Source organism: Dama dama, chromosome 23, assembly GCF_033118175.1.
Source record: "Dama dama isolate Ldn47 chromosome 23, ASM3311817v1, whole genome shotgun sequence".
Classification (NCBI taxonomy): domain Eukaryota; kingdom Metazoa; phylum Chordata; class Mammalia; order Artiodactyla; family Cervidae; genus Dama; species Dama dama.
The window spans coordinates 60,631,638-60,700,947 of NC_083703.1; the positions used below are offsets into that span (position 1 = coordinate 60,631,638).

General features: G+C 40.0%; 1 protein-coding gene and 1 pseudogene across 5 annotated transcripts; both read left to right on the plus strand.

The window, feature by feature from the left end:
- The first annotated feature begins 1,793 nt into the window (after positions 1 to 1,793).
- Positions 1,794 to 56,876, plus strand: CSNK2A1 (casein kinase 2 alpha 1). Of its 5 annotated transcripts, XM_061126984.1 has the most exons (15): positions 1,815 to 1,948; positions 15,624 to 15,784; positions 19,786 to 19,845; positions 33,800 to 34,010; positions 36,250 to 36,361; positions 40,830 to 40,931; positions 41,446 to 41,496; positions 42,658 to 42,717; positions 44,184 to 44,267; positions 48,882 to 48,992; positions 49,722 to 49,823; positions 51,171 to 51,271; positions 52,009 to 52,157; positions 53,338 to 53,424; positions 55,485 to 56,876. In XM_061126984.1, exons 4-15 carry the CDS (start codon positions 33,910 to 33,912, stop codon positions 55,598 to 55,600), a joined length of 1,176 nt encoding a protein of 391 aa, XP_060982967.1. In that variant the 5' UTR covers positions 1,815 to 1,948; positions 15,624 to 15,784; positions 19,786 to 19,845; positions 33,800 to 33,909; the 3' UTR covers positions 55,601 to 56,876. The 5 variants fall into 5 exon arrangements, with proteins under 5 accessions (XP_060982964.1, XP_060982967.1, XP_060982968.1 ...); XM_061126985.1 differs by lacking the exon at positions 19,786 to 19,845; XM_061126982.1 differs by lacking the exon at positions 15,624 to 15,784 and having other exon boundaries at positions 1,824 to 1,948.
- On the plus strand, positions 19,950 to 21,312 carry LOC133044998 (large ribosomal subunit protein eL19-like; annotated as a pseudogene).
- Positions 56,877 to 69,310: the final 12,434 nt, after the last annotated feature.

Below are 69,310 nucleotides of genomic sequence, written 5' to 3' on the forward strand. Positions count from 1 at the left end.
AAGACCCTGATGCTGGGAAAGACTGAAGGCGGGAGACGGGGATGACAAAGGATGAGATGGTTGGATGGCATCACCGACACAACGGACATGAGTTTGAGTGGGCTCCAGGAGTTGGTGACAGACAGGGAAGCCTGGTGTGCTGCAGTCCATGGGGTCGCAGAGTCGGACATGACTGAGCAACTGAACTGAACCGAACTAGCGTGACGGCACTCAAAAGAGTCATTACTGTGGACTTTTAGTCCACTGAGGTCAAATGCCACAGACCTCTCTGACAGACAGAAGAGGCCCAGAAAAGGTCACAGCCACCTCCCTGAGGCCACCACTGTATGTCTGCAGCTGCCACCACTCCATCCCTCAGGGGAGGAGACTGTCTCTTTGACAGCAGAGGTGCCAGTCAGCTGAAGAGCTGTGAAAGGAGAGCTGGAGAAGGTGGGGAGGCCCACCCCCTGGGTCAAGCAGCTATTCTGAGGCAGCTCAGGGATAAAAACAGGTACCAAAATAACCCAGCCTTCTCGCCCTTGTTCCAGACCTCACACCTCTGCCCCACCAAAGGTGAGGCTAACACCTGAATTCCTCTCAGTAACACACATACCAGCTTTCAGCAGGGCCTGCAGGGAACAGGGTGACCATCAGACTCAGCCCTGTCCACTGGGAGGTCACAGTCTGATGAAAGAAGCAGGCCAGGGATGGTGAAGGACAGGGAGGCCTGGGAGACTGCAGTCCATAGGGTCGCAGAGTAGGACACAACTTAGCAACTGAACAACAACAACAAAGGGAGGGAAGAACCCCAGAGAAAAGGATCCCTGGATTGGTTCAATGGACATACCGAAGTTAGCCAGTCCAGGAGGTGACAGTAACAGAAGTAATTGCCAGTGCCAAGGGAGGGAGGCAACACAGAAAAGATCCAGGAACAGTCTGCAGTTTTAGTGAGTGGGAGCCTCAGGAAATTTTAATGAGCGGCAGAAGAGGCGGCTTGAGACGGCGGGGGCGGGGGTGAGAGAGGATGGCGACAGTGTCCAAATTATGCAGAAACTCCGATGTTAACAGAAGAGCTTGCGCTCTTTTTGGTGCACAAAGGAAAGTCTTGGGAGATGTTCAACCAAGAGGACGTCATAATCAGTTTTGCACAATAGAAAGTCCCCTATACCTGCCTTGGGGCGGTTGCCCGGGAAAGTGGGGTGGAGAGGCAGATCGAAGAGACAAAATATTTTATTCTGGCTAGGACTCCTGATGAGCAGGAACTGGGTTTAAGTCTCCAAAGGGCTAGTACCGTCACTTCTCGACTCCTGCGCCACCCCACTCCTGGGGCCCAACTTTCGTTTACTTGTTCCGGAACTCGAAGTGTGAGCAGAAAAAAATGTGCTGCTGGAACCCCGACCCTAGACGAGGGACCAGTGAACGAGACTTCAACTCCCAAAATGCTTCGCTCTCCAGCTCTGCAGGTCGCGCATGCTTCTTTTCACGAAAGGCGGACCGGCTTGCAGACTGTAGGACTTGCCAACTGGATGAAATGCGGGAAACCTAGGGACCGCCATCTTATCTTAGGTCAAACCAATTGTACACTTAGGGGGAGGTTCGTGTTCTCTCTCTCGTCAGCTCGCACAGGTACTGCAATAAAGTTCGCTTAATTATTTCAAGTCTCCTTATTATGATTTACGATAAGAACGCCTTCCATTTTGCGCCGCAGTTCAGAACTGAACCCCTAGGGATTCAATGAGACATCCCAGCATGGCCGCACTCTGCGAGACTCCGCTGGGGGAGGAGTCGGAAGCGGTCCCTCCCCGCCTCCCGGTCGGAGGGGGGTTTCCGCTTCCGGCAGCGACGGCTGCAGCCTCGCTCTGGTCCCTGCGGCTGGCGGCCGAGCCGTGTGTCTCCTCCTCCGCCGCCGCCATATTGTCTGTGTGAGGAGCGGGGAGAGCGGCCGCCGCCGCTGCCGCTTCCACCCCAGGTACTGTGGGAGCTGCCAGGCGAGGTCGTTGGGGGGTGCGGGTGGGCCCAGGCGGGCAGCAGGGCGCGGCTGCCTCTCACGCCTCCAGCAGACTCCCGAGCGGCCCTTCGTCTTCCCCTGCCCCCCCCCCCCACCCCCCACACTCACCAGCCGAGGCCCCTGCAGCTCATCGGAGAGGCCTGGGGCCACTCCCCAGGGCGGGGAGGGAGGCTTTGGGGGCAGAGGCTGATGTGAGGATGGAAGCTGGCTCTCGAGTCCAGCTTATGACCGGGGAGAGGGTTGGACTGGGGCGGGGACTAGGGGGCAACTTGGAGAAGGGGGTCGCCAGAGGGGGAAGGGAGCTTGAGGGGTGGGGCCGCAGGGGGGGATGCTAGGGGAGGGTGATTAGGGGAGTGATGCCCTCAGTGTAGGCTGGGGTGGACCTTCCTGTGGAGCAGAGCTACTGGAGTGGAGGCCTCCTAAGGTCCCTCTGGGCGAGGCAGGGCTTCCCACCTGCACACTGGGGTGCAAGGTGGAGGCGACCCGGGGCGAGGTCATTGAGGATACAGAGGAAGGGAACCTAGAAGTGGGACAGAACGGGTGGAGTTGGAGTTAAGGGTTAGTTGGGACCTTGGGTGGAAGAGGAGAGGTACACAGAATGAAAGATTGGCTGAGTTTATATGTTAGTTTGTGACCTTTTGAAGAGTAGGACTTTTATTTTTGTTTTTCGGGGGTTGTGTTTTTGCTTTTGCAGCGTTGGAACATTTCTTGCCTTGGCAGGTGATGGGTGGAGCTTATGTAGTTTGTTTTTGGGAAGCAAAGTCGAGGTCAGGAGAAGTTGCTTCTTGGCTATTGCTGTTGTGAGAAGGAAAGAGTTCTGGCAGGGAGGTGGCAAATTAATTGGGGAGGCCTGATTACCTTTTCAACTGCTGGATTCTATGAGAAGTGGGCGTGTGGAGAGGAAATGAAAGGGAAGATTTTTTTCTAAGAGTTGGAAGAGTCCATTCCATCTAAGAAGTGGCAGTACATCTCTGGATTCCCAGTTAGAAGTGCCACTGCTGTTTCCCTGTGTGACCGAACTTCTGTAAATCTGTTTTTCTGTCTGTAAAATGGGATGAAAATATTTCTTAGAGGATAAGTTTGTGGTGAGTGAATAAGATAATTTGTGTCAAGTGCTTAGTACAGTGCCTGGCAGGTTGTAAGTGCTCGATAGACCTTACGTGTCGCTTTTCTTTTTTTTTTTCTTTTGTGTCGCTTTTCTTAAAGGGCCTACTTGGTATATTTGGGGTTCCGCCAATCTAGGTAAAGTGTATGGTCAATAATCTGACAGTAGGCAAGGCTTCAGAATATTATATTTGTAGTCGTTGTAGTGTTTTGTTCTAAATCACTTGACTTAATTGTCTTGGTGGACCTTGAGCTGAAAGACCAGGACTAGTGCTAGTTCTTCGTGTTTTTTTTTAAAGTTCACCTGCAGTTTTACCTAGACAGGTTTGTCCTTCTGTGACTTTGAAATATTTGACTTTCATTTGCTGTTGGAGGAGGGTGTGTGACTTGAAGAAAGAATGAAAATATTTCAAGTTTGCTTAGATCAGTTTATCAACTGATTACAAAATTAGGTCACCCTGAGGTAACTTTTTTTAAAAAGCAAAACCCAAATATGTCTAGTTATATCCTTTTATATGGAATACAGTAGAGAAGAGAAGCACACATTTAAGGGAGAACAAAGGGTGAGTTTCTACCTAGTGTGTTAATTGCAAAACTGTTTAGGGATGAAATAAATGTATTTTTAATCTCTTTTGCTTAGCCAGTCTCTTCAGGATGAGTCCTTAGTTTTATTGTTGTCTCTGTCTCTGAACGTACACCTTTAATTCACACACTCTTGGAGAAAGAAATTTTCTTTGGGGACTGAGTTTAAAGCTTTACTTTAGGGTTTGGAGTTGTAGTAGGCAGAATGACCACCACCACCACCCTCAAGACGTCCAAACTCTTAATTCCCAGATCTGTAAATATGTTACATGGTAAAAGGCCTTTGCAGATGCTACTAGGGTTAAACATCTTACAACAGGGAGATTATCCTGGATTTTGTGGGTAGGCCCAATCTAATCACATGCGCCCTTAAAAGCAGAGAACTTTCTCCAGCTGGGAGTCAAGAGAGATGGGGCAGAAGAGGAAATCAGAGAGAATTGAATCGTGAGAGGGACTCCATTTGCTGTTGCTAGAGGGGGCCACGTGGAAAGCATGAGTAAGGAATGCAGGGAGCCTCTAGTAACAAAGACCAGCCCCGGCTGACAGCCAAGAAGGAAATGGAGACCACAGTCCTACAACCATGAGGAACTGAAGTTGGCCAACAACCTGAATGAGCTTGAGAGTGGATTCTTCCCCAGTTTCCAGCAAGGATAACACCTTGATTTTGACCTTGTGAAACCCTGAGCAGAAGACCTACCCAAGCCCACCTAACTTCTTACCTACAGAAACTACGAGACAATAAATTTCTGTTGCTTTAAGCCACTATGTGTGTGGTTTTGTTACGGCAGCAGTAGAACACTAGTCTAAATTTTTGTGCCAGAAATGGGGTAGTATTACCTAAAAACGTGGAAGTGGCAGTAGAAGAGGCCAACAGTTTTTTGAGGAGGAGCATGAGATAGAAAAGGCCTAGAAACAGATTGTTAGTAGAAGTAGTGAAGACTCAAGTGGAAGTGAGGTGTACATTGGAAACTGGAGAAAAGATCTTTTTACATAGTGGCAAATAAACTTAGAATTGTGTCCTGAGGTCATGTGGAAAAGAAAACTTACAACTGATGAACTTGGATGTTTAGCTGAGGAGATTTCCAAGCGAAGTATTGGTTTATTTGTAGATGTGGGTTTAACGGTGAGCTCCTGTGAAATTCACGTGAAACCCTCTAAGTTCTTGATCATTTTATACTAGCAGAAACAATGTCCACTTGATTGAAAAACATAGAGTATGAAATTAAAGGGGCCTCTCAACCCTTCCTCTCCCCCAGATTTTTTTACTAGTAAGAAGCAGGCTGGTAAAACTAGAGATATGAATGTGTTTCTTTTCTTTTAAAAAAGGGTGACTTAGAGGGTGGAACCAAGAGCCCAAAGAGGTGGAACTGAAGGTTACAGAAGAGATTTCCCTGGCTTTGAAATGTAATGGAGTTTGCCCACATTTTGAAACTGCTTTGGACCGATGGATCCACTTTCCCTTATATTTTGCCTGCTTTCTTTTATAGTTATATTCCCTGTTTGAACTGGAATGTTTTTGACTATTACCTTATGCCTGTCTCACCATTACAGATTGGGAGCAGATAACTAGTTGTCTTTTTTGTTTTTTTTTAAAGAAATTGTGCTCCAGGGGGTTGCACTTAATGTATTATACCCAGAGCTTCATCCACACCTGGTTTAGATGGTGAGATTTGGGCGTTTTAAATCGATGAACTTTAGATGAGATTTTTGGACTTAGAGTTGATGTTTAGTGAAATGAGACCTTATGATGAATTGGATGGTTTTTGCATTTGGGAGAGTTATGAGTCTTTGGAGGCCATTAGGGTGGACTCTTCCAAAGATCCTCTGGAATCTGAGTTTGTTACTGTTTTGTGGCAAAGGGACTTTTCAGATATAACTGTGGTTTAAGAATTCTAACATAGAATGGTTATCCTGGATTTTCTGGGTAGGTAGGTCCAGTCTGTTCACATGAAAGCAGACAGCTTTATCCAGCTAGAGTTAGATTTGAAGCATGAGAGGTACTCAACCTGCCATTCCTGGAGGGGGCCACGTGGTAAGCACAAGAAGGAATGCTATCAGCACCAGCTGACAACCAACAAGGAAATAGGGACCTTAGTCCTGTGCCCACAAGGAACCTCTTTCAGCCAACAGTCTGAATGAGCTTAAAAGCAGATTCCCCACCTCAGAATTTCCACCAAGGAACATAGCCCTACAGACACCATGATTTTTGGCCTTGCATGACCCTAAATAGAGAATCCAGCCAACCCTACATCACTTCTGGCCTATAGAAGCTGTGAGATAATAAATTTGTGTTGTTTTATGTTTGTGGTAGTTTGTTCCAGCGACAATAGGAAACTAATTAGAAAATTTTAAAAAGAAAACTAACTAGAGGGATTTTGCTTACTTTATTTTAGAATCTTTCAGGGATTATTTTCTAGAGAACAAAGACAGCAGAGATTATTCTGTAAAGTGGGTATTTGGTCCTGGAAGACCTCACAGAATAATGGTGTTAAGTGGAACCTAGGCTTCTTCCTAGATGTGTAAGCATGTGTCATTAGATGAAGTTTGAAGGGGCTAGATGAACAGCTTGGTAAAACATAGATTCTAAAGTTCTAGGCCATTTTGGTAGAATTTCTATAAATTGATGATTCTTCCATGCCTATAATAAGCATCCTGGGTAATTCCTTCATCTTTATTAGCGGAATGAAGCATTGAGTTTATTTGACAATCCTTCCTGATAAATCTTTCCTATATTTGACAAGACTTCCTGTTTTTTCAAAAGAGCTGAAAATGGGTGATTATTTTTTAGGAATTGATAGCCACCTATATACAGTAGTGTCTTCTTTCAGACTTCCCACCCCAACCCAAAATTGTTACAAGGTCTTTCTCCCTGTCATTGCCCACCCCCACCCCCCTTTTTTTTGGCTGAGCTGGATTTTTGTTGCTGCATGGACTTTGCTCTAGTTGCGGTACACAGGCTTCTCATTGCGGTGACTTCTCCTGTAGCAGAGGACGGGCTCAGTCGCCCCACAGCATGTGGAATCTTCCTGGACCAGGGATCAAACCCATGTCCCCTACATTGGCAGGCAGGTTCTCAACCATTGGACCACCAGGGAAGTCCAATCATTGTCATTGGTCACTTGAGGTTAAGAATAAGATTTGGGGACTTGCCTGGTAGTACAGTGTATAGGAATATGCCTGCCAGTAAAGGGGACACGGGCTCGATCCCTGGTCTGGAGAGATTCCATATGCCACAGAGCAACTAAGTCTATGACTGCTGAGCCCACAGCATGCTGCAACTACCGAAGTAAGTGCGCCTAGACCCTGTGCTCCCCAGCAAGAAAAGGGACTGCAGTGAATAGCCTACGCTCATGTCTGCTAGAGAAAGCCCATGCACAGCAATGAAGACCCATAGCAGCCATAAATAAGATTTGGGTATATGTGTGTGACTAAATCACTTTGTTGTGCACCTGAAACTATTGTAGCACCATAGAGCAACTATTAATTTCTAGAAGAGCCAATACAGTTTAAAAAAAGAAGACGATTTTGGGATCATAATTGCAGAAAAGACTTCTGACTTTTAAGAAAGGCCTTTTTGTTGTTGTTTATCACTATGTTACTGATTAGATACATGATGTGGACTCTCAACTTTAGTGAAGGGAACTTCAGAGCATGGAGGAAATAAGACAGTTTGTCTTTGAGTTACCTGAATAGAAAGATGATTACAAAATTAGAGCATTTCAGGTTATGAAGGACTTTTGTGATTATCTGTTTGACTTTTAGGTTTAGAGTAAAGGAAATTGGGCCACCTGAAGGTTAAGTGACTAAACCAAGTATCTCAGTCCTACAGCTGGCCTAGAATCCTGGTCCAGGCAGTGGGGATTCGTGGCTTTAAGAATATATTCTCTGTCTACCTCGATCCTGTCCTTTTTCTATATTTTACCTTACATAGGTTATCTCTCTATGCCTCATTTTCCTCATGGGGTCATTGTGAGGATTGATTGAGATAACACATATAACACATTTAGCGTAGCACCTAACACAGTAAGTGCCCAAAAGATGTTAACTGTTACGTTTATGATAATTATTTTGACAGCTGTTTGGTATCTTTTGCATAAATATTACAGCACAATTTGTACAAGTTCAGAAACAGAATTACGTGATTTGGCGTTGGATTAGGTAAGGACTTACTCTTTTAAGGTAATGAGAAACTGGATTTGATCCTTGGTCTGTCACAATTAATTCTTTGGGTGACCTGGACCAAGTTTGTTTCACAAGAATGTTAGTGTCTTCATACATCTACATTTCTTTGAACTCCTAAAATGGATAATTTAAAATGGTACTGTATCATTTAGTTGTTCCTTAATAGAGAGAGATCTAAACCATCTAGCTTTTCAAGGGAAGAAATTCCTCTGGAATTATTAAGAAAAAGGAACGGCTGTCACTGTAACAAATATTTACATTGGGTTATAGGCAGTTGGTAGTTTCTCCAAGGTAGAGTTCAGCTGACCTACTTGTTGACCAAACTTTTTTCTCTTTCAATTATAGAAATCAAGTATTATCTTTTTAAAAGTTTAAGGTGAAAGAATGAATAGTATCATACTAAGAGTGACTTTTCACTGGTTTCTACAAAGTGTGTCTTTCAGCCTTAGACATAAGAAATGTACTTAGCAACAGTTACTATGGTGGGCAAGCTTTTATTACATTAGTGATGATAGTGTTTTCTTGCATAGAAAATATGTGTTATCTGAAGTGAGGATTTTAGGGTTAAATACCAGGGTATACTTAGAATAATGTTTTATAATTTTATATGTGTCATGTCTTAAATGCCTTTATATTGGCCACTTTTTTCTTTTCATACTTTCTGGTCTTGTGGATTTTTTGGACAGATTTTTATTAGCTGAAGCATTTTAATCTGTTTGGAAAAGTGAACACTTGGAAATTTTTCTGAAGTTATGACTAATGCCCTAGTGGGCATTTCTCAATTTAGCTCTCTCATTAATGTTCTATAATTTTTAAGAAAGCAACCTTGTTAAAATGAATGGATAAATTATTTTCCTAAAAATTTAATCATGTCATATCAGAAAGTACAAAATAGCCATTTGACCTTATTGGATTTATAACCAGTCAAATGATGTTAATTCTTTCAACAAGCCGTGAGTGCCTGGTGTATTTCAGGTAGGTGCTGTGCTTACCTGATCTCTAGATGGTCCTTGACCTCAAACTTAAAATTGAGTGTCATTTTGTCATAATGTATGTGTCATTCCGTAACTTGGCAGCTTTCTGCACTTGATCTTAGCCAAAAGGCAGAGAAGCCATAGCAGCAGCTTTCTGGAGTGTTTTCTTATGAAAACTCTTACTGGCTTTGTATCTTAGGTATAGTTTCTGAAACAGCTGCAGAAATTTGGTGGGCAGTGGATTCAGGATTTTTGATTCTTAATGAAATTCTTTAACCAAGATTACTGGGGCTCAGCCATAAAAAGGAACACCATTTGAGTCAGTTCTGATGAGGTGGATGAACCTAGAACCTATTATACAGGGTGAAGTGAGTCAGAGAAGGATAAGTATCGTATTCTAATGCACATATATGGAGTCTAGAAAAATGGTACTGAAGAATTTATTTACAGGGCAGCAGTGGAGAAACGGACATAGAGAATAAACTTATGGACATGGGGAGAGGAGAGGGGAGGGTGAGATGTATGGAAAGAGTAACATGGAAACTTACATTATCATATGTAAAATAGATGGCCAACGGGAATTTGCTGTATGACTCAGGAAACTCAAACGGGATCTGTGTCAACCTGGAGGGGTGGGATGGGGAGAGAGGTTCAGGAGTGAGGGGATATATGTATACCCGTTTCTGATTCATGTTGAGGTTTGACAGAAAACAACAAAATTCTGTAAAACAATTGTCCTTCAATAAAGAAGAAAGAGAAAAAAAAAGATTACTGGGGGAACTAAGGGAGGGAGGCAGCAGGATAGTTGGGAAAAGCGTCAGCTTTGGAATGAGACCAAGTTTGGGTTTAGTAACCAAGTTTACTTAACTCTTAAGCCTGGATTTTGTCATCTCTGCAATTGGGATAACAACTACCTTGGGCAACTTACTTATAGCCTTCTGTTCCTTCATCTATAAAATGGGCATCAGTACCCATATCCTCTGAATATTCTTGTGAGGATTAATAAGTAAAGCACCAGCTAGTTATCATAGCTCAGTTGGTAAAGAATCCGCCTGCAATGCAGGAGACCCTGGTTTGATTCCTGGGTCAGGAAGATCCGCTGAAGAAAGGTTGGGCTATCCACTCCAGTATTCTTGGCTTTCCTGTGGCTCAAGCTGGTAAAGAGTCTGCCTGCAATGTGGGAGACCTGGGTTCGATCCCTGGGTTGGGAAGATCCCCTGGAGAAGGGAATGGCCACCCACTCACTCCAGTATTCTGGCCTGGGGAATTCGGGTCGCAAAGAGTTGGACACAACTGAGCGACTTTCACTTCACAACTGAAAATTAAAGGAGATAATTTATAAAATGCCAGGTACCTTTTCCTTCCCTGTCAATGAAAACTATATGTTCATTGCCATTTTCTGCTGCCAGGAGTTCTTATTTTTCAGTGAGGCCTTTTGACCTGTACTTCCTGTTTCTGATGTGGCCTGTGGGATGGGTGAGGTACTGAATTGCTGCTTAGGGGTGGGTCAGTATGTAGCTCATGCCCAGTGTAGATTGCCTCAGTTACTCATCTACAGTGAACATGGTCAGGTTGTTATCTAGTCTTGGTGAATCTAGGGTTCTGCTGCTTCTAGATAGAAAAGTGACTCCATCTCAGACTTGGGGAAAGTTCAAAGTTTGCTCACCTATGGACTTGTGAACCTGAGATCAGAGATCTTATTCCTGATGGTTCTTTGATCACAGTTTGGGAATTAACTTGTGTATTGTGTGTTAGGGATATGTTTGGAGGAGAACTTTTTCCTGCATTAACATCTTTTCTGTGTCTTGCTCACTCAGGTAATCCACTAACTTGCTTTCTTTGCTCTGTATTCTTAAATCATACACACACACCCTTAGGCATAGCAGAAACCTGTCTTCATCAGTACTTACAGTCCTCTGTATATTTTTGACTCTGTATAGAATGAATACAAATAGCCATCTGCCTTGGGAGTTGTCCCATCTTTCCAAATCTGATTCTGTATACCACTGTGACATTGTGGCCAGCCCGTTCAGGTAAGAGAATAAGGAAGACTCCAGATTGTTGAAAGTCAAATCTCTCACCCCTCCCCTTGCCTCCAAATTTAAAGAAATCCATTTCATTGTAGTATTACAAATGATAGGTTGTTGTTGAATCAGTGTGCAGAATTGGGGAAATAGTGTTAAACTAGTAAAAATAATCCCTATTTAGGCTTTGAAACGTAAGATTTGACTTGGGTTCAAACCTGGCCTCAGTTACTTAGTAGTCCTGTGATATTTGGCAGGTTATTTATCCTCTGAATCCATGTTTATTTCTAAAATGGGAATCTGCATCTAATACCATGTCTGGCTTACAAGAGACATTCAAATGATAGTTATTACTTATAACTATATTACTACATATGGTGTGATATATTACATATGGTGTGATATATTACATATGGTGTGATATATTACATATATGGGCTATACTTTAGATTACTCTAGGTCCCAACGAATCTTTTGGTTCCGGAGGGTGGTAGCAAGTGGAATAGAGTAGCAGATTGTGACTTTATTTCACTGTGTTGCCTGGTAAAAAGACACAGGTGGTAGCTTCTTTGCCCACCATTTATTGTATTTTATATTATTGGAAACAGTATTGTACTTCAAACTTACGTCAAGTGTTTGAGGTAGAACTGTGTTAATTCAGATCAGACTGCTTGGGGATGTTTGATTTTGGTATTATTAAAATGTAGTTGATTTATAATGTTTCAGGTATACAGCAAAATGATTCAGAAATATTTGTATGTACTAGAGTAGCTTAGTGTTAGTCGCTCAGTCATGTCCAATTCTGTGATCTTATGGACTGTAGCCCACCAGATTCCTCTGCCCATGGGATTCTCCAGGCCAGAATACTGGAGTGGGTAGCCTTTCCTTTCCCCAGGAGATCTTCCCAACCCAGGGATCAAAGCCAGGTCTCCCACATTGCAGGCAGATTCTTTACCAGCTGAGCCACAGGAAAGCCCAAGAATACTGGCGTGGGTAGCCTATCTCTTCTCCAGTGGGTCTTCCCGACCCAGGAATCAAACCGGGGTCTCCTGCATTGCAGGCAGATTCTTTACCAACTGAGCTATCAGGGAAGCCCTTGTTAGGATTATATCAGGTGTCATTGTGAAATTTATATTCCAAATTCAGACCCTTAACAGGATTAAAAAAAACTTACACTGTTAGCTTTGAACCAGGTAGTTTTCTTCCTTTTCAGTGTTTACTTGGGATCTTGGAATTTGAGGGTTGGAGGGGGTATTGCGAACTGTCAAGGAGCTAAATTGTTAACTTTTTGACCTCTGTATTTTTCCCCAATTGAAAAAACACCATTGATTATGGCATTAGTTTGATAGATGAGGGAGAATCATTTTAAAATAGAGGAAAGAAGATCGCTTCATCTAATCTTCATTTTATTTCCACCATTAACCTGTTTTCTTTTGGCTTATTCTTTCAAGCTATAGGGTTAGGAGATTTAGGTTGTATTTATTGTTTTGGGTTTGTTGTGCCAGTGATCTCTGAATGGATGACCTCCCAGAAGAAATGGTAGTACTTGTACTTGAAAGCTGTGAAAGATAAATTGTGTGTCTGTTAAAGGAGCACTATGAAAATAGTTTTCTCAGCCTACTGCATGGATTTTGACAATTCAGCTTATGATCTCTTTAGTTAAATCAGAATTTTTCAGCCAATGGACTATGTCAGGGAGGGTTACAGATATGCTGAGATTCTGGTCCCCTCAGCCTTCAGGCCATTTGGGCAGAGTACAGGGCCTCCAAACCAGTAACCTTAAGCCCAAAAGTCTTGATCATTTATCCATTATTAAAAATACTATTATCTCTTTGTGTTTTGAGTTTTTAAAAGGCTGCATGTAAGCGCTAGTTGAGAAAGTTCAGTAATTGAGTATCTTAACAGTTTTAAGGTTCAAGGGGATGCTGATCTGAAAATAGTCTTGATTTAAGTTTAGAAAAGACCATTTTAAAGTGTATCTATCTGATCCTCAAGCACTTCCCTTTCCACAGATAATTCAGGGGGTATACTTTAAAATGTGAGACTAAACGATTAGAGTTTGGGCACTTGTGAAGAAATTTGAGTTCTTATTTTTTTAAGCAATAATGTGAAGCAAAACAAGTTACCTTGTATAAAATTGGTGTCCTCATCTGACTCTGAATGCCACTGTATCTTTTCTGGGAGCTGACACTTTGTTAATCATTCCTGAGCCATGGGTCTCCTGCTTTAACATAAATTGAAACCTAGGATACATTGTCTTCCCCTCTTCCTTTCCGAAAGAATGGGATATACTTAACTTAAAATTTTAATTGTTTAATATTTATGTAAATTATGAAGTTAGCTTCCCCCCTCCCCCTTTTTTGACTATGCTGTGCAGCCTGCAGCCTCTCCCCAACCAGGGATCAGACCTGTGCCCTCTGCAGTGGAAGCATGGAGTCCTTACCACTGGACCACCAGGGAATTCCCATCAAGTTAACTTTTAAAAATTGATATTTTGTAGTGTTAAAATATCTCCTTTTGTCTGACTTAACAATTCTTAATTCTGCTGGGGTTTACAGATTTTTCTGAGCCTGTAGTGAAAGCTACAGAACTTTATTTCAAAAAATGTACTGTACACACTACTTTGTATTACTTTAGGGAATTCATGGACCTCCAGTCTCATTGATGAACTCCAGTTTGAAATTTGTTTAGTCCAAATAACAGTTCCCCCATTTTATTATTATTAATACAGTAACATTTGTATGCTTTATCATTTTTCACAGTATTTTTTAATTGAAGTATAGTTAATTTACAGTGTTGTGCCAATCTCTGCAGCACAGCAGTGACTCAGTTTTACATACATGTGCATTCTTTTTTTTTAATATTCTTTTCCATTATGGTTTATCCCAGGAGATTGGATATGGTTGCTTGTGCTATACAGTGGGATCTTGTTTATCCATTCTCAATGTTGTAGGTTGCATCTACCAACCTGAGATTCCCAACTTCTTCCTTCCCCCCTCCTCCTTGGCAACCAGAAGTCCGATCTCTGTGTCTATGAGTCTTTCTCTGTTTTGTAGATAGGTTCATTTGTGCTATATTTTGGATTCCACATATAACTGATGTCATACGATACTTGTCTTTCTGACTTCACTTAGTTTTAATAATCTTGCATCCATGTGGCTGCATATGTCATTTTTATGGCTGAATAGTATTCTATTGTATATATATATGTGTGTTACATCTTGCTCAACATTTAGGCTGTTTCCATGTTTTGGCTATTGTGAATAGTGCTGCTATGAATATAGGGTTGCATATATCTTTTTGAATTACAGTTTTGTCCAGGTATATGCCGAGGAGTAGGATTGCTAGATCATTCTATTTTTAGTTTTCTGAGAAACCTCCATACTGTTTGCCATAATGGTGGTATCATTTACGTTTCCACCTTTAGGGTAGGAGGGTTCCCTTTTCTTCACACCCTCTCCAGCATTTGTTATTTGTAGACTTTTTAATGATGGCCATTCTAACCAGTGTGAGGTGGTACCTTGTAGTTTTGATTTGCATTTCTCTAGTAATTAGTGATGTTGAGCATCTTTTCGTGTATCTACTGGCCATCTGTAGGGCTTCCCAGATGATGCTAGTGGTAAAGAACCCACCTGCTAATGCAGGAGACATAGAGATGTAACTGCGATCCCTGGGTTGAGAAAATTCCTTGGAGGAGGACATGGCAACCCACTCCAGTATTCTTTTCTGGAGAATCCCATGGACAGAGGAGCCTGGCTGGTTACATTCCATAGGGTCACAAAGAGTCAGACACAACTAAAGCGATTTAGCATGCACACACACACTAGCCATTTGTATGTCTTCTTTGGAGAAATGTCTGATGCATCCTGAGGTTTCATCACAAAACTCATGCTATTGGGGATAATCCTTACAAATGTAATGTAAGGTCTGTTTGTTTTGCTGTTGTTGAGTTGTATGAACTGTTTGTATATTTTGGAGATTAAGCCCATATCGGTTTGCATCATTTGCAAATATTTTCTCCCATTCCCTGAATTGTCTTTTCATGTTTTGTTTTGGTTTTTCAGTTTCTTTTGTTGTTGTTGTTTTCCTTTGCTATGCAAAGTCATACGTTTGATTAAATCCCATTTTTGTTTTTATTTCTTTTGCCATGGGAGACTGACCTAAGAAAATACTGGTACAATTCATGTCAGAGTATATTTTGCCTTTATTTTCTTATAGGAGTTTTATAGTGTTGTGTCTTATGCTTAAGTCTATAAAGCATTTTGAATTTATTTTTGTGCATAGTGTAAGGGTGTGGCCTAACTTCATTGATTTACTTTCCCAGCACCATTTGCTGAAGAGACTGTCTTTTTTCCATTTTATATTCTTGCCAGCTTTGTCAAGGATTAATTGGCTGTAGGTGTGTGGCTTTATCTCTGGGCTCTGTTCTGTTACATTGATCCATATGTCTGGTTTTGTATCAATACCACACTGTTTGGATTATTGTAGTTTTATCTGCTTCCCTCATGGCTCAGACTGCAAAGAATCTGCCTGCAAAGCAGGAGACCTGAGTTCAGTCTCTGGATTGGGAAGATCCCCTAGAGAAGGGAATGGCAAGCCACTCCAGTATTCTTGCCTGGAGAATCCAATGGACAGAGGCAGGGTACAGTCCATGAGGTCACAAAGAGTCGGACATGACTGAGCAACTAACACATACATACATATATACATACATAGTATTGTCTGTGATCTGGAAGAATTATACCTCTTGCTTTGTTTTTTATTCCTTAGGTGTCACAGTATCCAACAAATATTTCTGCATGGTATTCTGTATGTCAGCTTCTGTGATAGACTCCTGAGACTGCAAAGGCAATATTCTCTGCCTTTGAAGCTTTATTTAGCTAGGGCGACAGATATGTGAAACAGTACAGTGACAGTGCTAAATGGAAGAGGTAAGCAAAGTATGCTGTTGGAGTACAGAGGAAGGAGGGTCTTGATCATTGAAAATTTTCTATGAATCTAGTCAGTTCTGTATTTCTTAATTGGCCGAAAGCATACTGCGAACTACCCCATGATTTTTGTTTTTTAAGCTCTAATTGAACTAATAACGGAAACTAAATCAAGAAGCAAATGGTCTTAAATTGAGAGCTTAAATGGGCTTATTACTGTTGCATCTGATTATGCTGAATATTTTCTTTGCCCGTATTTTTCCCTAGTTATCTTTTTAAAATAGTTTTAAATTTATTTATTATACTTATAAAATTATATGTTTAATGTAGGTCAGGGATTGCTAACTGAAATACCTGCAGGAGTCAGGCCAGTAAGATAAATGTGTAGAATTGTTCAGGTTTACCTATGGCATCTTTGACTGGATAATCATAGTCAGCAGATCCAAAGTGATGTGGTCAATGCAGGAATGCAGAATCATTGTTACCAAAAAGACAGACCTACCTACCTTTTCTCATTTCTTCTTATAAGAAACTGAACATTAATTTGGTTTTTAGTGTTGGCAACCAAGTTACACTTAAAAATACTAATTATTTATCACAAAAATCTTTAACACATAATTCAACTTAATAGCTGATTCACTTTAAAAACACTGGAAAATTTGCATAGGAATTTGCATAGGAATTGCCTAGGAATGTTCATAGCAGCATTAGTCATAGTGGCCATAAAGTGATAACAAATGTCCATCAACTGATGTATGGATGAACAAAATGTGGTATATCCTTACAGTGGATTCAGCCGTAAAAAGGGATGAACTATTGTAAAGCTACATCATGAATGAGCCTTGAAAACATGCTAAGAGAGAAGCCAGACACATAGGGTTATGTATTGTGTGATTCTGCTTTTATGAAATGTCCAGAATAGGCAAATCTCTAGAGGCAGAAAGCAGATGAATAGTTGTTAAGACGTGGGGGAGGGCGGGGGAGGAGTTATTAGGAGTGACTACTATGGGATGTTTGTTTTCTTTGGAGGTGAAGGTAATCATATGGTAGTGACGGTTGCATGTTAAACACATTAGAAAAACCACTGAATTGTACACTTTAAAATGATGGATGTGATGTTGTGTGTCTCTCAGCTTTAAAAACTGGAAGAAAAGAGACTGCATGAGCTAAATAGGGTATATATGTTTGCTGTAAAGCAGAATGAATAGGTTTTGAATCTAGACAGAATATCTTAAAATCACTTGCCCTCAGTGACATTGTAAAAGTTGTTCGGATTCACCTACTGTAACATGGGAAAGGTATTACGTAGGTCTTGGGCTTCCCTGGTGGCCCAGCTGGTAAAGAATTCGCCTGCAGTGCAGCAGACCTGGTTTCCATCCCTGGGTTGGGAAGATCCCCTGGAGAAGGGAATGGCTACCCACTCCAGTATCCTTGCCTGGAAAATTCCATGGACAGGAGCTTGGCAGGCTACAGCCCATGGGGTCGCAAAGAGTTGGACACGACTGAGTGACTTTCACTTTCACTGGGCTTGTTATGTTCAAAACATTTTAAATCCCAAGAAACAGTATAGGTATAGGCATTCACATTTCTTTAGATTTGGAAGCTGGATAGATAATGTTTGCTGTCCTGTTTCCAACCTGTTATGTGTTGTTGGTAAGTCTAGGACAACCCACCCTATTTTTTATTGCTTATTGATCATCTGCAGGAAGTATGGTTGTCTCTTAGGTAACCTACCTCCATGATAGTAAAGGAGGGAGAGGGAGAGACTATTACTCTTTATATCCTGCAGTTTTCTCAGTGAAATCAGATAGGTTAAATGACAGTCCCAGAGCCATATTTGGTCTTAATGGCTCAAGTGTTCCTGTTCTTTCTACCACCTTCTGAGACCAAGGTTCATGTTTTTCAGTAACAGAGTACTATATTGTTTCTGTAGTTCTATCAAGGATGCTCATCACATGGGTAAATTACATGGCCTCATAAAAGCTCATGGCTCTAAAGAAACATCTCCCACACATTTTGACTAAATTCACATCTCATTGGGAAGTGATAGTATGACTGTTTTACCTCTGTTAGTGATGTGTGTGATAAAATTTACATGTAAAACCAAAGAGCAACTGTAAAATCAGCTACAGATCAAATATCCACTATACAGCCAAACTACTTGTCTCAGTGTTGAAGAGGAGCAGATCCATATGCAAACAGGTTTGATCTTTGCCAATATATTGTCTGTCACTGTCTTAATATCAGTTCATCAAATATTCATGAAACATTCAGCATGGCTTAGGCACAGTGATAAATAAAAAGTGTTATAGAAATATTAAGCTATGCAGTAGGAAAACATTAGGATGGAAAGGAGGTTGAAAACTGATAGCCAGTTATACTGATTGAAATGGAAATGGCTAGATATTCAGGATTTTCATTTCTTCTTGTATCAGCTTTTCTAAGTCTTCTTCCTCTCAATATTTCAAATTTGTTCCTCATGTTGTCCTATGTTTTAGGATACGGCATGTGATAGGATTTCCCCCCTTTTTTAAAATTTTATTCTTTTAATTAATATACAGTAAAACTGATTCCTTTCCGTGTGTCAGTCACTCAGTTGTGTCTGACTCTTTGCAACTCCATGGACTGTAGCTTGCCAGGCTCCTCTGTCCGTGGAATTCTCCAGGCAAGAATACTGTAGTGGGTGGCTATTCCCTTCTGCAGGGAATCTTCCCAATCCAGGGAGCAAACCCAGGTCTCCTGCCTTGCAGGCAGATTCTTGACTGTCTGAGCCACCAGGGAAGTAACCACCATCACAGCCAAGACACAGAACATATCACCTCCCCATGTTACCCAGCCTCCCACTCCTGTTCTCTGGCAACCACTATTCTGCTCTCAGTTATTATAGTTTTATCTTTTTGAGAATGTTATATAAATTGATTCAGGCAATATATAATATTTTGAAAATTGGCTTCTTTAACTCAGCATATTGTTTTTGAAACTCATTGAAATTAGGTATATCAGTGGTCAGTTCCTTTTTATCGTTAAGTAGAATTCCACTGTATGGATGGACAACAGTTTGCTTATCCATTTAAGATTTTTTTGGTGATTATGAGTTGAGATGCTGTAGATGCACTTGTAGAGGCTTTATAACATGGGAGGGTCGCCAGGTTACATGAAACTTTGTAACTTTCCAAGAAACTTCCGCACTGTTTCCAGAAGGGCTTTGCTGTACTCTTTGCATTCCCACTGGCAGTGTAGGAGAGCGTCCAGTTGTTCATGTCTCTCTAGCACCTAGTGTTGTCTGCATTTAACTTTTAATTGGAAATAATTTTAGACTTAGAAGAGTTGCAAAGATAGAATCCTCACATACCCTTCACCCAGCTTCCCCTGATGTTAACATATCACATAACCATGACACTTTATTAAACTAAGAAATTAGCATTGATACAGTACTGTAAATTAAATTGTGGACTGTATTTCGACTTTTTACCAGTTATGTCCTTTTTCTTGTATTTTCCCTGACTCAATCCTAGACTAAGCCATTTCTCTAAAGAGCCCTCATTCCTTTTATTGGAGAAAGGTATTGAGAAACCAAGGTTTGGATGCTCCTTTCTCTTGATGCTACTCATTAGCACAGCTTCTGGGTGCTGTCAGTGGACAGAGCTCGGAATTTGCAGCCAGTAATGTCCACTCTTTGTCATGGACAGTTCTGTGGGTTTTGAGAATACTTAGAGTAGCAAATTAATAGTAAACAGAACAGTTGCATTTCCATGTGTTGGTCATTCCTGTTCTGTCTTTTTCAGTATGTCTTATTGGAAACATACAATATCTAGCTTTTTGGATCTGGCTCCTTTACTTAACAAAATATATTTAATATTCATTCATGTTGTACAAATCAATAACTTGTTTTCCATTGTGTGATTATACACGTACCATTTATCCATTTACCTCCTAGACATCTTGGTGGTTCCCTTTTTTTTTGGCAAGTAATGAATAAAGCTGCTGTCTGCATTTGTATACAGGTTTTTGTGTGAACATACATTCACTTGAGTAAATACCTGGAGGGGAATGCTGAGTTTATGGTAAGTGTTTATGTAACTTTGTAATCAGTGACCAGATTTTCCCAAGGTTCCTATACCATGTTGTATTCTCATCAGAAGTCAGTTCGTTTCTTTTGCTGTAATTAATTTCTGTTATATCCTCACCAACTTTTGGTGCTGTCATTTTTTTTTTTTAATTGGACTATTTTAGTATATAGTGTATCTCACTTTTTTGTGTGGTTGCACTGGGTTTTCATTGCTACATGTGGGCTTTCTCTAGTTGTGTCGAGTGGGGGCTGCTCCTCATTGCCACGTACAGGCTTCTCATTGCATAGGCTGCTCTTGTTGCAGCTCTAGGTGCTCTTGGTGCATGGGCTTCAATAGTTGCAGCACAAGAGCTCAGTAGTTGTGGCATTTGGGTGTTCCACAGCATGTGGGATTTTCCCAGAGGACAGATCGAACCCGTGTCCCCTGCATTGGCAGGTGGATTCTTAACCACTTCACCATCAGGGAAGCCCTGAAATTGGCTATTTTTAAAATATTCTGTTCCCTGCAGAACATCCCTTATTTCACTTCTGTAAGGGTAGTCAACGTAGTTGTTTCCTTGAGTCTAAGATCAAAAGTCTGTAGAGTTCTTTTGTTATCAGTTCTTTTTCTTTTAGTTCTTACTCTGTTACAACCTGGATGTCGTATTTGAAAAATTATTTGTAAGATTCATTTGAAGCCCATAGCAGGCTTCTTTTCTCTACAGAGAACCTGCTCGTGTCAGGTATCTGTGGACACAGGTGATCTAGAGGTCACCTTAAAACAGGCTTCAGCTTTCCTTTCGCCGCTGCAGCCGCGGCCATGAGTATGCTCAGGCTTCAGAAGAGGCTTGCCTCCAGCGTCCTTCGCTGTGGCAAAAAGAAGGTCTGGTTGGACCCCAATGAGACTAATGAAATCGCCAATGCCAATTCCCATCAGCAGATCCGGAAGCTGATCAAAGATGGGCTGATCATCTGGAAGCCTGTGACTGTCCATTCCCGGGCTCGATGCCAGAAAAACACCTTGGCTCACCGGAAGGGCAGGCATATGGGTATAGGTAAGTGAAAGGTTACTGCCAATGCTCAAATGCCCGAGAAGGTAACCTGGATGAGGAGGATGAGAATTCTGCGCTGGCTGCTCAGACAATACCATGAATCTAAGAAGATTGACCGCCACATGTGTCACAGCCTGTACCTGAAGGTGAAGGGTAACGTGTTCAGAAACAAGCAGATTCTCATGGAACATATCCACAAGCTGAAGGCAGACAAGGCTCGCAAGAAGCTTCTGGCGGACCAGGCTGAGGCCCGCAGGTCTAAGACCAAGGAAGCCCGCACGCACCGTGCGGCTCCAGGCCAAGAAAGAGGAAATCATCAAGACTCTGTCCGAGGAGGAAGAGACCAAGAAATAAAGTTCTCCCCCTCTTCTCTGTACATAGTGGCCTCGGCAATTGCATAGATCACTCATTCAATAAAAGACAAGCCTTTATCTGCCTACCTCTCTGCTTCCAAAGTCTTCAGTGGGGTCTTCACTGTTTACAGGACCAGAACTGAGGACTGAGATACAGACTCTTCCCTGGGTTCCTGCTTTGTTGCTTTGTTGACTCCTAGCCTCTGGTCAGGCTCATGCCCCCTCCATCCATGGTGTGTGGGGCCTACTTTGAAGGGTGGGGAGGAATGACTTCTACCCAAGCTTCGGATATTGTGCCTCAAAACTGCCCTTTACAGCAGAGAAAGAGTGGCACCTCAGACATGGTCTCAGATGTTGGTTTTTGCTTGGTATTCAGTTGTGAGTTGTCACATTAATTAAAAACGACAGAAAATAATATCCTTGGGCTCCTCAACTGCACTGAGGTTCAAAGTTGCAGTCTGCTTCCTTGGAACCCCAGGACAGTGGGGGTTGAACCACCACCGGTCCAGAAGGTATGATCTGAACCTGAACTGCTGGCTGCTGTCTGAGCTCTTTAGACAGCCTTATTGAGATAGAACTGAAGCCATCATTTTGAGCATCCCTATTTTTAATTTTTAAACCTTTTTTTTCTTTTCTGCCCTTATCAGTACTGTTTCCTGTTTTGTTTTTTGCTTTATAACCATTAAAAGGGGCCCAAAGGAAAAAAAAGACTTTCTTGGCAAGAGTTGGAATAAAGGCACATAACACACACTTGTCAAAGCCATTCTGGGTTAACTTTATACTCTTTGCAAATGAGAAGTAGGTTTTATCTTCCCTGTTACATGGTAGTAATAATCAATAAAGTATCTGCTGTATGAGCCAAGTACTAAGGCATTAAAAAAAAAACAGGCTTCATCTCAGATATTCCCTCTACAGATGGGACTGTAACTCTTCCCTGGATCTTTTACTTCCTGTTCACTTCCTCCCTAAGATTGTGACTCTCAGGTCTCAGCTTATTGTGACAAGGGTCTTTATCCTCCCTCGTTCCCTCCTCCCTTCCATTTATTTATTTACCTGTTTACTAATTATGAATAAATTTTTAATAATAAATACCTATTCATTATTTATTATGACTCCTCACCTTGTCAGAACCCTGGGCTTTGCCTTCTGTCAGAACAACGCTCTAATTTTAGGGGATCAAACAAAGACCCTTTGGGCTCCCCTGTTTGCTTTCTTCTCTGAGTTCTCATTTTCTCTTCACTTTTGGCTTTATGCTTGTTTGTCAGATGTGAAGAACAGACTTGTGGACACAGTGGGGGAAAGAAGGGGTGGAATGAATTGTGAGCATAGCATGGAAACATGCACATTACCCTGTGTAAAATAGGTAGCAAGTGGGAATTTGCTGTTTGGCACAGGGAGCTCTACCCACTGCTCTGTGACATCACAACCTTGAAGGTGGAATGGGGAGGGAGATGAGGGCGTTGTTCAGGAGGGAGGGGACATACGTATACCTATGGCTGATTCATGTTGATGTATGGCAGAAACCAACACATTATTATAAAGCAGTTATTCTCTAATTTAAAAAAAAATTTTTTTTAAGTGAGACAGATGAGCAGAGGAAGAGGAAAATGGCAGGGGGTTGGGGGGTTGTTAAAGCCATTCTCTTTGGTTCTCTGTAGGAAACTTGACCTAGTCTGCCATCACTGAAAGCAGGAGTTACCTGCAAAAACCTTGATTTCTTATTTTTAAAACTGAGAAGCAGTCACACTTTTAAGGATCATCTGCATACTCTAGCTACTTGGCCTTTCTAGGCGTTTTCCTTTGTGACCTCGGCACCTCTACAGTAGAACTGATTTGTTTGAGGAGTAGAAAAGGAAAGAGAATGAGATCTCAGGTGGAATGGTTGTGAATTAATCATTGTTTCAGGGCAGAGGAGAGAGGCGCACACAGTAACAGTGGAGTAGAGTGCCCTGGTGTTTTCTAGATCAGATATTAAAAGATTGTTGATTTGATATGCTTCTTATAGAGGACTACAGGGTGTGCCAGCTTTTGGTCATTTGGGGATACAAATTATAGTCTTTAAAATTCCTTACTTGCTTAAAGAAGGACTTTGTGATTTCTTGTTTTGGTGTTTTTCATCTGAATAATTCCTGTGCATGCCTCAAAACTGAGTATAGGTGTTATTTCTTCCCTGACTGCCTTTCCCAAACATTGAGGTACTCCACAGATATTTATTGAATGCATGGTAATGGATTGGTGGGTGACTGGAGTTCCCTTCAATTCCTGCAAGTGCACCCTGACTTTATTCTTTCAAGTACTTATTGCTTGTGATTGTAATGGTCTGTTTTCTTTGTTGGAGGGCAGAGTTACTTTCTCTTTATTCTCTAGGGCCTAGAGAAAAGATCCCTTCCTGGCAATCAAGCATGTTTCCTGGTACATAGTAAGTATTAGATAAATGCTTAATGAGTGAACATTCTGCTCTTGATGTGAAAGGAGTAGATAATTGGAAATTAAGAGCAACTGTGGACATTTGAAACAATTGATTTCAGATAGTATTAACTACTTAGGCTTTTTTGGTGTTCATTTGGCCTTCTAAACAGTGCTACTTTGAAAGAGGAAAGGACAAGTTTGTATGACTAAACAAATGTTTGCTTTTGCTTCTACAACAAGGCAAAAACATATACATAGTTTGTTCCACAAATCCTCTCACTAGTTTATGCTGCCTGGTTGCTGAGAAGAGGTCATTCTCTGCCACTGCTTCAAAGCTGTTTTTTCCTCATACAACTGCTTTTCCTCTAAACGAGTAGTCCTAAATCATGTAGTCAATGCAGTATAAGCACATTCCTCATTCTTTATGGTAGAACTCATCTTTGTTCTGTCTGGATGAGTATGAGCTCTTGTCTGTTCATTGTGGTTGATCTAGGGATGGAAGGGGCAATTTTTATTTTTTTTAAGATGGAGACCCTCAGTAAATAGTAGGGTTAAAAGACCTAGAACTGTTTCACGGCTTGAAAATTGTTGAAAGTTTCAGAATAATCTTTTCCAGTTCTCATACTAGAAAATTGATCCATAAAGATATATTTAGCACAAATAACTGGTTAGACTTATGCAGTTTTCTGTTATTGGACCATTTACTAAGCCTCTAATTTTCTTTTTTTCTGAAAAACAGAAATCACATGGAGTAGAAGAGATTAGAGGGAGAGACTGGCTGAAGAGGGCAAAAGGAGTTTTTATTGAAATTAATTAGTTCTGTTACATTTATGTCAATAAACTTATGATTTTGACAGTATATATTTTAGCCTGATGATTTAATGAAGTTTTCATTTCCTTGCATTTTATTAAAGAATAGGTCAATCAGAGCCATGTAATTGGCTTTGATTGTAGGTGTAGTCTGGCTTTAGTAGGGAAACTTGTTGACAAGATAACTTTCCATAGTTGATTAATTGGCTTTTATTAGGCTAAACTTTGAACAGACAAAACTTAGCCATGTCTTCATTTAGTTTGAGGGCTTTTAAAATAGAAGTGATCTGAAATTGTTAACCACAAAAGTTGCATCTATTATACATACATGGGGACAGTAAGGACTAAGTAAGGTCATTTAAAATAGAAATTAAAAAAAAGGTGATGCTTCTTCTGTAAGTTATATTTTTTTAAAGGTACACTTGATTGTGAATGGCAGGTAGGAGAATTAACCTTCAGAACTCAAGCAGTTTCCCTGACTTTTCAGATAAGCCATTGTAAAAATTGCTAAACTAAATTTCTTAGTATTCTCTTAATTCTAATTGTTGTGTGAGAGACAAATTTTAACTGTGGCCCTGTCATTTGATAGAAAAAGCTGTATTGTGAAGGGGGAGAGAGCGGAAGGAAGAATTACTCAAGAGCCCTTGAGTTAGTCTTTTAGTTTTTCTAGCTATGTACCAGATGACCTGAAGTGTTTCGGGGTACCCTGCTTTTTGGAGGCAACTTCATTTATGTTTCAATTTTTGGAAAAAAAACCAACATTGATTTGATTGATGAATAATATTTACTGAACATCCTACAAAATGCAATGCCTTGGGCTTGTACTGTAATGTAAAAAGATGGATTAGGTAATGAATCTTGACTTCAAGGAGCCAAAGGTCTAATAAGGAAAGTAAAGTTTGAAGACTACCATATGATGTAGGAAGTGTTAAGTTCGATAGGAATGTAAAGACACCTTGGAGGTCAGTCATCTTGGCTTTGAATCCCAGCTCCATCTCTACTGGATGTTCTTGGTAAAGCTGCTGAATTTACTTAGGCTGTTTTCTTAACTGTAGATTAGGAAAAGAAATGCCTGCCACATAGGATTCTAGGGGAGAGGTGGGGGGTAGATATTTTAAAGCTGGAAAACTTTTAGCTCCAGACTTGTAATACCTAATTGCCTGTTCAGTTCTCTTTTTAACATGTCAAAGAACCATTTTAACCTTATGTTCAAAACCTGACTTGGTGAGCTCTCTTCCAGAATGTTTTCTATCTCCCTGAATGGCATCAACAGTCTCCCTAGCCAGACATCTGAAAGTCACTTCCACTCCTTACACCATTAATCCAGTCTACCCAGAGCTGTTGATTTTACACCATAAATTTTGTTCATTATAATTAATTCTTTTATCTCCATTGCTACCACCATAGGTCGGGCTTTCATCATCTCTCTCACATAGGCTGCTGTTGATAACTTTTCTGTTTCCCTGAATGTATTCTCTCTGCCTGTCTCACACCAGCCAGAATAAACTTACTCGAAATGTACATACAGGTCACTTGTCTGCGTAAAACTCTTCAATGAATTTCCATTGTCCTTAATCTGCAGATAAAATCTTAAAGGCATATTCATCTCACCCTGTTCTGCCTTGCTTATTATTATATTCCCACAGCCTAGCACACTACTTTTTCATAGTAGATGCTCATATGGTTAAAGGGATGAACAAAGGAATGTCTGAAAGAACCAAATCTGTAGTTGAGAGATTTAGCCCATCCCTGTATTTCTTCTTTCTTGTTAGGCTGCATGTAAATGTTGTTCAGTTGCTAAGTCATGTCCGACTCTTTGCAGCCTCATTACTGGAGCATGCCAGGCATCCCTGTCCTTCACTATCTCCTAGAGTTTGCTCATACTCATGTCCGTAGAGTTAGTGATGCCATCCAACCATCTCATCCTTTGTCGCCTCTTCTCCTTTTGCCCTCAGTTTTTCCCAGTATCAGGGTCTTTTTCAGTGAGTCCCAGCATCAGGTGGCCAAGATACTGGAGCTTCAGCATCAGTCCTCCCAGTGAATAATCAGAGTTGATGTCCTTCAGGATTGACTGGTGGTTTTGTTTGTTTGTTTTAACCCTAAATTAGTTATTTTTATTTATTTTATTTTTGGCTCTGCTGGGTCTGTGGTATGGCACACAGGCTTAGTTGACCCGCAGAATGTGGATCTTCCCTGACCAGAGATGGAACCTACATCCACTACATTGGAAGGCAGATTCTTTTTTTTTTCTAACAAATTCATATTATTTATTTTAATCCGATTTGTTGTTGGTGGTAAGCCATGTCCGACTTTTTGAGACCCCATGGACTGTAGCTTACCAGGCTTCTCTGTCCATGGGATTTCCCAGGCAAGAATACTGGAGTGGATTGCCATTTCCTTCTCCAGGAAGGCGGATTCTTAACTGCTTTATCACCAGGGAAGTCTTAGGATTGACTGGTTTGATCTCCTTGCTGTATAGGGAACTCTCAAGAGTCTTCTCCACCACCACAATTCAGTAGCATCAGTTCTTCAGTGCTCATGCTTCTCTGTGGCCCAACTCTCTAGTCATGTAGAGACGTCTCTACATGACTACCGGAAAAACCATAGCTTTGACTAGACAGACCTTTGTCAGCAAAGCGATAATCTCTGCTTTATGCTATCTAGGTTTGTCAGAGCTTTTCTTCCAAGGAGCAAGCCTCTTTTAATTTCTTGACTGCAGTCACCATCCCCAGTGATTTTTGGAGCCCAAGAAAATAAAATCTGTAAACAGTTTCCAGTTTTTCCCCATCTGTTTGCCGTGACGTGTTAGGACTGGATGCCATAATCCTAGTTTTTTGTATGTTGAGTTTTAAGCCAGCTTTTTCACTCTGTTCTTTCATGTGCATCGAGAGGCTGTTTAGTTCCTCTTCACTTACTGCCATTAGAGTGATATTTTCTGCATATCTGAGGTTGCTATTTCTCCCGGCAATCTTGATTCCAGCTTGGGATTCATTGAGCCCAGCATTTTGCATGATGTACTCTGCATATAAGTTAAATAAGCAGTGTGACAGTATACAGCCTTGACACACTCCTTTCCCAGTTTTGAACCAGTCCATGGTTTCCTGTCTGGTTCTCACTATTGCTTCTTGACTTACATACAGGTTTCTCAGGAGACAAGTAAGTCTGGTATTCCCATCTCTTGAAGAATTTTTCACACAAAGGCCTTAGCATAGTCAGTGAAGCAGAAGTAGATGTTTCTCTGGAATTCCCTTACTTTTTCTATGATCCAACAGATATTGGCAGTTTGATCTCTTGTTCCTTTCTAAATCTAGGTTCTACATCTGGAAATTCTTGGTTCGTGTTCTGCTGAAGCCTAGCATGAAGGATTCTGAGCATTACCTTACTAGCATGTGAAATGACCACAGTTGTACAGTAGTTTGAACATTCTTTGGCATTGCCTTTCTTTGGGATTGGAATAAACGCCAACCGTTTGCAGTCCTGTGGCCACTGCTGAGTTTTCCAAGTTTGCTGACATATTGAGTGCAGTACTTTAACAGCATCATCTTTTAGGGTTTGAAATAGCTCAGCTGGAATTCCATCACTTCCACTAGCTGTATTCATAATAATGCTTTATAAGGCTCACTTGACTTCACTGTCCAAGATGCCCGGCTCTGATGAGTGACCACACCATTGTGGTTATCCGGGTCATTAGGACCTTTTTTGTGTAGTTCTTCTGTGTATTTTTGCATGAAATGTTCCCTTGGTATTTCTAATTTTCCTGGAGAGATCTCTAATCTTTCCCATTCTGGGTTTTCCTCTAATTCTTTGCACTGTTCACTTAAGAAGTCTCTCTTATCTCTCCTTGCTTTTCTCTGAAACTCTGCTTTCAGTTGGATATGTCTTTCCATTTCTCCTTTGCCTTTCACTTCTTTTCTCAGCTATTTGTAAGGCCACCTCAGACAACCATTTTGCCCTTTTGCATTTCTTTTTCTTTGGGATGGTTTTGGTCACCGCCCCCTGTACAGTGTTATGGACCTCTGTCCATAGTTGTTCGGGCACTCTGTCTACCAGTTCTAATCTCTTGAATCTATTCATCCTCTCCACTAAATGGCAACCCACTCCAGTATTCTTGCCTGGAGAATCCCATGGATGGAGGAGCCTGGTGGGTGGGCTACAGTCCATGGGGTCGCAGAGAGTCGGACACGACTGAGTGACTTCACTTCTTTAGTTCTACTGTATACTCATAAGAGACTTGACTTAGGTCATAGCTTAATGGCCTAGTGATTTTCCCTGCTTTCTTCAGTTTACGCCTGAATTTTGCAATAAGGAGTTCATGATGTGAGCCACAGTCAGCTCCCGGTCTTGTTTTGCTGACTGTATAGAGCATGTGAATATCCATACACATTTACAGAGGTGCAAGTGAAGTAGTATTTCTGAGCAGAATAATGTTTATCTTCTTTTTTCCATCTTCACATCCCCTCTCCATTCCATCATCCTCCCTCACCTCTCCTTGTACCATTTTACTTACCTGAAGTTGCTGGGCTATGTAGTTCACGATTATACACATGCACGCACACCCATTTTCTTCTCCCCGCATAATTAACGAAGGCCAGCTATTTGAAATTCATGTGAATGACTCTTACTCTAAGCAAATTACTTGGTATGCAAGACAATAAAGTGAAGTACCGCTTTGGGTTGCTGCAAAACAGCCAGTTGTCCTCCCAGTGGAGGATGAAATTCCCCTGTTCATAATAAATCAGGTCCCTGTTGATGAGGCACAAAGCTGCAAATGTCAGTTAAACAGGTATTTAAATGAGGATTTCAGGGGTTTCATTAGTGAGTAGTCTTGCTCTGCTCTTCTCAGAATACCAAGGCCATATGAGAGCTGAAGACTTGCTGGTAAGCGTGTGATTGATACTTGGTCTGTTAAAGGAGTTGGGGAATATTTTCCATGTGAGTCAGATGATTTCATGGAGAAATGAGGTCTCATTTTGTAATGGCGTGTCCACCCATAAGTTGGCCCTCAGAGACTGGGAGTTAACCTCAGCTCCTATAATTTTTGTAAATGAAGTGAAGAAAACTAAAATTGAAGACCACAGCCTTTTAAGGCTAGGCTTCTGCTTATTAGTTTTCACAAAGGAGCAATGGTATAGTAATCATTCAATGTTAATTTACATTGTGTTTGGTGTTTCTGAGCCCTTTTTGGAAGAACATCTCACTTGAGCAAGTGCAATTAGGCAAGTTTTTGTAAGTGATGAATCAAAGCTGGAAGAAGCCCAGTAGAGGTCCTGCAACCAATTAGGGATTTGAACTCAGGACTTGACTGCTTGTTTCATCACCCTGTTGCATCTAATCCCAGTTATTAAATTTATGCTGATTTTGTAAACTTGTTAAGTTCATAGGGGAAGAGCTTTGAGACCCACAGTTAAAGGTCGTCTTATAGGTATAGAATATCAACAGAAAGAGTAAATTTTAAAGGAATATAGAGACTGAAGAGGAAAATACTGTTGCAGAGAAGGTAAGAATTTAAAAGTATCTAGTATCATTATAATTTATAAATTCCCTGGACAGTATTTCTTCTGGCTTAATGCTGCTGTCTCTACTGTTTTGGCTGTTTGTGCACATACACACACCTTTACTCATCTCCCTAGTGTCTTTTGCTGTTTTTAGTGCAGGGATAATAGTCACCAAAGAAGCCAACAGCCCTAAAGCACAAATGACCTTGTTTCTTTGGGAAAAAGGAAACTTAAAAGTGTCTGCTTTCTGGTTTTTTGCTTGTTTTGGGTATGTGTGTCTGTTTATAATTAACTGATATTAGATTAAGATAAATTAGGTTATTACCACTCAAGTTGTTTTATAAAACCAAAGAAATAATTTGTAAATATTTTAAAGGCAGTTTTGATCCACTTTTTAATAACTATCTGAACTATTTTGTTATTTTCTGGCCATATAAATTGTATAATTACAGGACACCAGAGGTCAACAGTGGTGGTTATATTGGGTTTTATGAATGGGAGAATCCATAAGTAGACACATGGATCTTTTGGTCTCGTGTATTGTGGGAGGAGTGGGAGTATCACTGTCTGTCACTTCTGGAATATATGGTTAACCCCTGCTCTCTCATGCTCTTCCTCTAAAGCTTTAAGCCACTGAAACTAGGTATAAGGAGACAAATTGGAGAGAACATGCAGATTGCTGTAAATGAGTTTCATTGAGCTCTCAAATAGGCAGAGTTCTAGATATTTTATTAGCTTATTGGATCCTCACCACAAACCTAAGAGGTGAATACAATTATCTCTTGATTTGTAGTCTGGTTGAACATTGCCAGCTCCTTCTAACTGTGTGTCCTTTGGCAAGTTACTTAATCTTTCTTCACTTCATTTTCCTCATCCTGTAAATTGGAAAGAATAGTAACCTTTCCTTACCATTTCCTCATGTGGTAAGGATTATGAAATATTCACGTAAAGCACATCATGAATGCCTGTAGATGTTAGCTTTTGTTATCTAATTAATTTATGATTACATGGCAAAAATAAGTTGCTGCCACAAGAAACAGAAGTTTGGTTTCTGGTCCTTATTCTGCTATTAAGTAGCTATGTGATTGTAGGTAAATTTTCCTCTGAGGTAAATAAGGCTCAGTTTTCTAATGCTCGTTTTTTAAAAACTTTTTATTTGGACGTAACTTCAAATTTACATGAGACCAAAATAAAAATAGTACAGATAGGACATCAAAAGCACAGACAAGACAAAAAAGACAAACTAGACTTCATCAAAATTTGAAAGTTTTGTGCATCAAAGGATACAATCAACAGTTTAAAAAGACAAACCACAGGGCTACTCTGATGGCTCAGTGGTAAAGAACCCACCTGCAACCCAGGAGTTGCAGGTTTCGATCCCTGGTCTGGAAAGATCCCACTTGCCACGGAGCGAATAAGCCCATGCACCACAACTACTGAGCCTGCGCTCCACAGCTGATGCTCAGCAACAAGAGAAGCCACTGCACTGAGAAGCCCGTGAACTGCAACTAGAGAATAGCCCCTGCTCTCCCCAACTAGAGAAAAGCCCGCACAGCAACCGAGACCCATCACGGCCAAAAATAAGTAAATAAAGTTTTGTTTTGTTTTTTTTAAAAAAGACAAACCACATAATGTGAGAAAATATTTGCAAATAATATATCTGATATTTGATATATCCAAAATATATAAGGAACTTCTGTAGCTCAAACCCCCCCCCTGTTTATTTAAATAAACAGTTAAATAAAATACTTGCATAGTCATCTCTGAAGAAGCTAAATGGCCGATAAACACCTGAGAAAGTGCTCAGTATCACTAATCATTAGGAAAGTACCAGTCAAAATCATAATGAGATACCACTTTATACCTGTTAAGATGGCCGCTATTTTTTTTAAAAGCCATTACATGGAGAGGATATGGAGAAATTGGAATCTTTGTGCATTGCTGATGGGAATATAAAATGATGCAGCCACTGTGGAAAAGAGTGTGCTGGTTCCTCAAAAAATTAAACATAGCATTGCCATATGATCTACAATTCCACCCAGAAGAGTTGAAAGCAGAAACTCCAGAAGATGTTTGTGCATCACTTTTTCTAGCAGCATTATTCACAATAGCCTAAAGGTAGAAACAACTCCTGTCTATTAATGAATGAATGGATAGACAATATACATACATACAATGGAGATATTCAGCCTTAAAGAGGAAGGAAATTCTGGCATATGCTACAACATGGATGAAGCTTGAAGACATGCTAAATGAAAAAATGAGCCAAATGTAAAAGGACAAGTATTCTACCATTCCAGTTGTATAAGTTAGCTAGAGTCAGACTGAGAGAACAGAATGGTGGCTGTTAGGCGCTCGGGGATGAGGGAGTTGGTGTTTAATGGGTACGGAGCTCCAGTTTGGCACGGTGAAAATTTCTGAGGATGGATGATGTGATGATTGGACAAGAATGTGAAAGTACTTAATGCCTTTTAACTGTATGCTTAAAAACGTTTAAGTTGATAAATTTTATATATATTTTACAATAGTTTTTAAAAGTGTTTCTGCAAAATAAAAATGGTACAAAGAACATGTTACACCATTTGCTTTATCATGTGTAAGTACTCGTGTACATACCTGTCTAAATTCCAGTTTTGTCATTTGGCCTGATAGTATTGTTTTTTATAGCATTTCTCCTGCTCTAGTACAGGATACAGTCTAGTCTAGGGTAGGACATTGTATATAGTTGCCATGTCTCTTTAGCCTTTCTTTATCTTTTATAATATTTACATTTTTGGAGAGCACAGTATATTATTCCCCATTGCTGACTTTTTTAAATAGAAGCTTCTTCATTTTCTATGTGTGTTTTCCTTGTAATTAGATTGAGGTTACACAATCTAGGCTGAAATATGCACGGCCTGGAGACTCATTACATTTTTTAAAAATATGATTGTGTTTATTCAGATTTATGCATTGGACAGTGTCCCATCAAACAAACAGAGGGGGGGGGGGGTTCCCGCAATACATTTGTAATTAAATGCAGAGTAAAGGGAATCAAGAAATGCTATAGGACTCTTCGAGAATGGAGATAACTAGATTGGAGTGGTTGGTGATGGAGGAGACTTCATTTTTTACTGGTTTGGTAGAAAGCACACTTCTAAAATTTCACCACCTTTTCCTGGGTATAAAATTTTGTGTTAGTTCAACCAATATATATTACTGTCTTCTACCAATTTGTATTAAGCTTGCTGGTATATTAAATAAGTCAGGAGGAAATTACTGTTTGTATTTTTTTCTTTAATGAAGTGTATTTCTCAATTGGTGATCATGTGCCTATCAATTATTACATAAGGCTCCCCAAATAATAAAATAATATTGAACTTTGATGTATGAGAACAAGTGTTTATTCCCTTCCTGGTTTCATCAAATATTAGAGTAAGACTAAGGTTTGTACTCAACTTTGCCACCACTCTAGAGCCGTTTAGCACCCCTCCTTGAGCTGTAGAAAACTGTTGAAAAGAAAGCTTTTTGTAGAATGTGTAAATAGTAGTAATGCTGATGGGTGTATTCTCAATGCCATTGTTCGCTTTCAGACTGCAAGAGCATCCAAGCTTTTGATGAAGAGGTAACAGGCTACTTTGTAGGATAGGATCAGGGCCAGTATAGGCTTAGATATGTTTCTTGGAGTTCTGTTGTTTTACTTTTTTCCCCATGTTTTAGGAAATAATGATTGGCACAGTTGGGATACATTCATTGGTTAACCAGTAGAGAGCCTGAGGTATACTTGAGACCATTACTGTAAGATGACTTTTTTTCTTCCCATATGCTTTTTAAAAATGGTTCCTTGGCCTTTATGTGTTTTGTTTCTGCAGTTTGAAGAAAACAGGTCTGAAACAAGGTCTTGCTCCCCAGCTGCCTCTCAACACAGTGACTGCCAGTTCTCCAGACACCAAGCCCAGCTTTGTCCGCCAACCTGTCTGACATGTCGGGACCCGTGCCAAGCAGAGCCAGAGTTTACACAGATGTGAACACACACAGACCCCGAGAGTACTGGGATTACGAGTCACATGTGGTGGAATGGGGGTAATCATTTCCATTCACTTCATTGTTCTCATCCAAAGGGCCGACTGTGGTGGATTGTTGAGTAATTTACATCAGAAATTCCCTGACTGCATTTATAAATTTCAAGATTGAACCCAGTTTTTGTTTTCTTCTACAGAAAAGAAACAGGTTATTGGCTTTGGCAAATTCACAGTTTTGTTGGGTTATCATTTAAAAATCATTTCAATCTTATTTTTTTCTCTGATACATATAAAGCTGGTAACAAAGAGTTACCTATTAGCTTGCTCACCTAAAGGCTTTGCAGTTAGGTGAGAATTAATACTTGAGAGAGTTTGAAAACACTAGACTCTTATATAAAAGAATTTTTGAGGTCAGAGAATGTTGTCCCATGATGATACTGATGGATAAAACAGTTCTCCAGAAAGGTGTCCTCTTTCTAATGAGAAGCAAAACTAAAACCTTAAAACATTTGCCCTTATCATGAGACTAGCCATGTGTAACATGGAATTCGGCCCCAATTCCATTCTGAGCAGTTGCAGTCTGCCTGGACGGCTATATTTGCCCTTCTAATCCTCTGTGCAGTCTCCTCTGGATTTTTGCATATCTTGTCCCAGCATAGTATGTACTTATATAATTGATCGGGTTGTACATTTTGTGATAAAATTATTTTGATACTCAGATACAAAAGGTAGCAATTTGAAAACTCAGTAAAGCTGCAGCTCCTATATGTTACATTTTATATTTGTCCACATGTGATTTACATAGCATGTAAGTGTTTACAGGCAGTCTTCAAAAATTATCATAGGGTGTGTTTTAATCCTGATAATTAATATGTTGATGGCCATAATTCTTAACAGTAAGTATATTGCCTCTGCACAAGGAAGCTCAGTGTGCTTCAAAGATGCCATCAAGAACTGTGGTACAGTGCCAATAAGTGTTACTGATAATCTTAACAGTTTTCCTCTACATCACATGCTTTGGACTCTAGGAATATCTGAGTTTTACTGCAGAAATTTCAACCACTGTCTTCAAATTAAGTCCATTGTGCTTAGTTCTGCTTAAATGACACTAAACAACCCTTTTGAGTTTTTGGCTTAGTGCTGTTTGCTTGCTTGCATTTGTCTTCTAGGCCCTCCCACAGGAAAAGAACTCAACCAGAACTAAGAGCTTCCTTCCCTAGGCCTGCACTGATTATTACATTGTCCATTCTCCATAGTACCTTTTGCCTTCTCTGTTCGTTTACTTTCTTTATAGCTGCTTGAGGAAAATGAATGGTGGATTTTTTACATGTTGGATTTTCAAGGGTCCCCAGCAGGAGTAAATAGCATTTAGGCCTTATTGAAAAGGCTGCCATTCTTAAGAGCAAACTCCTCTAAGTTGTAAGCAGAGGTAAAGAAAAAATGTTGGCATTTTCCCTTATTCCTTTTCACCTCAGATGTTGCTTAGTGGTCTTGGAATGTGGGTGAAAGTAGCGGGAAGAACACCAAACTGATTCATGTTCTATAGTGTGGTTTGCAAACTCCAGTACATGGACTGTCCTCAGAGCCTTGGAGAACAAGTTGGAAGTCAAACCTATATGTTTGAAAGTCACTTATCTGCAAAGAGACCCATTAGAAATCAGCAACTCCCGAAGTGTGGCTGAGTTGAAATATTCTTACAGCACGTATTGACTTCTTACTAGATGCCAGCAGTGGGCAGGGCTATGGGGGACAGAAATATAATAAAAATTATTTTCCAAGGGAAAGCTGTCTGTTGTTGGAGATAAACATACATAACAAACCCCAATACAAGCTATCTATGTGTGGTATGTCAGTAGAAATATAAACAGCTTGGGATTTGAAAGAATAACTGAAAGACTTGAATTTTTTAATTCTGGGATTTGGAAGATACATTTTTAATTGGCCAACTTAAGGAAAAAAATACAAAGAAACCAATTAAAGAATTATTTGAACTACCTCTTACTTCTTTTACTCTACTGGGTATAGTTTTGTATGGACTTCCCTGGTGGCTCAGATGATAAAGAATCTGCCCACAATGCAGGAGGCTGGGGTTTGATCCCTGGGTGGAGAAGGGAAGGGCTATCCACTTCAGTATTCTTCTTGGTGGGAAACCCCATGGAAAGAGGAGTCTGGCGGGCTGTAATCCATGGGGTTGCAAAGAGTTGTACCATCTTAGCAACTGACACTTGACAGTTCTGTAAATTGAATTAGTCCTTGATAATTTGAACTTTGTAAATCACTTTGATTCTTTTTGTTCCCAGAAATCAAGATGACTACCAGCTGGTTAGAAAATTAGGTCGGGGTAAATACAGTGAAGTATTTGAAGCCATCAACATCACAAATAATGAAAAAGTTGTTGTTAAAATCCTCAAGGTAAGTACAAAAAGATTGTAATTCAGAGGTCTTAAGTAGCATTTGAAGGTGTTTTTCTAGTGCTTTTAATGCCTTCATTTTATTGCTCCTTTGAAGTTGATAGAAGAGATTATCTTCATTTGACAAATCAGGAAACTGAAGCAAGAGCAGTTTTTTGACTCAAGTTGTATAGAACACTGTACAGGCCACATTGGCCCATGGGCTACTGTTGTACAGATTGTTTTAGTTATAACTGTACTGTGTACTGTCACATACCAGGAACTTAGCATATAGTTCCTTACCACAGAAACTTTTCTATATTTGACACGAGAAGCAGAGGGCCCCAGACTTTCTCAATTTATAGCACCCATATTGCCTCATTAACTTTGATGGTGCCCCTAAGCCAAATGAAATAGTTTTGTTTATTAAGTGAAGTAGAAATAACTAAAAATAGTATTTATGTTTCAACTTGGTAGCCTTTTAAAATATTACACACATGAAGTTAAAGAGAAAAGTAATATTGTTTTATTATTCTGTCACCATAATTAATTACTATTGGGATATGTATACCTATTAGTCACTACACAGCTTCTCATATGTCAGAATCACACTGGACATTGGTAGCCTCATTTCCTGTTCCACACTGATTTTTGCATGATACTTGCTTTTTGTCATAGCAACTGCTGAAAACCCAGCTTCACAAAAATATGCCATCAAAGGTAATGTAGTGCAGTGTAATATTGAAACTGTGAACTACTTCAAGCTGGTCGTGACTAGCAGACCACAAGTATTAACTGGTGCTTCCCTCAAAAATTAAAAAGCCCACAGAGCACCTGTGAATTTTCTGGGTGTTTTGGCATACCTTTCAAGAACCAGAGAGTTTAAGTATTTATATCTTATTGTGTGTATGAAGAGAACTAGGCTGAAATCTGGACTTTTAGATTCTAATCCCACTTTAAAAGTAATTAGCCATGGTAGTTGTTTTTTAAAGACTTGATTATCTTTGAAAATGAGATAGTCTTGCTTTACCTGTCTTTTTCAGAGTTATTAGGATCAAACACAAAATTGTATATAGATATACACTTTGGAGACCGAAGTTCTATGTAATTATAAAATGATATTCCTACAGAAAAGTATATGATAGACTGAGGTGATAGATCATTTAGAGTCATATGAAAGGCACAAGTAGTGAGTCTTACAGTGTAGAAGACAGTGGTGGTGCTTGGGGAAAGGTTCCTGAAACTGTTTTCAGGGCCTGAGTGAGGAGGATTTGGATTGGTGTGCATGGGAGGGTGGGAGGGAAGCATAATCTAGAATGCACAAGATAAGAAAAGAGGAAGAAATAAGTGAGAGAAATGTTTCATATGGAAGCTATCATGTGACCATACATAGAAAGTAAACTTGGAAAGGGAGAATAAATTAGTGATGACCTGTAAAAGATAACCTCTGCATTTCCTTCCAGCCAAAAAATTACAATTTTTGTTTCTTCTAGGTTGTTGGGAGCCATTGATGGTCTTTAGTGATGGGTGGTTTGGAAAGATTTTTTTTTTTTAATCTCCTCCCATTTATTAAGACAAAATTTGCATTGATCACATTAAATTAGGGTTTAAGTGACCCGCCTGGTCTATCACAAACTAGCTTTTGTAAGTTTATAGATTTTAAAGGATTCTATAGGAAAAACATCTTGTAAACCAGGAGCTATTTGCCATCAACCAGCAATAGAGATACAGCAATTAGTAGAAAACAGAAGAGAGATTACTGGATTAGTTTCTGGAGAGAAGGGATTCCCAGGTGACTCAGATGGTGTACATTCTGCCTGCAATGCAGGAGCTGCTGCTAAGTCGCTTCAGTAGTGTCTGACTCTATGCGACCCCAGAGACAGCAGCCCACCAGGCTCCCCCATCCCTGGGATTCTCCAGGCAAGAACACTGGAGGGGGTTGCCATTTACTGCTCCAATGCATGAAAGTGAAAAGTGAAAGTGATGTCGCTCAGTCATGTCTGACTCTTAGCGACCCCATGGGCTGCAGCCCACCAGGCTCCTCTGTCCATGGGGTTTTCCAGGCAAGAGTATGGGAGTGGGGTGCCATTGCCTTCTCCTGCAATGCAGGAGACCCAGATTCAATCCCTGAATCAGGAAGATCCCCTGGAGAAGGGAATGGCAACCCACTCTAGTTTTCTTGCCTGGAAAATTCCATGGACAGAGGAGCCTAGCAGGCTACATTCTATGGGGTTGCAAAGAGTCAGATACAACTGAGCAACTAACACTTTGACTTTCCTAGAGAGGAGAAACATCTCCTAGATACTCTAGCAGATGAGAAAGATATAGTTGAAGCAAAAAGAAAACTTATGATTAGCTAAGTTTCCCACCCAGTGTACTGAATTCTAATAGAAGCAAGGCTGAGGCCATGGATTGAATTAAAAATGGAATTCACTGTTAGTATAATCAAATAGCTTTCATTTATTGAATGCCTACTTTGCATTGGACTTTTTTTTTATTTTTTGTCCACCCGAGGTCCTCATTGGTGTGTATGGACTTTGTCTAATTATGGCAACCGGGGGTTACTCTCTAGTTGTGTGTGCAGTGGCTTATCTTGTTGCAGAGCACGGGCTCTAGGGCACACGGACTTCAGGAGTTGCAGCATGCATGCTCAGCAGCTCTGCAGCATGTGGAATCTCCCTAGGCAAGGGGTTGAACCTGTGTCCCCTGCATTGACAGGCGACTTCTCTGCCACTGAACTACCAGAGAGGTCCCCACGTTGGGCCCTTTTCTAGCTGTGGTTTTATATCACAATTCTGCAAGGCAGGTGTAAAGTTCAGAAACACTTAAGTGTTTTTCCCAAAGTTGCACAGCTACAAAGCCAGGTTTTCAGGACAGTCTGTTTCCAAAACTTTCTCCTTTCTGCTGTACCATGTGCTTAGGATTCAAGGTTTAAAAAGTCTGCAGTATTGTTTAGTAGTTCCTAGACCTAAATCATCAACCAGCGAAATGTCTAAAAATAGATCTCCATCTTTCTTCTCAAGATTCTGATTCAGTGGGTCTGTACAGTTTGTATATTAAAAAATTCAGGTTGATAATCAAAGTTTAGTGACCAGTAGTCTTGTTAAAGAAGAGATGTTATATGCTTACAATAATTTCTAAGAAGTGTATACTGTGTGTCAGTAGTCTGAGGTGACCAAAACTGATAGGAAGGACTCACATGGTCCATTGTGGCAGACACAGGTCACACTGAACATTTGAAATATGGCTGATCCAAATTGAGATATGCTGTAAGGATAAAATACAGCAGTTTTAAAGGCTTAGTACCAAAAAAAGAATATAAAATTGTTCATTAGTAATTTTTTATATTGATTTACATATTGAAATTATAAGATTTTGGATTTTTTTTTGTTGTTAGCCCTAAAATATTAAATGTGGGTGCTAACTGACAGCAATACCACCTCTGAACAATCTTCCTTTTCAGCATTTCTATTCCAATATAATGGCTGCTTGACCCAGTTGAATAAAACTATGTGTAACATAACAAAAAAAATGTGGGTGCTAGAATATTTTAAATAGATACGTGAGGAAATCCCTGGCAGTCCAGTGGTTCAGACTTTGTCCATTCACTGCCATGGCCTCAGAGTTCATTCCCTGGTCAGGAAACTAAGATCCTGCAAGTCTCGTGGCATGGCCAAAATAGATTGAAAAATAAAATACACATGTGGCTTGCATTGTATTTCTTTGGACCAGCACTGTTTTGGACTGTTTAGAAAGAAGACTTTGCAGAGGAGGTGCATTTGGACCACAGCCCTTCTCAGAAAAATGAAAGCGATTTCTGTACTAAAACATATGTGGAAATGATGGGTGAAGACAAAGGAATATGAAAGATACATTGGTTATAAGGCTTAACAGATATTATGTCTCAGCCATATTCTGAAATCTTTTTAGATGTCTCATTTGAGTCTTGCAATAATTTTATAAGTATTCTTATTGATCGTTTTACCTGTAATGAAAGGTTTAGAGAGGTTATATAACTTGCTCATAAGCACACAGCTAGCAGGTAATGAAAGTAGGATTCACATTAGACAGTCTGACTCCCAGGCCCACTTTTAACCCAAAAGGTTATACTGCACAAAGATAGTTTGGCCATCTTTGCTACTGGTCCTGATTTCCTTCATTTCTGTAGGGTGTTAATAAGACTTAGAGGAAGGAATGGAAACAGCCCCATGTTTCATTCTAATGTTAACACATTAAGACTGATCATCAGAATTAAATACCAATTCTGCAGGGTTCTGCTATTTGGAGTAGAAATCTGTATTTTCTCTCAGTTCAGTATTGCTAAGTAGCTGCCAAGTACCTGGCACAGGACGAGGAGAGGGGACTTCAGAGAGATGTCTGACACATGTCCTTCCTTCAAGGAGTTCATAAGCAAACCATTTGTGTATTATACTACCTGTTGAAATATCCTGAAATAATTTTTTTTTAATTTTGTACTTTTACCCTTTCAGCCAGTAAAGAAGAAGAAAATCAAGCGTGAAATAAAGATTTTGGAGAATTTGCGAGGCGGTCCCAACATCATCACACTGGCAGACATTGTAAAAGACCCTGTGGTGAGTATAGTAGGCACTAGTAAGGCCCACAAGGGCTGAGGTGGTGTTTGACCTTGAGCACAACTGGCCTCTTTCTGTTCTTCCCTCTGCCATTAAGTCCTGCTTTAAAAGTGCTTAATCAGTTATACCATTTGACTAGTTCGGGTCTTTCTTTCAAAGAGACCTCCACCCACAGACTATTTCTTATTCTTCTAGGCTAAGAGACTGATAGCACTGGAAACTGAAATGTGTTAATCCATTTTGCAAACTCAGGTCCGATGCCGATGGGCGATGGGCGCATTGTCGGGCTGCCTAGAGCCTGGTGAGACTTCAGCTCCATGTCTTCTGTTTGAAATCCATCCCCAAAGTGACCTAAGTGTGGTGATAATCAGAGTGGGGAGGGCTTGTAGCAATAGAGGGTTTCCTACTACTGAGGCGAGGACTGCCAAATGCACCACGTAGTGTCCACAAACATTGTGCCCACTAAAGCTGCCAGGTCTATTGCTAATGTGTGTTTTCTTTTTCTTTCCCCTAGTCACGAACTCCCGCCTTGGTTTTTGAACACGTAAACAACACAGACTTCAAGGTATAATGTATAACCAACCATTTCAAGCTGGGTTTTAGGCCATATAAAAAACCTTTTAGGGATGTTACTGTTAGAAGAGCTTTTCATCCTGATAGTGTTAATTTAAAGGTAGACATACTGTTGGATAGTGCCTACTTTCCACATCTTGTATTTTGCTCTTTTATTTGTTTAATGCTCTTTAATGACCAGTGCGTAGGTTTGTCACCATTTGACAGTTTACCATTCATTTGACAGTTAGCACTGATGTCAAACTTAATGAAAGCAACAGCTCATGTTTAATCAGGATCTGGCCTTAGAGCATTTTGCTTTAAAAACGACAAAGTTCAAGAAGGAATATATTATATATATAAAAGCAAGGACTGCTTGCTATACCTTAGGATTCCTCAGAAACTTTGGGCTCTTGATCTTAAAAAGAGATGGATGGGAAAGAAAGGGTGGTAGTAAATTCTGCTAAAACACAAACTCCTGAAATAGGTATCTCTGACCTCCAGCCAAATTCAAACAGTTCTCAATTCCAGTACAGTAGAAGAATGTGGGCACTCCCTTGGATTTTAACTTGCAGAAATAGTTGATTTGCGTTTGCACAAGTCCAGTATTAAGAATGTTGGATGTCAATAAATGATTGAATTCTTATGCTGAGAGGAGGAAAACAAGGAAGAAAAGTTTACTTTCAAATTGGGGCAGAAATATTCTGTTCAATTGTCCTGATGTGTTTGGCAACAAGCCATCTGCATACCCACTGGTGATCTGCAGTGGCTATGACTGTGTAGGCCAAAGGTGGGTTAATTCCCTACTAAGGAGGTGATATGTTTGCCCACATTCCTTTTATGAGAGGATCTGGAGGTAAATGAAAAACAAACTAAGCCGAAAATGTGTATCAGCGCATGTTGCAAATATCAATTGGTATGCTTCCAAAAGTAGATTATAGTTTGAACAATATGAGCTTAAGTAGTTCTTCACTTTTACATATAGAGTTGAAAACCCACAGTATCTCTTTAAAGTTAATGTATTGTTGGAGAAGTAGAGACTGGTAAACAGACAGGTCTTAGAACAGTGGTACATGAGCCAAGTCTTGATTTGAATTACTACAAATGAGGAAGAGAAGTTGCCTTCTTTTCAGTACTATTTCATGGCTCAAATGTTAACATTTGTCTTCAACAGCAATTGTACCAGACGTTAACAGACTATGATATTCGATTTTACATGTATGAGATTCTGAAGGTAAGGGATTCTTGAATACTAAATATCTTTGGATTGATCTCCCCTTTGTTAAATAATGCAAATGACTGTAGAAAAGCCAGTGGGTTGACTTTGTAAAATTTGTTGGGGTGGGGGAGTCTGTTTCTATAAATATTTAATAAACTAATAGCATCAGAACTCTTATGCTGATTGAAAGATAGAGTCTAGTAGGAATATAATTTATAATGCTTTGGAAAGGGTATTTAGAAGAGAGGTTAAAAGACTCCTTAACAAACATTTGTAATCTCTATCAAAAATAATTCCTGTTGTACTGGCTTCTGATGTACTTTATTTCACTTAAAATTGGGCAAATAAAACAGTAAACTTTGACTTAACCCTCAAAGAGCCGTTGTCCTAAGGATTATGTGAATCTCTGCTTAGAAGTTGCTGATTTAGAATGAGCTTTGATTTCTAAAGTAGGATCACCAAATATATTGCTTCCAGTACTCAAAAGATCAGCTTTATAGGTAAGAAAATTGTTAAGAGTTGGCTAGTGCTTTACTAAATGAGGGTTGACATAAAATCTACATTTGAACTATAGAAGTACCCTAGAGAAACTGTGCCAGCAGAACTATTTTATCTTTCATTGGCTCATGCAGTCTTGTGGCACGCAGGACTTCACAAAGTTAAGGATATGCTTGCCTAACCCTGGGTATCATAGGAACCCAGGTTGTCCTTCAGAAAGGACAAAAATTTGGCCAGTGGCTTCAGCTGGCTTGAAGGCCTGGATTAGCAAACTCCAGAAGTTATGCCTCTCACTAGTTTGAAGTTGGACTTGGTTTTCAAATTGGATTTGATGTCATAAATCAGGAGTTTGCAAATTTCTTTACAAGGCCAAATGGTTTAAAAATTTTGGGCTTTGTGGGTCAGAGGGTCTTGGTCACACTACTCAGCTCTGCTGTTGTAGCATGAAAGCAGCCACAGGCAACATGCAAGCAAATAGTTGTGGCTATTAAAAACAATAAAACAATGTATAAAAACATCCCAATAAAACATTCACAAAAACAAACCGCAGGTCATATTTGGCCCATGGGACTGTCGCGATTTGCCAACCTCTGTTGTAGACTCTTAGCTACTAGAGATTTACTATTCTTTGAATAAGAGGTTTGTAGTACAGGTCAGGTTTCTTCCTTTGAGGGGCTCATGTTTGTGAAAATAATCCAGGCTCTCGGTAAGAGGGAGAAATTAGAAGTGAAGTAGTTGGTATACACTTTGAGTTTTTAACAAAAAAGATGTTGAAATACCTCTGCAGGAACAGGTCTTGGGAATTTAGAGTCCATGGGTTTGCACAAGTCTCTGAAAAATACCTGTGGAAGTGATTGTCCTAACCTTGACTCTCAGGAGTGTTGGAGGCTTGAAGGAAAACTGGAAGAGAAAGTAAAAGACTTCAACTAAAAAAATGTCTTATCCAAGCTAACTCTTCCCTTTTTTACATGTTCCTCCCACAGGCTCTGGATTACTGCCACAGCATGGGGATTATGCACAGAGATGTCAAGCCCCATAATGTCATGATTGATCATGAGCACAGAAAGGTAAAGTGATAGAAGGACAAGTCTTATTTATCAGCACAAGAAAGTTAACAGCCCGTCTTTCAACATTTTATCCCTAGCATCTGTCATAGTCTGTGGTACCTGTTAGGTACTTGATAAATGTTTGACAAATGAATGAATGAACAAATCAGTGTGGAATCTAAAATATGGCACAAATGAACTTATCTGTGAAACAGACTCACAGACTGGATACCAAAGTGAAGGTGCGTGGGGGAGGGGTGGGCTGGGAGTATGGAATTAGCAGATGCAAAACATATATAGAATGGATGAACAACAGGGTCCTATTTTATAGCACAGGGAGCTATATTCAATATCCTGTGATAAACCATATGGAGAAGAATATGGAAAAGAATGTATATATATGTATAACTGAATCACTTTTATGTATAGCAGAAATTAACACAACATTGTAAATCAACTAGAATAAAAAAATTTTTTAAAAATCACAATGTTTAAAACTTCATTCATATTCCTATCAAAAATAAAAGAGATTAGTGTTGTGGGTAAAACATTAGTTTGGGTTTTAGTCTTATTTATTGAAAAACTACTCTCTTGGGAAATGCTTTTTCTCATCTGCCTTTTTTTCTTATGGGGGTATACAAGTAATAATATTTGTTGTACATGCCACTAGGTTATTATGAGGATTAAGTGTGTACAGTTGTAAAATGGATGAAATATTCAGAAACTGCTGCTGCAGGTGTCATGAGTATTAGTTGCAGTATAACATTTCTGTTTTTTAAGGTGACCCAAGCCCACCTTTTGTATGCAGTGATGGCTTTCTGTTGCAGGCTTTGGAGATATAGGTGATTTATTCATTCAGTTAATATCCTGTTACACATTTATACACTATGTGTAATGGGGACTGTTCTAGAGGCTGGGGTGTATGTGTAAAACAAAAAATTATTGTCCATAGAAGCTTGCACTTGAGGGAGACTGGTGGCATACAGAGTTAAAAGTGGTATGGAAGAAAAATAAAACAGGAGTGGGGAGTGTCAGAGGGTGTTTCAATTTTAAACAGGGTGACAAGGAAAAGATTTTGTTAGAAAGGTGACATTTTGTAGAACACTTGAATTAGCTGTGTGGTTTGAGAAGAGAGTAGAGCAGATGCAAAAACCCTGAGACAAGAATGTGCCTGGCATATTAAAACAGCGCAAGGGTAGAGCTAGGATAGAATGAACACGAGGAAGAGAAGAAGGAAATGAGATCGAGAGAGATAAATAGAACCATATCTTGTAAAACCTTGAAGATCACTGTCAGGCCTTTTCTCTGAAGATACAGAAGTTTTTGCAGGGTTTGAGCAGAGGGTTGATAAGTTCTCCCTTCTGTATTTAAAAATTTACTACACATCTATTAGTACAGCTAAAAGTTTTAAAAAAGAATTCCAAATATAGACAGGAATGTGGAGTAGCTCAATCTCTCACACATTGCTGGTAAGAATGTTAGGTGGCACACTCATTTTGGAGAATGTCAGTCTATATTGTTTTATAGTTTGTCAGTTTCTTTAAAAACTAACCATATGCTTACCAGACAACCCAGCAGTGACATTTATCCCAGAGAAACAGACTGAGATCCATACAGAAACTTTCAGTTGGGTAAATGATTCTTTAAACTCTGATGTATCTATACCATTGTAGTATCATTACTGATTAGTAAGAACTATTGATGATACAACAACTTGGATAAGTCTCATGCTGAGTGAAAAAAGCAATTCAGAAACTTAAACTGATGGTTCCATTGCTGTAATTCTCACAATGACAGAGTTAGAGCACGGAAGGGTTGCCAGGGCTTAGAAAGTGAGAGGAAGGAGTAGCATAAAGGATAACTGTTGTGATGCTCTTTATCTAATCATGGACTAGGTATGAATCTAGCTGTATGAATCTGCATATGTGATAAAATTGTGTAGAACTATACACACATGTAAAACTGTTGAAAAGAAAGGTCTCTGAATTGTGTCAGTTTCCTGGCTTTAATATTGTACTATAGTGACGTAAGATGTTACCATGAGGGGAAACTGGGTGAAGGGTACACAGAACACCTCCAGATTCCTATGAATTTATAACCATTTTACAATATTTTTTAAGAGGATCATTTTGGTTCCTGTGTGGAGAATCGAGGGTAAAAGTGAAAGGTAGACCAGTTAAGAAAAGCAGCTATTGCAGTAAATCAGAGACTGGTGATAGCATGGACCAGGGCGGTGGCAGTGGATGTGATGATAGGGTCAGAATCTGATAGAACCATCAGGATATGCTGACAGATTAGATGCGAGGTAGAGGGAGAGAAGAGTCCAGGGTGAAAAGTTTTTAACCTGAATGATAGAATAAATGAAATTACATTTAACGTAACAGAGGAGGAGGAGGATTCCATGGGAAAAAACAAGTTTTGCAGTGAATAATCAGAGTTTTAATTCTGAGATGTCTTTCAGGTGATCAGAGAGAGATGGCTGGTGAGAGGTGTGGGCTAAATATAGGTGGGAATAGCAGAGATGCTGTGTGTGAAGCCACAAGACCAGAAATAATCATCTGGGAATACTTAACTGATAAGACAGGAAACTCAGGAATAACTCTGGAGCACTGATATTAAGATGTTGAAGAGAAAGACTATTAAAAAGCTACATTTTCATATTTTTTGTTATATTTCCCTTTGTTTTCTAAAAGAATACACTGAACCTAATTAACTGAAGTTTTGGAGACAGTGCTGGAGCAGTCAGGCATTACTCAGGCCCTTCTGCTCACACAAGTTATGGTCATGCTTTGCATGAAGGTCAAATAAGGTTGCCTCTTGTCCTTGCTACTATTGGGGTGGCCAAAAAGTTTGTTTATTTCTCCATACGATGACTCTAGTAGCACTTAGTTGTCTTTAACTTCATTAGAAATAATTGTGTTGGATTATATTGTTATCAGTGTGCATTTTTTAAAAACTTAGCCAAATTGGTGAATTTTTGTGAAGCCATTTTAATGTTGAAGATGGAAGAAAAAAAGCAACATTTTCAGCATATTATGTTTTATTGTTTCAAGAGAGGTGAAAACGCAACTGAAATGCAAAAAAAAGATTGGTGCAGTGTGTGGAGAAGGTACTGTGACTGATTGTGTCAGAAGTGGTTTGCAAACTTTTGTACTGGAGACTTCCCGCTGGATGATGCTGTTTGGTCAGGTAGACCAATTGAAGTTGATAGCGATCAAATCGAGACATTGATTGAAAAAAATCAATGTTACATACCACGCAAGAGATAGTCAACATACTCAAAATATCCAGATCAAGCGTTGAAAATCCTTTGCACCAGCTTGGTTATGTTAACCACTTTGATGTTTGGGTTCTACATAAGTTAAGTGTAAAAAACCCTTCTTGACCGTATTTCCGCATGTGATTCTCTATACTTAAACGTAACAAAATTGTTCATTTTTAAAACAAATTGTGACGGATGATGAAAGTGGATACTGTACGGTAATGTGGAATGGAAGAGATCTTGGGACAAGCGAAATGAACCACCCATCAACCACACCAAAAGCTGATCTTCATCCAAAGCAGGTGATGTTGTCTATGTGGTGGGGTTGAAAGAGAGTCCTCTATAATGAGTTCCTTCTGGAAAACTAAACGATTAATCCCAACAAGTGCAGCTCCCAGTTGGACCAACTGAAAGCAGCGCTCCAGAATTGGTCAACAGAAAATGCATAATCCTCCACCAGGATGACACAAGACCGCATGTTTCTTTGATGGCCAGGCAAAAACTGTTTAGCACCTTGGCTGGGAAGTTCTGATTCATCTGCCATATTCACCAGACATTGTACCTTCGGATGTCTGTTTATTTTGGTCTTTATGAAATTATCTTAGTGGAAAAAACTTCAGTTTCCTGTAAGACTGTAAAGGCACCTGGAACAGTTCTTTACTCAGAAAGTGTTGGGAAAATGGAATTGTGAAATTGCCTGGAAAATGGCAGGATGTAGTAGAACAAAACGGTAATACGTTGTTCAATAAAGATCTTGGTGAAAATGAAAAATGTGTCTTTTATTTTTACTTAAAAACCGAAGGAACTTTTTGACCAACCCAATACTGTTTTGGTAAGAGCTGTATTTTTATTTTTCTCCTGTGTACTGAGCATTATGTTGAATTCTAAAAATTAGCAAAGGTGAATAAAACAGTCCCTACCCTCAAGGATCTTACAGTCCATATTTTTTAAAAAAGTAGAAAGCAAATATTCAGTAAAGAGTTGTAGGTTCTATTAAAGAAATTTATCTGAGATTGGTGGGTGAGGCAATTCAAAGACAGTAGTTGCTTCTGTTTACATAATTAGAAAAGATTTCGCTAAAGGAGTTAACTCAGAAGAGATGTTCACCAGAACAGGAGTCTAGATTGAATAGTAGAGACATTTTAGTCAGAGGAGTAGTTGAAATTTGCAGAAACACAAAATAATTGTATGTTAAAAAAGAGTAGTTTTGGGAATTCTTAACTGCCAAGGGCCCAGGTTCAATCCCTGGTCGGGGAACTAAAAATCCCACAGGCCACACAATGTGGCCAAAAAAAAAAAAAAAGAGTACTCTAATGGCACTGTGGGGGTATCTTAAAAGACACACTTATTTATTATCTTTTTTTTCCCTTCAGCTACGGCTAATAGACTGGGGTTTGGCTGAGTTTTACCATCCTGGCCAAGAATATAATGTCCGAGTTGCTTCCCGATATTTCAAAGGTCCTGAGCTACTTGTAGACTATCAGGTGAGAAGAGAAGGGCAGATAAAATTTTTGTCCTATGTTTGTTTTGCATGTGATTTTTTAAAAATGTTCTTTTGCATTTTGAATGGGCCATTTTTGCACATCCATGACTGTCCCTTTTATAGGAGTGTAAAATATGAATCTCTTCAGTTCATCTACCACAACTTTTGTGTGTATTGTCACAGTGTCAGTAGAATATAAATCTGCATTTGATCCTAACTGAAAAGAAAGACACTTGTAATCAGAAATTCCAGAGCTTCTTTTAGAATTGAAAGTTCAGGCTCTGTCCTAGAAATTTCTTTTCTGGTATAGCCCTGAATTCAAAGAGCATTTTATACATAAAAATATTTTTTACAGCATTATTTATAATGGTGAAAAACACTATTCTACTATAGGGTACACTAAAGATTAAATTCTGAAACAGTCATGCTATAAAATAATGGTACATATTAAAAGGTTTCCATAAGCTAACAATTGGGTATTCTTATGTAAGTGAAGAAAGTAATTCAAAATAGTAGGTACAGGTTTCAAAGGAGAGGGTTAGGAAGTATAAGTGGAAATGCAAAGAAGAAAAGACTGAAAAGAAATATATAAAGATACTGATATTTGGACCTTAAAGTTAATGGAGTGGGATTTGTTTGTTTTTCTATTTTTAAAAAAGAGCTTTTTATTTGAAGTGACAAGATTCATCTTGTCATTTGACGTGTGATGACAACATTTTCTTTAATGCAGATGTACGATTATAGTTTGGATATGTGGAGCTTGGGTTGTATGCTGGCAAGTATGATCTTCCGGAAGGAGCCATTTTTCCATGGACATGACAATTATGATCAGGTAATATATGTTGTTCCTATTGGGAAAGTTATTGATGTACCCTCACAATGGCCAGATCTGCTTACTCCTTAGAAACTGCAATGAATCTTGCTAGAATACAAATGCCTAACCCCTACCTGAGAGCTATTAATAAATTAGAATCTCTGAGTGTAAAACTCCAAAATAGTTTTCAGTTAATGGCTTGTTCACTTAATGATTCCAGGGTCTTGTGGGAGGTACTGTTGCTTTGCTTGAGCACAGTGATTTAATTTGAGATAATGTAAATTGATGTGAAAGTGAAAGTCACTGATTTGTATCTGACTCTTTGTGACTGCCTGGACCATAGAATTCTCCAGGCCAGAATACTGGAGCAGGTAGCCTTTCCCTTCTCCAGGGAATCTTCCCAACCCAGGTCTTCCACATTGTAGGCGGATTCTTTACCAGCTGAGCCACCAGGGAAGCAAATTCACGTAAAGTTACCGTAATTAATACAGAGAGATATAGTATATCTTTTACCCAGTTTCCCCCAAATAGAACTTTTTGCCGACTATGTACAGGATCACAACCAGGATATTAATATCAATACAACCAGAATACCAGAACATCCCTGTCACCTCAAGAATCCTTTATTTGCCCTTTTGTAGTCACACCAGCTTCCCCCCGGCCTTCACGCTACTATGTTGTAATCTCCATTTCTGCAATTTTATCATTCCAAGAATGTTACGTAAATATGACTTTATGAAGTCATACTTACCTGTGACTTACATATTACAATTCATATGAAGATGACTACTCTTCATATGAGTTGAAGAATATTGGGTGAATTCAGTTAAAATCAGCAGCTTCTTGTTAGGTGCCACACAGGTGTGAGGAATATAGAAAAAAATAGCCCCCTGTCCGGCAAAAGGTTTTTCACAGTCTTACCTAGTAAGAGAACCAAATGTATAAGAAAATAAGTTATAGTTATAAATGTCAGTGAAAGTGTAGATAAGATACACAAAGGCGGTTATAATGGGAGTGAGTGGTCTGAAGAAGTGTATGTAGAACTTTCCAAAGGAAGTAACATCTTCAGCTAGGTTGTTGGGGTCAGGGGGGAGGGATGAGACTTCACCAGAGTGAAGGAACCAGGTTATAAAATAGTTTGTTTTTTCTTTTTGATATGTTCACATTGTTGGATATGTTCACATCCAACAATGTGAATGTTGTGTGGAAATCCATTCATGCTATGCAAGGAAATTTGAAGTAAATGGGTGTAGCATTCATACCTGTAGCCATGATGGTCCCATTCTGTTAACTCGATCATGGTTAATTGTTGATTTAATCATGTAATGTGCTTTTGGTGTGGGTTTTGTCTTCTTTCAATCCTAGTTGGTGAGGATAGCCAAGGTTCTGGGGACAGAAGATTTATATGACTATATTGACAAATACAACATTGAATTAGATCCACGTTTCAACGATATCTTGGGCAGGTAAGTCATAAAACAAAATTATGCATCTGTGCCATAAGCACTTTAGATGTAAAATGATACTTTGGATTCCCAAAATAGTTAATGTTCTGTTTGCCTGCAAAGTGTCTGTGGTCCACTGCTACAGGATGCTGCATAGGCAAGTCTGTGATGAAAGCTTTGGATTGAATGGCCATTTTCCCAGATTCACTAACAGGAGTCTGAGTGTGGAGGTTGTAGGCAGAGGATCCCTGACCTTGTAGAGTCTAATAGAAGGGTTGTAGTTGAGTCAGAAATCAAAATTTAGATTTATCTTGCTTCTGTAGATGACAAAAACCCCTCTAAGAGAAAGAAATAATCATAGAAAGTGCATGTTTCAAACTGATTTACAGACAATAGACTCTAAAAGTAGTGACTAGACCCAATCCTAATTCACTCACCACTTAACGGGAAGAGGTAGGCTTTCTTGTTACAAAGGCTTTTGGAGGCCAAGTGGTAGAGATGCCAGGAATATGGGTGGGGGTGGGGAGGAGGCCAACCAGCCCAGCCTTCTATAACCTGAATTGTGTTTCATAAAATTGTGGGGACCCAGATTTCTCTTTTCTGCAACACTGCCATTTCCAGTCTCTCCAGTTAGGTCTTAAGTTTTGACCTCTCTTTGTGATTGGCTGGAATGCTAGCCACTAAGGAAAATGTAGGATTGAAATGTTGGGCTTCTCTCCCTCTGGGTCCACTTCTCATTCTCCTTTTTGGCTCTGCAGACATTCCCGTAAGCGATGGGAACGCTTTGTCCACAGTGAAAACCAGCACCTTGTCAGTCCTGAGGCCTTGGATTTCCTGGACAAGCTGCTGCGATATGACCACCAGTCACGGCTCACTGCAAGAGAGGCCATGGAGCACCCCTATTTCTGTGAGTCCAGCTGTTCAGTCCACAGAGCCTTGCAGGCCTGCCCAGCAGACTGTACAGAGCAAGGGAGAATACATGCTGTGAAGAAAGCTCTGGACCCCTAGAACACAATTGGAATCCCAGCCTCCCTTACTTAGCTTGCTGCAAAGTTACTTCACCCACAGTGAGCCTTGGTCTCTTCAGTGTGGATAGTGATGGCAGTTGTCTTGCAGAATTGTTGAGGGGATTCTTGTCTAACAGAATACCTGACACATGTCATCCCTAAATAAACTTCTTTTCTTATTGTGTGGGCAACAGTTCTCGTGGCTAGTTTGGAGTGGTTGGATTAGAACATACGGCCCTATGTCTGTCCTATTAATCATTCATTGGAGAGAGTCAGAGAGGCTTGAAAATCTAATTATATGAACACCTTGATCTAGGTTTGTGAATATAGCTAACTCTGCTGTCTTGAGTGAAAATGCCACTTAGCTAACTCCACTGCATCCTCACTGTGATGTTAGCTTCAGTGTCAGGTTATTCCTTGGGGAGTGGTGGGATGGTGTTTTAGTGAATCAATTATATTCTTGCTCAGTCTCCTGTACTTGAAGCTGACTGACAGGCTGATCGAGATGGAGAGTGAAGTCTGTGGTCATAGCAGTAACTTGATCAGACCTGTAGTTTTGGCCCATTTGGCACCATGCTTGACCAACTGCAGCAAAACTCATTCATTCTCATAATACTGATAGGTAGGGTAGGTTGTATTGTCTCGTTAAACTATAACAGGATTGTTTTTGCCTTAAATTAGCTCTACTGGGACTTCCCAGTGGTTAAGACTCTGTGCTTCCACCACAGGGGGGCACAAGTTCAATCCTTGGTTGGGGAACTAAGATCCCACATGCCATGCAGCATGTCCAAAAGTAAATACTTTTTTTTTTTAGAAATTAGCTCTACTATGATTACTTCATTTTCCTACCATTTAGTTTTAACAGTTGGCCTTTGTTACAGTTTTAAGCAAAAATAGTTCTATTTTATATTACTTGTTGATTTCATAGTGAAGGTAGTTGACACCTCAATTCTTTTATTAGGGGAATAATAAAGAGTCTAAATAAAATGTAAAGAATCAGGATGGCTGCTATAAGACCCTAGACCATTAGTTCAGTTCTTCAAGCATAACAGAACCTAACATTTTTGTCTCTTTTTCTAGACACTGTTGTGAAGGACCAGGCTCGAATGGGCTCATCTAGCATGCCAGGGGGCAGTACGCCTGTCAGCAGCGCCAATATGATGTCAGGTCAGTGTCATTGGTAAATTTCTTTTTTTTTTTGTTAAATGTATATATAGAAGTCAATTGTCATTCTTAATTTTGCTCCTTCTTTGTGGCCTGATTTCTATGGCTCTCCTTTATAATGATTACCTTATTAACATACTGACTTGTGTGGCTCTCTCCACCAGATTTCAGGATGCTTTTGAAACCTCTTATCCCTTAGTAGTTAGAGCTAGTGTCCCCCAACCTCTGGGCCACAGAACAGTACCTCCTGTCAGATCAGCAGTGGCATTAGATTAGAAATAAAGCACACAATAAATGTAATGTGTTTGAATCATCCAGAAACCATTCCCCACAACCCCAGTCCTTGGAAAAATTAGCTTCTGTGAAATCAGTTCCTGGTGCCAGAAAGATTGGGCATCGCTGAGTTAGAGTATCAACAGTCTCTTTGAGGCCAGAATCACAAAAATTGTTTGGGACTTGACAGTCTCAACAAGCCATTAAGAATGAAAAGAGGGGAAAAAAAAAAAAGAATGAAAAGAGATCCTTTCATCTCACAGGTTAGAGTGGCAGTAGGTGATGTTGTCCGCATCACATAAGAAAATGAGGGAGAGTAGAGATGGGTTTGTACATGGGTACACATGTGTATAAGAATGGTTCTTTTTTCCAGAGTAGCTACAGAGTGCCTAGTAAATTACAATGGTTTGTGTGCAATTACTTTTTATTGTTGTTGTTGTTGAGTCATTATGATTTAGAGTGAGTTTTTACCGAGAAGAAACCACAGTTACCCAAAAGAAATCATAGGCCTGTCCCCTAAGAATTATATACATGGGCAGCACCCACATGGATACTCTTGTGAGAGCACCTATTCCAACACCCTCAAAAAATTGCTGTTGTCTCAATTTCTTTCTTTTTTTTTTTTTTAAGAACTAGCTGCCTTCTAGAGTTCAACCTCTGGGTATCATGCAAGTGTACAAAATGATACATACCCAAGGTTACTCATTTTAGCCATATTTGTAATCAGAGAACATTAAAAACAGCTCCTTGTAGAATAAGGAATTGATAAGATGAATTATGGGGCATCCTTTCAGCAGAGTACTATATACTCTGAGAAAAGAACAAGTGTTTTGTGTTCTTTTGTAGCTTCAACTCAAAGATAGTAATGTGAGGTGAAAAGAAGCAAGATGCAGAACCATGCTTAAGACTAGGAATGGGCAAAAACATAGAATCAAGTTCTTATATGTGATTCTTATATGCATATTTTTATAAAATTCAAGTATATCCATAAAATATTTCTGGAAGGATACACTCCCAAAAATAGTGCTGTAAGTTGGCCAAGTTATAGGATAAGGGAGAATTCTCACTGTATCCTCTTTGCAGTTACTTGAGTCATGTAACCATATTACATATTCAGAAAATATATATATACTATTTTGAAAATTTAAAGAACTAGCTGACTGAGGGCAATGTAACAGGTAATATGATCAAGAAAGTAAGTGGAAATAAATCCTAAAACACTATTTTAACTTAGAGATGAGAAATGATCCTCTCTGCACCGGCTGACTCTGGGCACGGTGGCCACGAGCACATGAACTTTGACTCTAGCCTTCTGCTGTTCAGTTTGTGGTGACTAGCCACATGTGGCTATTTAAATTCGCTGAAGTCAAATACAATTGTAAAATCAGTTGCTTAGTTTAGTTACACATTGCAAATGCTCAGTAGTCACATGTGGCTAGTGACTGTCATGTTAGTACAGGTTACAGAGCAGAAGGTTTGGTTGGACTGTGTTATCTTAGACAGTCTTGGGTTGGAGTCCAGGCATACATACCTGCTACTTAGCTTTGCACCTTGGACAAACTGCTCAAACTCTCCAAACTTAGATTTCCTTCTCTGTCTTCTAAATTTGTTGGAACTTAAATTTTAATTTGTGAGGATTTAATTTGAAATTAATTTGTAAAAATTAAGGCGAGGCATTCAATAAAGAGAGTATTTATTGTGTCACTTTTGAGATAGGTGCTTTGAAAAACTGGTGACTTAAGAGTTCTGTGGTTGGTGCTTCTAGCTCACTGTCAGCTGTTTTCTTTCAGGGATTTCTTCAGTGCCAACCCCTTCACCCCTTGGACCTCTGGCAGGCTCACCAGTGATTGCTGCTGCCAACCCCCTTGGGATGCCTGTTCCAGCTGCCGCCGGCGCTCAGCAGTAATGGCCCCTTCTGTCTCCTGATGCCTGAGCAGAGGTTGGGGAGTCCACTCTCTCCCTTGATGCAGCTTGCGCCTGGCGGGGAGGGGTGAAATACTTCAGAAGCACCGTGTCTGAACCGTTGCTTGTGGATTTATAGTAGTTCAGTCATAAAAAAAAAATTATAATAGGCTGATTTTCTTTTTTTTCTTTTTTTCTTCCTTTTTCTTTTTTTTTTTTTTTAACTCGAACTTTTCATAACTCAGGGGATTCCCTGAAAAATTATCTGCAGGTGGACTATTTCACGGACAAATTTTTTTTCTCCCCTTCCAAATTCAGTTTCTCGTCACTAAAGATCAAAGATAAACCAGCCTCAGTTCCAGCTGCTGTGTTTGGGTGGAGATTTCTTCCCATGCTCACCATTGCTCCCCTACCATCCCACACTCTGGGGGGGTTGTACTTCACACTCTTCTCCAGAGATTACAGAAATGTAGCTTCTTCAAGGGAGGTGGGAAGGAAGGAGGAAGGGAGGACCCAACCTATAAAAGCAGTGCACTGCTAGTCACTTACATCCCTTTACTCTAAAAGTGCTTCAGTGGGGTTATCCTGGTGAATCTAGTGGAAATATGTCTTAGTTACATTGAGATGCTGAAAATCTACCCAAAGTGCAGACAGGTCCTGAAAACTTCCTTGCAGTTTGAATCATGTCTTATTGACCTAACCTAAATCCAGCTCATTTATAATTTAGTTTGTTTAGTTTAAAACTTTAATACCATCCCTCCCAGACTCCTTACCTTGGTTGTCTTGCCCTTTCATCTCCCAACATGCTCTATAGCTGGTAGGAGGGGGAAGGTAAAATCTTTTTCAGTTTTCTTTGACTTGGCCCTTTTGAATTCAGTTAGTTATTGGGCATAACTTATTGCTTTTTACAAAAGGAAAAAAAACATTGTCTATGTAGGTTTCATGCTAGCAACTCTTTAAGAGCTAATGAGAGATGTGGCCACTGAAGTTTATTTTCAGCTTTCTACCTTCATTTCCTCCTACCTTCCCCTTCCCTCATATGTCATCCAATGAGAAGACCTGCCCCTCAGGTTTATAAATGTATCTGAGTGGTAGGAGCAGAGCCACTATCTCCAGTGAAACTGAAATGGTAGACCTGTAATTGTGGGAAAACTAAACTCTCTTGTTACAGCCCTGCCACCCCTTGCTGTGTGTATATATATAATACTTTGTCCTTCATATGTGAAAGATCCAGTGTTGGAATTCTTTGGTGTAAATAAACGTTTGGTTTTATTTATCAAGGTTAGATTTAAGTTCCCTGTGTAAAGGTCTCGCTGGGTGGGTGTCTCACGTTCACATCTGAAGGGCCTGCAGCCCTGTACCATGGAGGCTTCCCAAGGCCCCCATTTTTATACACCCCTTGTTCAACCCATGGTACCGGGCAGGGCAGAGAGGCCTTAAAAAAGCACCACAAGCCAAAGCGTCTCTGGGGATTAAGGATCCTTTGCCATAAAATCATTTTGTGTCTCAGCAGTGCAGGGATTGGGGATGGGAAAAGTCGCCAGTTTTTGTGTGTTTGTGTGTGTGTAAAGTGGATTTTCCACTGTAATCCAACCACCTAAGTTTATCAGGTGCTTCACTGAGGAAGCCTAGTTTTTTAAGCACAATAGCAAAACCATCAGCTCTGTATTATCTCCTGTTATTCCATTACAGTAGCTGCTTGTGGGGACTAGGAAAAATTCTTCCAACATATTTTAAGACCTGAAGTCTTAGTTCCCCATTCTCCTACCTTTATAGATTTACAAATTTTTCTCACCCGGGCAGCAGAGGTAAACATAATTGTTTGAGGAGTTGAATTTAATGAACTTATCTAACTTTGTAACCCATCTTGGCTCTAGTAACTTTATCAAGGTGGTGGCTTTAGTAAATATAATGGTAAACTTTAGAGAAAGCTAAAGCCTTCTTTTATGTTTCTCCACCATAGGGAAAACATTCTGACTGTGTGGCAGGGTGATTTTCTTCTTTGTGGCCACATACAGTGGATATTTATTGTTCTTGACCCTTTTTTGCCCTAGAATGCTGTAGGGGGTTACCATGTTGAATCTGTGCAGAAGCTCAAAGCACCGGATGTGCCAGAGATGCAGTCTGTGATTTCATTTGCACTGGATTATGATTTGAACAGGACTAATAAATTCTTTCTTCTGAGGTGGGGAGGAGGGTTGTAAATCAAGATTTTACATCACATCCTTGTAGCTCAGAGAACAACCTAGGTGTAGCTGAGGCTGATGTGGGAAGCTGCAAATATCTGGACCTCCTAACATGCATCAGACCTTGAAGGAAGCTGAAGGTGAATGCAGAGGACTCTGAAATGCTACCCAAGAGCCTTTTAAAAGAAATAGAAGTTTTAAAAATGCTACTTAAGGAGTTACTGCAGAAGCATGAAAAATTTAAAAAAGACCCAATTGGGTGGGTGGGAGGGACAAGGGTTTACAGAGTAACAACTTCTGTGTTGTTGTAAATTACCTCATCTGTATACCTGGTATTGGGACACTTCATTTCTCAGCACTACCTGTTTGCATTGATTAGATGGCAGGATTTGGAATGCCAGTCTCAGATGTGTTGGCAGTTACTCTGAAAGGTTTTTTTTTTTTTAAGTATTCTTTTAACATTGAAGTGCTCCTCCCCCCACTTTTAAGTTTGAAGTCATAAGTTTCCCCTCCCCACCTCAATGATTTATCGGTTGTAATTGTATTGTAATTGGTATAACGAAAACATAAATTGTGCTGGGAAGAAGTTGTGCCATGAAGGTCTTTAATTTTTTTTTTTTTTTTAATAAAAAACATTTAAACAAATGAAATGTCCCTGCAGCCTGAGCAGTATGCTTCTCCTGCCGACACCGTGTGTTATAGATTCCTTAGTTCTCATGTGCTTTGAATTTAATACTGGGTTGATGGCAATGTGATGCGGGATGGATTAAGGTTGGTGGAGGAGCACTGAAGTCTAGGAGTTTTTAACAGAGATACAATGAAGAGAGCATGATGTTACTAAACAGGATTGGTTTCATTCCTGCCCTTGTTACATACTTGGCTACTTGGCAAGTTACTTCTGGATCTGTTTCATCATCCACAAAATGGAGCCACTGCTTCTTTGGGATTGAATGAGAGTAAATATCAAGTGTCTGGCACCTGTTAAACCTAACTCCCCTGGCCCCTTATATGGAGGATTAGTCCTTGGCCCTGACTTTGCAGGTAATTCAAAGTATGACCTCTCTCTCCTGTGGCTGTCTTGGGACCTCTGTGTGTTCAGTCAGGGGGAGCCTGGATGAGATGTCTTCTGAGCTTCTTTTCAGCTCTGACACCGATTTTAGAAAGTTTGAGTTGGTGCATAAAGGCCCATAGAGACAGTGTGTTAGCAGAAAAGACCAGTGTTAGTTAATGGCAGTAAGCCCTGTGGAAGATCAGTCTTGGAGATACCTCCCAGTGTGGGAGGCAATTTGCAGTCTTGGGGCCTAGAATGAAAGGTCCACTGGTGAGCTTATGGGAACATATTTGGCAGCTTAAATAGAAACTATGAAAAGGCCAGTAAAAGAAGTGAAACAGAGTTGGCTTTTGTTGTTTTGGTAAGTCGTGTCTGACTCTGTGACCCCATGGACTGCAGCACACTAGGCTTCCGTGTCCCTTGCCGTCTCTTGGAGTTTGCCTAAGTTCATATCCATTGAATTGGTGATGCCATCCAACCATCTCACTCTCTGTCTCCCCCTTTTTCTGCCCTCAGTCTTTCTCAGCATCAGGGTCTTTTCCAGTGTGTCGGCTCTTTGCATCAGGTGACCAAAGTAGTGGAGCTTCAGCATCAGTCCTTCCAAGTATTCATCATTGATTCTCCTTTGGATTGACTGGTTTGATCTCCTTGCTGTCCAGGGGACTCTCTCAAGAGTCTTCTCCAGCACCACAATTTGAAAGCATCAATTCGTTGGTGCTCTGCCTTCTTTATGGTCCAGCTATGACATCTGTATAGGACTACTGGAAAGATGATAGCCTTGACTATATGGACCTTTGTCGGCAAAGTGATGTCTTTGTTTTTTAACACACTGTCTAGGTGTGTCATAGCTTTCCTGCCAAGAAGCAAGCATCTTCTAATTTCATGGCTGCAATCACCATCCAAAGTTTTGAGCCAGCTTTTCACCTTCATCAAGAGGCTCTTTATAGTTCCTTTTTGCTTTCTGCAATTAAAGTGTTGTCATCTGCATATCTGAGATTGTTGATACTTCTCCTGGCAATCTTGAGTCCAGCTTGTAACTAACTCATCCATCCTGGCATCTTGCATGATGTGCTCTGCATCATAAGTTAAATAAACAAGGTGACAATAAACAGCCTTGTACTCCTTTCTCAATTTTGAACCAGTGAGCTGTTCCGTATAAAGTTCTAACTGTTGCTTCTTGACCTGCGTACAGGTTTCTTAGGAGACGAGCAAGATGGTCTGGTATTCCCATCTCTTGAAGAGTTTTCCACAGTTTGTTATGATCCACGTAGTTGCTTACTGATGTCAAATGAGTATATTCTACAACATTATATACTTGAATTGCCATTTATTCTTTCTCATTTAAAGAAATAAAGTTGAAATCAGGAGATGCTGTTATCCCAGATTCCTAGTTTTCTTTAAATGTTCAGTGCATCCATATATTATTAATATTGGGAGTTGAGAAACATGGTTTAGATAAAAGGAGCCATTGCATAATATCATGTATCTGAAATGCCTAGGTTAATTGAATGTTAATTTCTGACATTATCTCTTTCTTATTTTATCCATGAGACAGGAAGATTAAATTATTAGAGTGGGCCTATTTTAGGCAGAGGAATATACTTGGTAAAATTAGAACTTCAGGGTGTGGCCAATGACTGTAATCCTAACATAGTAGAGAACATTGCGGATTGGTTGACAGATTTCAAAATTTTTTATTTCCTCTCAGTCTTTAAATTTCATCATGTTTCACCTGTTGTCAAGTGTGTTATAAATATCTCTTGAAAAAATACCTAGTTCTGTCACCATTCCCACTAGCAGATTTCTCCCCTGAGATTAGAGTTGGGTTTGAGTAATTATTTCGTCTTTTCAGTCCTTGCCTACGTCCCTGCTGGTAATTTCACCCTCCCTTGTGCCTCAGCTTTGAGGACTGTGGCTGATCACTAGTAGTGTGCATGCGAGAGAGGCTTTCTTCCTGGGATTTTTTCCTGCTTGACAAATGGTCATCAGAAGTCTTTGAAGTAAAGTTGTCCCCAGTTCTGTCTTCTAAAAAATGGGTCTAAAAACCTTAATCTCCACCATATTTAAAGTCACCTCTCTCTGCTTCCCCCACTACCATCTCTATCCCTGTGCCCTTTTTCCTAGTAACACCTGAACTTGTTATTTTTGTCTCTCTCCCACCCTGCATGCAAACTCCCTGATGACCTTGTATGTTTTACTAATCTGTGAATCTGTGCATCCTCATAAAAGCCTTTTATGAGGATGTGGTAATATCCCTCAGAATTGAAGATCAGTGGAGTATCACAGGGAAAATGCTTGGCACCGTGTGTGTGTATACTTAGTGGTGTCCAATTCTTTGTGACCCCATGGACTGTATAGCCTGGGAGGCTCCTTTGTCCATAGAATTTTCCAGGCAAGAATACTGGATTGGGTTGCTGTTTTCTTCTCCAGGGGATCTTCCTGAACTAGGGATTGAACCTGCATTTCTTGCATTAGCAGTGTCCTGCATTAACAGGCAGATTCTTTACTACTAGCACCACCGGGGAAGCCCTACCACGTTCCTAGTAGGTGCTCAATAAATAGTAATTCCATCCTACACTCCCAGTTCCACCTTCCTCCTCCCTCACATATAATAAGTTAATTGGAAGTATTGTTGGATAAGATCTTAAAATCAGAAGATCCTTGTTCATAGGTTTGCAGCTGTAATTATAAGATATAGGCCAGACTGGATTAACACAACAAAATTTTTATTTAATGTTTGCTGCTTTATTTAGTAATGTCATGAGCCTTTGGTGAAATCTTAAGTGGCCGAAGGCTGAGCAATGATCCTGACCAATTTAGGAGACTTAGATGCCACACACAATATCCCTGCTTTACACCATTTGTATATAATAATGTGAAATTCAGGCTGTTCTCCAAGTAGAACAGACATACAGAGGGTGTCACAGGGTAGTCTGATTCTGGAGTCAAATTTAATGTAGACAAGTGCTTTCTAGATTTTATAACCTTACTGTGATTCTGTGGTAAATTTTTACTACTGCAAAGAAGTAACCTAGTTGAACTTCACATGCTCTGGTTCTGCTGAGAGTTATGCTACACAAGAGTATAGTTTTAGATCAGTAGTTTAACCTCTTGAATCCTTACAGATGACTTAAATTATCATTGTAAAACTTTTTAGATGTACCAAGTTGTAAAGAATCTGTAACACACCCATGAACCCACCCGAGTCTGTATTACCAATACAAATGAAGCCCCTTTTGCCCCTCTTCTCTTCCTCCCTGCCCCAGAGGTTCTAATATTGTTTTCATATGTAAAATTTGAGTCTTGGTATCTATTTTGTAAAGTGGTTATTCAGGTTAGATACAAATGCTTGCCACAGTGTCTGGCACATAGTAAAGTTAGGCTGAGATTCATTTCCACTCTGAATTGTGTGTAATTGTGTAGGTCACATGCATGTGCAGGAAAAGATGCCACATAAGCTGTGCAGTACTGTAGACTTGTGCATTTATTTCTATAATTTTACAGCAGAAGGCTCTAAGTATCTGGTTCTAGAAGAAAAAAAAATCCATGCCCTAAATATGACAGGTTTTCAACAGATGCGGGTTGTTTCTAATTTGCATGAAGGCCAGCATTGGCCTGTTCTCACCCCCATCACTCTTTGCCTCTAAGATCCTACCACTCTTGTCTCTGAATTTTTCTCTACTGAAAGCCAAATATTCTTGCACTACAGCAAATTACAGTCTGGATTTGTCTCCCTGTGGTCATAATCACCAGGGATTCTTAGTGACCTCGATGTAAGAAGTTCTTCCCCAGACACCCCCAGATGGGAGACTACAGGATGGCCAATCCCTTTCTTGGAGAAGTTCTTGAGGGGATTGGGTATTTCTGAATCAGCTTCACTCTTGCATCACCTGCTTTGACAGAATTTTCTTGGCTCCTCTTATGATAAAAAGGAAAAGTAGCAGCAGCTGGCAAGTGGTTTTCTGATTTCATCCTATGAGTCAGAGTCTCAGCTATAGATAGACATCTGTAGACTTACCTAGAAAGAGAGGATTTGCTTCTCTGTTGAACAGTTCTGAGAATTCTGTGGTAAACTTCCTATGAAGAAACCTAAATTCTCATAGCTGTTTACTCATTCTAATTCCTTGCTCACCCACTCAACTTCATCCCCTCAGCCCAGAATCAGGGTTACTTTTCTACTCATCTTGACTGGTCTTTACAGAATTCATTTTTTTATAAAATATGCCCCTCAGTAAACATGTGCTGATGTCTGTGAGCCTGGCCCCATGCTAAACATTGGAGATTGGGAGAGATGAGATGCACAACCATGGGGAAATGTGTTATTGTCAAACAGAAAAGCAGAAAACAAATTGTTCCCTAGGGGGGAAAAAATCATATTGCTAGTCAGCATAGTGGATTGCTCTAAAGATAGGTACTTACCTCTAAATATGTGAGGATGCTGATATAACTTAATTTACTTTAAAATAAATAGCCAGTTTCAAAGAAAGAAGTGGGAATTTCCAGATGGCGGAAAGAAAGACAGAATTCATCCTGAAGGTAAGTGGATATTGAAGTCACAGTGGGCCCCAGGACATGTGTCTTGGATACAGGGGGGTCTCAGAGGCTAGGGGCTAGGATTTGAATGCCCCGAGGGAGAGAGAAGACAACCTCAGTGTCTTTGAAGGTAAAAACAAAGAATCCTCTGGCACTTGAAAAGGCTGCCTCTGGGAAAAGAGTTTAGAAGAAAACAAAGTTTAGCTATAGTTGCTTCTGAAGGGTGAGTTTGTGATACAATGTTGTAGAAAAACTGCTTAGGAAGAAAGAAGTCCTGAACTCTTGATGAGGGGAGAATGATCAAGAAAGCCTTTGCAGAGGAGGGGATACTTGGAGCTGAGTTGACAGAGGCCCTGCCTTAGCAAGTTCGAGCTGCCAGGGCCCACACTTGCCATCAGAATCCATGTGTGTTGCTTGGTTCTGCTTCACAGAGTGCCTTTGTATAGCTGTGGTTCCAGGATCGCTGTCCAGGTTTCTAACCAGTCATTAAAGATAAATTTTCTCTTGCTTTTTTTTTTTGCTCTCTGGTCCTTGCATTATCCTCACACAGATCTCTAGGTCAACTATAGTTCAACTGATCTAAAGAGGGTTCAGCCAAGCGGCTCAGCTTCAGCTTGAGGATTGATGGGACTGAACTGAGCTCCTGTGTTTGGTTTCAGGCTCCATGTAGTTCCTTCTGGGTCCCATGCTGAAGTTGCAGCAGCTACCCAGGGCATATTCTTATGGTGGATGGCTTGGGGCACAAGAGGCCAAAGGACAGACACCAAGCCACAGAGAGATCCAAGAAGCTCTAAGAACATGAAACAAATTTATACACACACAACTAGGCATACCATATTCAAAATACTAAAAGGACTTCCCTGGTGGTCCAGTGGTTAAGAATCAGCCTGCCAATGTCAGAGGACACAGGTTTAATGCCTGATCTGGGAACTAAGATTCCATATGCCAGCTAAGGTGGTGTGCCACAGCTACTGAAGTCTCCATGGCACTGAGAAGCCCATGTACTGCAGCTAGAGATTAGCTCCCCACTGGCCACAACAAGAGAAAGCCTACCTACAGCAATGAAGACCCAGTGCAGCCAAAAATAAAGTATTCTTTAAATTTTTTTTTAATGTTAAGAAAAACTCTTAAAGGCAGCCCAAAGGGGAGAAAAAAAATGGGACATTCCATGTAGAGGAAGCTTAAGAATTATCAGAAACCATACAAGCTAGAAGACAATGGAGTGAATTTAGTACTGAAAGTAAAAACTCAATCTAGAATCCTATGCCCACTGAAAATATCTTTTGAAATGAGGGGGGAAATAAAGCCTTTTCTCAGACAAGGAAAAACTGAGGAAATATGTTACTGGAAGAAATAATAAAGGAATATTAAAGGAAGTTCTTCAGACAGAAGGAATAGGATGCCAGACAGAAACTTGGACCTACACAATGAAAGAGTACTGTAAATGGAATAGATGAAAGTAAATTTTTAAAAGATTTAATTGCCTTAAATCTAAAGTAGGAGGTAGGCAAACTTTCTGTAAAGGAGCAAATAAATGATTTAGGTTTTGCTGATGACATGATCTCTATTGCAACCACTCTGCTGTGGCATGAAAGCAGTCTTAGACACTAGGTAAAGCATGGTTGTGTTTCAGTAAAACTTTATTTATGGATTTAGATCTGCATTTCATATAAGTTTTATGTGCTGCAAATTATCCTACTTGGATTTTTTTGCCAATAATTTAAAATTGTAAAAGCCACTCTTAGCTCATGGACTGTACAAAATCAGTCAGTGAGCTGATTTTGGCATGTATGAGTTACCCTTTGCTAACCCCTAATCTAAAGCAAAAATATTAACAATGAATTGTGTATTTATAGCATGTTACAGTTTTTAAATGTGAATACATGAACTGCAGTATATAATGAACTACTAAGCAATAAAAAGTAATAAACTTGATATATGCAACAACATGGATCAATCTTAGAATATTATGCTGAGTGAATACTAGACCAAAAAGACTACATACTATATGGTTCCATCCATAAAATATTCCAGAAAATGCAAACTAATTAGTGACAGAATGTGCTTAAGCAGTTGCCTGCAAGTGTAGGTTGAGGTAGGGTTGGGGTAGAAGGGAAAGAGGAAGGAATTTAATAAGCAAAGTAAGGAATTTAAAAAGCATATGATAGCAGCATGAAGAACAAAAGGGAGGAAATGGGAATCTACTGTTGTGAGGTCTTTATACTTCCCATGAAAGCAGGATATTATTTGAAGGCAAATTGGTAAATTAAAGATATGTATTGTAAATCCTAGGGCAATCATAAATTAATCTCCACCTCTTTCCCACTCTCAGCACCAGGGTTTGGGAACTTTTCTTGGAAATGCAGAAACAAAGACAATTCAGCTGTATTTCATAGAGTCAGATGTAGGAAGTATGTGAAACCTGGAGCTGCCACAGTCATGTTATGAACCCAGGACCTGTAGAAGAATGCAATCAACATGAAGAGATGGGCAGCTGAGAGACAGGAGATGTAGAAGGGCCACAACTTTTCATTTAATGTGAACCAGTGTATCTTTTTGCCTGAGCGTTTTTTTTGGGGGGGAGGCGGGTGGTGAAATTGTCCATCCCTTTGCTCTGTAAGAAAACACCACAAATTGATAAAACGCCTACAGGAGACTATCCCCTACTTTGAACGTCTCTAGGGAAGGTCTGCACTGTCTTTTAAATGACTTGCTTGATTAGGTCCACCCAGGCCAATCTTTAAGTTGACTACAGAATCAACTGATCTGAGACCTTCATTACCTCTGCAGAATGCCTTCATCTTTGCCATATAACATAACATCACTGAATCGTGAGACTGAGATCCTATTATGGTCACAAGTCCTGCCCACACTCAAAGGGAGGGAATTCATCAGGCATGTACACCACGGAGTGGGGATTTTGGGGACCATCTTAGAATCCTGCCTACCACACAGACCTAACGGGTGCTCCTGTGCCCTTTACTCAGTTAGGAGTCTTGGTTTCTGGGATTTTCTGTGTTCTCCCAGATTTCTAGGTTGCCCTCTTCTGAGCTCTATTCACTTGGCTTTTCAATTGCCTGGTTACTTGTCTCTTTCCCATTAGAAGTTGAACAACTCAACTCAATCTATGGCCTGTCTCATAGCCTAGCACTGGTTTCATCCATAAACTTTTGTTATATGGAAAAGTGGAAGTGATTCTTATTGGAGATAAAGATTAATCTAGATGACATCAAAGAACATATTCAATGCTAAAAAAAAAAAAAAAAATTCTTTAATTCACCCTGCTGACTCCATCCAGTCCAAACTCTGAATATGGTTGAAGAGATTCTGTCTGGCTTGTCCCTGCACACTTCTCTGCCCTTACTAGTGTCAAAGTTCATTTTGTCTTTCCTGCTGTGCTTTAAGAAAACTAAACCACTTGTAGTTTCTAGACTACAATTTGCTTCCTCATAGCTTCAAGATAATGCCTGTGCTATTTTCTCCGACTAGAATGGTCTTCCCTACATCAACTGACTTACTGCTGCCCTTTGCTCTATATAAGTTTAGAAATCACTACCCCAGGAAACTTCCCTTCATCACCCTCTTCTACCCTTGTGTGTGGTTGATCCCGTTCTTTGGGCTTGCATAACCCTCTAAGTTTCTTCCTTTCCTAAAACTTGGCACGCTTTGATAAATCCATCTCCCTTACTAATCTGAGCTTCCTGGAGCACAGAGACTAAAGCTTCATTATGTTAGCTCCTAGCATGAGCTGGGGGAGGACCATGAGCGTTTGTTGAGCAAACAGTAATCTCCATGTTTGTCACTGGGGGTCTTCCAAGATATTAATGTTTCCCAGTGTCAGTGGCAGACCAACCCAGCGGGCTCCACACCCAAGCCACAGTGCAGTGGGCATGACCAGTGTTCAGATCATAGGCTAGTTTCTATTGACTCAGGAAAGTTTCTTCAAAATTTTCACCTGCCACCTAAATCTCTAAACAAGAGTGGACATGGAAAATTAAGAGGCAAAATCACTAGCATCTTTGCTCACCCTCTCATTTAGAACTCCATGGTGATGAACTGCAACTATAAGTGCTGCTCAAAGCCCATTTTTTCCACAGCCCCACCAGCATTTGATGTTATCAGTCTGTAAAATTTTGCCAGTCAGAGAAGCAAATTATATTTAATCATCTCTTCATTTCTTTTTTGTATCTATTATTTACTGCTATATGTCCACCTGCTAGGGCAGGGGCTCTCATAAAGGAAGACTCAGTAGATACTGATTGAATGAGTGGAAGAATTAAAAAAAAAAGAATGCCCTGTCAGTGCAGTGGTTAGGTGTCCATGCTTTCACTGCTGAGGGCCTGGGGTTCAGTCCCTGGTCGGGAAATTAAGATTCTGCTAGCTTCATGGAGCTGCCAAAAAAAAATGTGCTATTCAGAAGATGGGGTACCAGTCTGGGACAGAAACTGATTATCTCTAAGGGACACCTTGTTCCTTCTTCTTGAGCACTTGACAGTAGTTGGCCCTCTCCCCCTTTTCCTGGTGAGCCAGCCACTTTCTTGTTTTACAGAGGATGTGAGCTGGCCCAAACTTCACAATAACCACACACTATTTAGCCGTAGAGTTGTGATGGTGGAAGGGGGAGCCAGTCACGTCTCATCACTATTGCAAGCAGGAATCCAGCTGGCTCAACTGGCCAGCACAGTAACTGAGAAGGGAAGAAACATCCCAAATTGCTTCAGCATGCTACTCCCAGATTGGGTTGACCTAATTTTTTCTTCAAAGCAATAAACATCTTTTAATCATAACTATGATTTAAAGATTAGAAATGTTTTAAACTCACTGAAAATATTTTTGTGGTACTTTAAAAAGAAAAGTGAATTATTACATTTATAAATGCAGTTGCAAATGTTCAAAGGCAATTAATTGATGAAGTTTTATTAATGGTAGTTACCAAACCAAACTTGGTTCTGCTGGCCCGTGCACAATAAAGCCAACCTACCCACCCAGGGTTGTGGAGAAGAAAAGTGCAACATTTATTGCAGGGTGTCAACACAGAGTCCACACAGCTGGTGCTTAAAAGACCCAGATTCCCTGATGGCTTTCAGGGAAAGGTTTTCAAAGACTTGGTGAGGGAGGGGTTGTATGGTGTGCAATCAGCTCTTGGACATTTTTCTTACTCCTTAGTGGTGAAGTAATCAGGAGTCAACATCATCAACCTTCCGGTTTCAACTGGACTGGGGTCTACATGCTTGTGGGCAGCATATAGTTAACTTTTTTCTCCTGGTGGGGGTTTCAGGATCTGCCAAACAAGTCAAAGGATACGGCTCCTAGTATATCTACAGCCCTTGAAAAGGAACTTAAAGGGCCTTGGCTAAACTATTATTTTGTCTTGTTTGACTGTTTTCCTTCCTTTCTATATTTTTTTTCTCACTTCTCTAATTAAATTTATTCCTTGGAACTTGAGGAAGGCCTCGGAGGCTAAAGTTTTTCTACAACAAGCCACACGCAGAGGACATGGAGGAGGGGTGCAGGGAAGGGCGGCGCGGAGGAGGGGGGCCGGGTCTGTCCTCCGAGGGCTCTATACGGTCTTATTCATAGTACCAAAGAAGTGATTGTTAAATGTACTAGATTAATGAATGGAACTGTAAAATGTCAGTTGAAATCAAGGAAAAGCAAGGTTTGAGGATTTATAATTTTAGTAAATTGAATATTAGTTTTAAAAATCAGATTAACTTCAGTCTTTACTGCTCCTGAAAACTACTCAGAGGACCTTTTTAAAAAGGACTGACAATGTGGTGGTGGACCATGATCCTGCATTGCACAGGATGGACATGAAACCCAGGGATCCAACCCGGCTCTTACGTCTCCTGCATTGGCAGGCAGGTTCTTTTACCAGTAGTGCCACCAGTAGTTTCTATACTCTTGATAGTGTTCTAAACACTTTCCCAAGAACTCTTGTGAG

Excerpts from the sequence above, each read along its gene's own strand:
- CSNK2A1 (XM_061126981.1), top strand. The coding sequence starts at position 33,910 with ATGTCGGGACCCGTGCCAAGCAGAGCCAGAGTTTACACAGATGTGAAC. Across the intron at positions 36,362-40,829 it reads TTGTTGTTAAAATCCTCAAG|CCAGTAAAGAAGAAGAAAAT; the intron begins GTAAGTACAAAA and ends TTACCCTTTCAG. Across the intron at positions 40,932-41,445 it reads ACATTGTAAAAGACCCTGTG|TCACGAACTCCCGCCTTGGT; the intron begins GTGAGTATAGTA and ends TCTTTCCCCTAG.